Source organism: Oncorhynchus clarkii, chromosome 24, assembly GCF_045791955.1.
Source record: "Oncorhynchus clarkii lewisi isolate Uvic-CL-2024 chromosome 24, UVic_Ocla_1.0, whole genome shotgun sequence".
Classification (NCBI taxonomy): Eukaryota; Metazoa; Chordata; class Actinopteri; order Salmoniformes; family Salmonidae; genus Oncorhynchus; species Oncorhynchus clarkii.
The window spans coordinates 33,569,984-33,642,072 of NC_092170.1; the positions used below are offsets into that span (position 1 = coordinate 33,569,984).

Sequence of the window (72,089 nt, forward strand, 5' to 3'; positions counted from 1 at the left end):
GTTGGAGTTCTACACCAACAGCATCATAATCAAATGTTCCATCCCACGTTGGAGTTCTACACCAAAGAACTTCGCCATGTAAGATAACCTGTAAAAACACAAGTGTGTGTGCGTGTGTCCGAGCGAGCGAGAAGTAAGTGTAAGATAACCTGTGGATCTGTTATTGCATTAAACTCTGTACAAAATAACTTGTATGTAAAAAGGCCTATATCTATATTAAATATGTACAATTTAGAAATATTTAATAATTCAACAGAAAATATTCAATTTTAAAGATCATTCTATGTTGTACTTGTTGGTATTATTCACAAGTTTAGATGAGTACATTCACATTTCTGTTGACTTTTTTCTTTTTTTGGTGAAAGGATTTGACATGTCTGAGTCGTCTGTTATCTAGGCCTATAAATAACATTACTGATATATATCTGGTTGGAAACACGTTGTAATCTGTTGAATGACTGAGTTGTAAGGCACATCCTCTGTCAAATAAGTTGTCAATAAAAATCACCAGATATGTTTAAAAATGAAGAATGTGTTCAGTTTATTATGTTCATCACATGATGGACAGGGGTACAGCCATTGATGGGCCTGGGAGGGTATAGACCCACCCACTGGGGAGCCAGGGCCAGCCAATCAGAATGAGTTTTTCCCCATAAAAGGGCTTCATTACAGACAGAAATACTTCTCAGTTTCATCAGCTGTCCGGGTGGCTGGTCTCAGATGATCCCACAGGTGAAGAAGCCGGATGTGGAGGTCCTTGGCTGGCGGGGTTACACGTGGCCGATTGGACGTACTGACAAATTATCAAAACAATGATGTATAATAGAGAAATGAACATGACATGTTCTGGCAACAGCTCTGGTGGACATTCCTGCATTCAGCATGACAATTACACACTCCCTCAAAACATCTGTGGCATTGTGTTGTGTGACCAAAATGCACATTTTAGAAGGGCCTTTCATTGTCACCAGCACAAGGTGCACCTGTGTAATGATCATGCTTTTTTAATCAGCTTCTTGATATGTCACACCTGTCAGGTGGATGGATTATCTTGGCATTGGAGAAATGCTCCCAATCAGGGGTGTAAACAAATTTGTGCACAAAATTTCTGCGAAATAAGCTTTATGTGCGTATGGAAAATCACTGGGATCTTTTATTTCAGCTCATGAAACGTGACCAACACTTTACATGTTGTGTTTATATTTGTGTTTAGTATAGCTAAACAGGAAATCAGACGTTCACGCATTCACACAGACACACACTCACACAGACATACACACACCATGTTTCCTCTGTGACTGACAGAACACGCTGTTTCATTGTTGATAACCACACCCCTCTGATATATAGTGCAGAACCACACCCATCTGATATATAGTGCAGAACCACACCCATCTGATATATAGTGCAGAACCACACCCATCTGATATATAGTGCAGAACCACACCCATCTGATATATAGTGCAGAACCACACCCCTCTGATATATAGTGCAGAACCACACCCCTCTGATATATAGTGCAGAACCACACCCATCTGATATATAGTGCAGAACCACACCCCTCTGATATATAGTGCAGAACCACACCCATCTGATATATAGTGCAGAACCACACCCCTCTGATATATAGTGCAGAAACACACCCATCTGATATATAGTGCAGAACCACACCCCTCTGATATATAGTGCAGAACCACACCCATCTGATATATAGTGCAGAACCACACCCCTCTGATATATAGTGCAGAACCACCACACCCATCTGAAATATAGTGCAGAACCACACCCCTCTGATATATAGTGCAGAACCACACCCCTCTGAAATATAGTGCAGAACCACACCCATCTGATATATAGTGCAGAACCACACCCCTCTGCCCCTCTGATATATAGTGCAGAACCACACCCATCTGATATATAGTGCAGAACCACACCCCTCTGATATATAGTGCAGAACCACACCCATCTGATATATAGTGCAGAACCACACCCCTCTGATATATAGTGCAGAACCACACCCATCTGATATATAGTGCAGAACCACACCCCTCTGATATATAGTGCAGAACCACACCCCTCTGATATATAGTGCAGAACCACACCCCTCTGAAATATAGTGCAGAACCACACCGCTCTGATATATAGTGCAGAACCACACCCATCTGATATATAGTGCAGAACCACACCCCTCTGAAATATAGTGCAGAACCACACCGCTCTGATATATAGTGCAGAACCACACCCATCTGATATATAGTGCAGAACCACACCCCTCTGATATATAGTGCAGAACCACACCCCTCTGATGATATATAGTGCAGAACCACACCCATCTGATATATAGTGCAGAACCACACCCATCTGAAATATATAGTGATATATAGTGCAGAACCACACCCATCTGAAATATAGTGCAGAACCACACCGCTCTGATATATAGTGCAGAACCACACCCATCTGAAATATAGTGCAGAACCACACCCATCTGAAATATAGTGCAGAACCACACCCCTCTGATATATAGTGCAGAACCACACCCATCTGATATATAGTGCAGAACCACACCCCTCTGATATATAGTGCAGAACCACACCCCTCTGATATATAGTGCAGAACCACACCCCTCTGAAATATAGTGCAGAACCACACCGCTCTGATATATAGTGCAGAACCACACCCATCTGATATATAGTGCAGAACCACACCCCTCTGAAATATAGTGCAGAACCACACCGCTCTGATATATAGTGCAGAACCACACCCATCTGATATATAGTGCAGAACCACACCCCTCTGATATATAGTGCAGAACCACACCCATCTGATATATAGTGCAGAACCACACCCATCTGATATATAGTGCAGAACCACACCCATCTGAAATATAGTGCAGAACCACACCGCTCTGATATATAGTGCAGAACCACACCCATCTGAAATATAGTGCAGAACCACACCCATCTGAAATATAGTGCAGAACCACACCCCTCTGATATATAGTGCAGAACCACACCCCTCTGAAATATAGTGCAGAACCACACCGCTCTGATATATTGTGCAGAACCACACCCATCTGATATATAGTGCAGAACCACACCCATCTGAAATATAGTGCAGAACCACACCGCTCTGATATATAGTGCAGAACCACACCCATCTGAAATATAGTGCAGAACCACACCCATCTGAAATATAGTGCAGAACCGCACCCCTCTGATATATAGTGCAGAACCACACCCCTCTGATATATAGTGCAGAACCACACCCATCTGAAATATAGTGCAGAACCACACCCATCTCTCTGTCACACACACTTTTGCATGTGCACATACAGGATCGCTGATAACATGATAGTATGATGTTAGCCCACTAGGACCTGGCTTGTCACCTGTTGTTTTCCATCAATGCAGATGGAGGAATGGAGACAAGGAGAGGAAGCCCGTTTACACCGTGCAGTCAGTGTCTGCTCCGTGATGGTGAGGTTGACCTGAGAGTCGTGACCTTGGTGAGCCAGATGCTAGATCAGATATAGCTCATCCTAAAACACAAACAACACTACATTACAAAGATACCTTTTTGCATACACACACGCACCTGCATACATTTTCACCTATTTTTTTTCTCCCCCTGCCGTTGCCTCTCAGGCCTTATGAGTCACTGTCTCTCAGGCCTTATGAGTCACTGTCTCTCAGGCCTTATGAGTCACTGTCTCTCAGGCCTTATGAGTCACTGTCTCTCAGGCCTTATGAGTCACTGCCTCTCAGGCCTTATGAGTCACTGCCTTTCAGGCCTTATGAGTCACTGTCTCTCAGGCCTTATGAGTCACTGTCTCTCAGGCCTTATGAGTCACTGCTTTTCAGGCCTTATGAGTCACTGCCTCTCAGGCCTTATGAGTCTCTGTCTCTCAGGGCTTATGAGTCTCTGTCTCTCAGGCCTTATGAGTCACTGCCTTTCAGGCCTTATGAGTCACTGTCTCTCAGGCCTTATGAGTCTCTGTCTCTCAGGCCTTATGAGTCACTGCCTTTCAGGCCTTATGAGTCACTGTCTCTCAGGCCTTATGAGTCTCTGTCTCTCAGGCATTATGAGTCACTGCCTTTCAGGCCTTATGAGTCTCTGTCTCTCAGGCCTTATGAGTCTCTGTCTCTCAGGCCTTATGAGTCACTGCCTTTCAGGCCTTATGAGTCACTGCCTCTCAGGCCTTATGAGTCACTGCCTCTCAGGCCTTATGAGTCACTGCCTCTCAGGCCTTATGAGTCACTGCCTTTCAGGCCTTATGAGTCACTGTCTCTCAGGCCTTATGAGTCTCTGTCTCTCAGGCCTTATGAGTCACTGTCTCTCAGGCCTTATGAGTCACTGCCTTTCAGGCCTTATGAGTCACTGCCTCTCAGGCCTTATGAGTCACTGCCTCTCAGGCCTTATGAGTCACTGCTCTCAGGCCTTATGAGTCACTGCCTTTCAGGCCTTATGAGTCACTGCCTCTCAGGCCTTATGAGTCTCTGTCTCTCAGGCCTTATGAGTCTCTGCCTTTCAGGCCTTATGAGTCACTGCCTTTCAGGCCTTATGAGTCACTGTCTCTCAGGCCTTATGAGTCACTGTCTCTCAGGCCTTATGAGTCACTGCCTTTCAGGCCTTATGAGTCACTGTCTCTCAGGCCTTATGAGTCTCTGTCTCTCAGGCCTTATGAGTCACTGCCTTTCAGGCCTTATGAGTCTCTGTCTCTCAGGCCTTATGAGTCTCTGTCTCTCAGGCCTTATGAGTCACTGCCTTTCAGGCCTTATGAGTCACTGCCTTTCAGGCCTTATGAGTCACTGCCTCTCAGGCCTTATGAGTCACTGCCTCTCAGGCCTTATGAGTCACTGCCTTTCAGGCCTTATGAGTCACTGTCTCTCAGGCCTTATGAGTCACTGCCTCTCAGGCCTTATGAGTCACTGTCTCTCAGGCCTTATGAGTCACTGCCTCTCAGGCCTTATGAGTCACTGCCTCTCAGGCCTTATGAGTCACTGTCTCTCAGGCCTTATGAGTCACTGCCTCTCAGGCCTTATGAGTCACTGCCTTTCAGGCCTTATGAGTCACTGTCTCTCAGGCCTTATGAGTCTCTGTCTCTCAGGCCTTATGAGTCACTGTCTCTCAGGCCTTATGAGTCTCTGTCTCTCAGGCCTTATGAGTCACTGCCTCTCAGGCCTTATGAGTCACTGCCTTTCAGGCCTTATGAGTCACTGTCTCTCAGGCCTTATGAGTCTCTGTCTCTCAGGCCTTATGAGTCACTGTCTCTCAGGCCTTATGAGTCTCTGTCTCTCAGGCCTTATGAGTCACTGCCTTTCAGGCCTTATGAGTCACTGCCTCTCAGGCCTTATGAGTCTCTGTCTCTCAGGCCTTATGAGTCTCTGTCTCTCAGGCCTTATGAGTCACTGCCTCTCAGGCCTTATGAGTCACTGCCTTTCAGGCCTTATGAGTCACTGTCTCTCAGGCCTTATGAGTCTCTGTCTCTCAGGCCTTATGAGTCACTGACTCTCTGCCTCTCAGGCCTTATGAGTCTCTGTCTCTCAGGGCTTATGAGTCTCTGTCTCTCAGGCCTTATGAGTCACTGTCTCTCAGGCCTTATGAGTCTCTGTCTCTCAGGCCTTATGAGTCTCTGTCTCTCAGGCCTTATGAGTCTCTGTCTCTCAGGCCTTATGAGTCACTGACTCTCTGTCTCTCGGGCCTTATGAGTATCTGTCATTTGTAGACAACATGTGATGCATACACACCCACATATTCTAACTAACACCTGTGCCCTCCTCACCCTTCTACCGCTCTCTCCCCCTCCTACCTTCTCTCCCCATCACCTCTCCCTCTTCTACCTTCTCTCCCATCACCTCTCCCTCTTCTACCTTCTCTCCCCATCACCTCTCCCTCTCCTACTTTCTCTCCCCCTCTCCCCTCTGCCCTTTCCCCATTCTACCCCATCACCTCTCCCCCTCGTCCACTCCTACATCACCTCTGCCCTTTTCCACTCCTACCTTCTCTCCCCATCACCTCTCCCCCTCTCCCTCTCTCCCCCTACCTCGCTCCCCTCTCCCCCCATCACCTCTCCCTCTCTCCCCCCCTACCTCGCTCCCCTCTACCCCTCTCTCTCCCATCACCTCTCCCCTGACAACCCTGTCTGCATTTTATTTTCCTTCAGCTCACTGCCAATGGCTGGAGGGATAGCTAAAGGGAGGAAGAGAGAGAGAGTGAGAGAGATAGAGAGAGAGTGAGAGGGATAGAGAGAGAGAGAAATAGAGAGAGAGAGATAGAGAGTGAGAGAGAGAGAGTGTACATGTGTGTATGTGTTTGTTTTCTAAGAGCCCTTGCGGCGCTATGTGATACCGTTTTGCTATTTTTCTGACAGGAAGCTGCTAATCTAAGCTGCAAACCCATGAGCCTTTGTGACACAGAGTTCCCTGATGATGTCAGAGTGTGACCTGGAGGTGGGGGTGTTGTTGTGAGGGGGGATGGGGGGACTCCAGGGGTGTGGGAACAGCAAGGTTATAAATATTCAGGATAGAGAAACAAAATTGGCTTCACATATTGGTCCCACAGCACATTTACTGTGACAGTGTTTCAGTCTAGGTAGTTATCTGCCTGGTTTGACCTTGAACTGAAACATTGTAGGGCAGAAGGAAGTTTACTGTTAGGCTGAAATTGTTGGAATTGATGGTGTTTTGATGTTTTCTGCACTTTTGAGGTGAGAACTGAGGGAAAGAAAGGAGAGGGAGTCAGCAGAGTATAGATGGAATGGAGAGACGGAGAGAAATGGGAATTACGAGTCTCTGCCTCTCACGCCTCACGAGTCTCTGCCTCTCAGGCCTCACGAGACTCTGTCTCTCAGGCCTCACGAGTCTGCCTCTCAGGCCTCACGAGTATCTGCCTCTCAGGCCTCACGAGTCTCTGCCTCTCAGGCCTCACGAGTCTCTGTCTCTCAGGCCTCACGAGTCTCTGTCCTCTCAGGCCCTCTCAGGCCTCACGAGTCTCTGCCTCTCAGGCCTCACGAGTCTCTGCCTCTCAGGCCTCACGAGTCTCTGCCTCTCAGGCCTCACGAGTCTCTGCCTCTCAGGCCTCACGAGTCTCTGTCTCTCAGGCCTCACGAGTCTCTGCCTCTCAGGCCTCACGAGTCTCTGCCTCTCAGGCCTCACGAGTCTCTGCCTCTCAGGCCTCACGAGTCTCTGCCTCTCAGGCCTCACGAGTCTCTGCCTCTCAGGCCTCACGAGTCTCTGCCTCTCAGGCCTTACGAGTCTCTGCCTCTCAGGCCTCACGAGTCTCTGCCTCTCAGGCCTTACGAGTCTCTGCCTCTCAGGCCTTACGAGTCTCTGCCTCTCAGGCCTCACGAGTCTGCCTCTCAGGCCTTACGAGTCTCTGCCTCTCAGGCCTCACGAGTCTCTGCCTCTCAGGCCTCACGGGTCTCTGTCTCTCAGGCCTCACGAGTCTCTGCCTCTCAGGCCTTATGAGTCTCTGTCTCTCAGGCCTCACGAGTCTCTGCCTCTCAGGCCTTACGAGTCTCTGCCTCTCAGGCCCTACGAGTCTCTGCCATTTGTAGACAATATGTGATGGGTACACATGCACACACACACACTCATATTCTAACTAACACCTGTGTCCTCCTCACCCTTCTCCCATCCTACCCCTCTCTCCCCCATCACCACTCCCCCTCCTACCCCTCTCCCCCTCCTACCTTCTCTCCCCATCACCTCTCCTTCTCCCCTTCTACCTTCTCTCCCCATCACCTCTCCCCCTCCTACCTTCTCTCCCTCTCTCCTTCTACCTTCTCTCCCTATCACCTCTCCTACTTTCTCTCCCTCTCCCACTCCTACCTTCTCTCCCCATCACCTCTCCCTCTCCCCTTATACCTTCTCTCCCTATCACCTCTCCTACCTTCTCTCCTTCTCCCCCTCCTACCTTCTCTCCCCATCACCTCTCCCTCTCCCCTCCTACCTTCTCTCCCCATCACCTCTCCCCCTTCTACCTTCTCTCCCCATCACCTCTCCCCCTTCTACCTTCTCTCCCCATCACCTCTTCCTCTCCTAACCCCCTCTCCCCATCACCTCTCCCCCCCATACCTTCGTCCGTCCTAACCCCCTCTCCCCATCACCTCGCCCTCTTCTCCTCCTACCCCTCTCCCCATCACCTCTGCCCTTCTCCCCCCTACCTCACTCCCCTCTACCCCTCTCTCCCCCATCACCTCTCCCCTGACAACCCTGTCTGCATTTTATTTTCCTTCAGCTCACTGCCAATGGCTGGAGGGATAGCTAAAGGGAGGAAGAGAGAGAGAGTGAGAGAGATAGAGAGAGAGTGAGAGGGATAGAGAGAGAGAGAAATAGAGAGAGATAGAGAGTGAGAGATAGACAGATGGAGCGAGAGAGAGAGTGAGAGAGATAGAGAGAGAGTGGGAGATAGAGAGAGAGAGATAGAAAGAGATAGAGAGAGAGAGTGTACATGTGTGTATGTGTTTGTTTTCTAAGAGCCCTTGCGGCGCTATGTGATACCGTTTTGCTATTTTTCTGACAGGAAGCTGCTAATCTAAGCTGCAAACCCATGAGCCTTTGTGACACAGAGTTCCCTGATGATGCCAGAGTGTGACCAGGAGGTGGGGGTGTTGTTGTGAGGGGGGATGGGGGGACTCCAGGGGTGTGGGAACAGCAAGGTTATAAATATTCAGGATAGAGAAACAAAATTAGCTGCACATATTGGTCCCACAGCACATTCAGCGTAACAGTGTTTCAGTCTAGGTAGTTATCTGCCTGGTTTGACCTTGAACTGAAACATTGTATTACCTATTAATGGTATATAGGAGACAAAAGGCTATTGTCTTCTCGTCTCTACGTAGAGATGTTTCACATTGCACCTAATGCGATTAGTGTATGTATGACAATGTTGATACGAGGATATCAAACTGATGCTCCAGTCAACATGTTCTTGTTATTCTAACTCTGGGTTCAAAAGAGCCTTACCACATGAACTCTATTACCCAGAGTGCCCACCTACATGTTAAACATCATCCCTTCCTGTGACAGTGTTGGGTTGGGTTGAGTATGATCACCGGCCATCAACATGAAAATAATATTGACTCTAGACTTTTGGACAGTAGCACTCTCTCTCTGTCCCTCTCTCTCACACACAGCTGTGTATGTAAGCAGACATGCCAGACTGTTGTTGCAGCTGAGGCGTGGAGTTCAGAGGGATGTTTAGAGGTCATATAGAGGTCATGTAGGGCAGAAGGAAGTTTAGTGTTAGGCTGAAATTGATGGCGTTTTGATGTCATTCGTTCTTTGACTGCAGTGTAATTCTTACTGTGGTTTAATTGTGGCTGTGATTTTTATTTACCTTTATTTAACTAGATAAGTCCGTTACAAACAAATTCTTATTTACAATGACGGCCTACCAGGGAACAGTGGCCTGCCTTGTTCAAGGGCATAACGACACATTTCTTACCTTATCAGCTTGGGGATTCGATCCAGCAACCTTTCGGTTATGGCCCAACGCTCTAACCACTAGGCTACCTGTCGCCCCAGTGGTCCTCTTGTGGTTTATTTCTGGTCTCATGAAGTGGTGACTGGATCCCTGGCTCATGACTGATGCAGAATAATGGCCTGTTCTGATAATATATGCCGAATGATTCGATTACCCTGGTGATTGGTCTAAATGACTGACTAATGAGTGTATGAATACGCTAATGAGATTACAGCATGTTCCTGGAAGAAGGAAGAGGACACAGTGTATGTCCCTTAGAACAATGCACGCTCGCTCACATGCTCGCTTACACACACACACACACACACACACACACACACACACACACACACCACACACACACACCACACACACCACACACACCACACACACACACACACACACACACACACACACACACACACACACACACACACACACACACACACACACACACACACCTAATATTAAGCACATTGCTTGTCTTTACAACAGGTGTATAGCCTAACTGGCTGGCATAAAAATGAACCACGGGAAAAGCAGACTCCATTCGCTATTTAAGTGCATAAATTCCGTATTTCTTTCCAGCTGCCTCTGTTTTGAGACAGGTGCATTACAATGGTCCATTCTAAATCAAAACAAATTTCACACATATATTATTTACTATATGTAAAGACAATATTAAATAAAGAATAGAGTGATTTATTTTAAATGTTTTATTTAATCTTTATTTAACTAGGCAAGTCAGTTAAGAACAAATTCTTATTTACAATGACGGCCTAGGAACAGTGGGTTAACTGCCTTGTTCAGGGGAACAGTGGGTTAACTTCCTTGTTCAGGGCCAGAACAACAGATTGTTACCTTGTCAGCTCTGGAATTCAATCTAGCAACCTGCTGGTTACTGGCCCAATGTTCTAACCACTAGGCTACCTAGTGGTTACTGGCCCAATGCTCTAACCACTAGTTTACCTGCTGGTTACTGGCCCAATGTTCTAACCACTAGGCTACCTAGTGGTTACTGGCCCAATGCTCTAACCACTAGTTTACCTGCTGGTTACTGGCCCAATGTTCTAACCACTAGGCTACCTAGTGGTTACTGGCCCAATGCTCTAACCACTAGTTTACCTGCTGGTTACTGGCCCAATGTTCTAACCACTAGGCTACCTAGTGGTTACTTGCCCAACGCTCTAACCACTAGGCTACCTAGTGGTTACTGGCCCAATGCTCTAACCACTAGTTTACCTGCTGGTTACTGGCCCAATGTTCTAACCACTAGGCTACCTAGTGGTTACTGGCCCAATGCTCTAACCACTAGTTTACCTGCTGGTTACTGGCCCAATGTTCTAACCACTAGGCTACCTAGTGGTTACTGGCCCAACGCTCTAACCACTAGGCTACCTAGTGGTTACTGGCCCAACACTCTAACCACTAGGCTACCTTTCGGTTACTGGCCCAACGCTCTAACCACTAGGCTACCTAGTGGTTACTGGCCCAACGCTCTAACCACTAGGCTACCTAGTGGTTACTGGCCCAACGCTCTAACCACTAGGCTACCTAGTGGTTACTGGCCCAACGCTCTAACCACTAGGCTACCTAGTGGTTACTGGCCCAACGCTCTAACCACTAGGCTACCTAGTGGTTACTGGCCCAACACTCTAACCACTAGGCTACCTAGTGGTTACTGGCCTAACACTCTAACCACTAGGCTACCTAGTGGTTACTGGCCTAACACTCTAACCACTAGGCTACCTAGTGGTTACTGGCCCAATGCTCTAACCACTAGGCTACCTAGTGGTTACTGGCCCAACGCTCTAACCACTAGGCTACCTAGTGGTTACTGGCCCAATGCTCTAACCACTAGTTTACCTGCTGGTTACTGGCCCAATGTTCTAACCACTAGGCTACCTAGTGGTTACTGGCCCAATGCTCTAACCACTAGTTTACCTGCTGGTTACTGGCCCAATGTTCTAACCACTAGGCTACCTAGTGGTTACTTGCCCAACGCTCTAACCACTAGGCTACCTAGTGGTTACTGGCCCAATGCTCTAACCACTAGTTTACCTGCTGGTTACTGGCCCAATGTTCTAACCACTAGGCTACCTAGTGGTTACTGGCCCAATGCTCTAACCACTAGTTTACCTGCTGGTTACTGGCCCAATGTTCTAACCACTAGGCTACCTAGTGGTTACTGGCCCAATGCTCTAACCACTAGTTTACCTGCTGGTTACTGGCCCAATGTTCTAACCACTAGGCTACCTAGTGGTTACTGGCCCAATGCTCTAACCACTAGTTTACCTGCTGGTTACTGGCCCAATGTTCTAACCACTAGGCTACCTAGTGGTTACTTGCCCAACGCTCTAACCACTAGGCTACCTAGTGGTTACTGGCCCAATGCTCTAACCACTAGTTTACCTGCTGGTTACTGGCCCAATGTTCTAACCACTAGGCTACCTAGTGGTTACTGGCCCAATGCTCTAACCACTAGTTTACCTGCTGGTTACTGGCCCAATGTTCTAACCACTAGGCTACCTAGTGGTTACTGGCCCAACGCTCTAACCACTAGGCTACCTAGTGGTTACTGGCCCAACACTCTAACCACTAGGCTACCTTTCGGTTACTGGCCCAACGCTCTAACCACTAGGCTACCTAGTGGTTACTGGCCCAACGCTCTAACCACTAGGCTACCTAGTGGTTACTGGCCCAACGCTCTAACCACTAGGCTACCTAGTGGTTACTGGCCCAACGCTCTAACCACTAGGCTACCTAGTGGTTACTGGCCCAACGCTCTAACCACTAGGCTACCTAGTGGTTACTGGCCCAACACTCTAACCACTAGGCTACCTAGTGGTTACTGGCCTAACACTCTAACCACTAGGCTACCTAGTGGTTACTGGCCTAACACTCTAACCACTAGGCTACCTAGTGGTTACTGGCCCAATGCTCTAACCACTAGGCTACCTAGTGGTTACTGGCCCAACGCTCTAACCACTAGGCTACCTAGTGGTTACTGGCCCAATGCTCTAACCACTAGTTTACCTGCTGGTTACTGGCCCAATGTTCTAACCACTAGGCTACCTAGTGGTTACTGGCCCAATGCTCTAACCACTAGTTTACCTGCTGGTTACTGGCCCAATGTTCTAACCACTAGGCTACCTAGTGGTTACTTGCCCAACGCTCTAACCACTAGGCTACCTAGTGGTTACTGGCCCAATGCTCTAACCACTAGTTTACCTGCTGGTTACTGGCCCAATGTTCTAACCACTAGGCTACCTAGTGGTTACTGGCCCAATGCTCTAACCACTAGTTTACCTGCTGGTTACTGGCCCAATGTTCTAACCACTAGGCTACCTAGTGGTTACTGGCCCAACGCTCTAACCACTAGGCTACCTAGTGGTTACTGGCCCAACACTCTAACCACTAGGCTACCTTTCGGTTACTGGCCCAACGCTCTAACCACTAGGCTACCTAGTGGTTACTGGCCCAACGCTCTAACCACTAGGCTACCTAGTGGTTACTGGCCCAACGCTCTAACCACTAGGCTACCTAGTGGTTACTGGCCCAACGCTCTAACCACTAGGCTACCTAGTGGTTACTGGCCCAACGCTCTAACCACTAGGCTACCTAGTGGTTACTGGCCCAACACTCTAACCACTAGGCTACCTAGTGGTTACTGGCCTAACACTCTAACCACTAGGCTACCTAGTGGTTACTGGCCTAACACTCTAACCACTAGGCTACCTAGTGGTTACTGGCCCAATGCTCTAACCACTAGGCTACCTAGTGGTTACTGGCCCAACGCTCTAACCACTAGGCTACCTAGTGGTTACTGGCCCAATGCTCTAACCACTAGTTTACCTGCTGGTTACTGGCCCAATGTTCTAACCACTAGGCTACCTAGTGGTTACTGGCCCAATGCTCTAACCACTAGTTTACCTGCTGGTTACTGGCCCAATGTTCTAACCACTAGGCTACCTAGTGGTTACTTGCCCAACGCTCTAACCACTAGGCTACCTAGTGGTTACTGGCCCAATGCTCTAACCACTAGTTTACCTGCTGGTTACTGGCCCAATGTTCTAACCACTAGGCTACCTAGTGGTTACTGGCCCAATGCTCTAACCACTAGTTTACCTGCTGGTTACTGGCCCAATGTTCTAACCACTAGGCTACCTAGTGGTTACTGGCCCAACGCTCTAACCACTAGGCTACCTAGTGGTTACTGGCCCAACACTCTAACCACTAGGCTACCTTTCGGTTACTGGCCCAACGCTCTAACCACTAGGCTACCTAGTGGTTACTGGCCCAACGCTCTAACCACTAGGCTACCTAGTGGTTACTGGCCCAACGCTCTAACCACTAGGCTACCTAGTGGTTACTGGCCCAACGCTCTAACCACTAGGCTACCTAGTGGTTACTGGCCCAACGCTCTAACCACTAGGCTACCTAGTGGTTACTGGCCCAACACTCTAACCACTAGGCTACCTAGTGGTTACTGGCCTAACACTCTAACCACTAGGCTACCTAGTGGTTACTGGCCTAACACTCTAACCACTAGGCTACCTAGTGGTTACTGGCCCAATGCTCTAACCACTAGGCTACCTAGTGGTTACTGGCCCAACGCTCTAACCACTAGGCTACCTAGTGGTTACTGGCCCAATGCTCTAACCACTAGGCTACCTAGTGGTTACTGGCCCAATGCTCTAACCACTAGTCTACCTGCCGCCCCCATGATGGGTGACAATATTAGCCTATCACTTGTAAATTATATATTATCATTTGTGAATGATGCCCAGTTTAATGCAACGACAGCACACCTCATGTAGCCCAGCCCATAGGCCTATATGGTTTGTATCACAACTAAAGTGGCCAAATAATTTCATAAAATTAGGCACATTAATCCGCTTTACAACAAGTGTAGAGCATAACTGACATACATAGAAATGCACCTTTATAATAAAAGCATTACATACATAATCACATTTGTGGTCACTTTTGAGAAGGGTGTTTTCCTGCTACTGTCGTGTTCACATTGCTGCACTTATAATGTGAAGAAATATCCTAATAGTTTATCAACATTTTAACATAAACATTCTCATCTGTTGCGTCAGGCTCATTGCTTAAAACAGTTTTTTAAAATTCTAGTGGTTGTATTAATTTGGGATCTATCGCATCCCACCACTGTCCCAGACTAGGTTTGGAATATTTATTTCTTTTATAGAATAGGTCAACTTTTGTACTATGGGGAATAGTGCTTTTGTTGTTCGTTAGGCCTATTAATTTTGTTGTTCGTTAGGCCTATTAATTTTGTTGTTCGTTAGGCCTATTCATTTTGTTGTTCGTTAGGCCTATTCATTTTGTTGTTCGTTAGGCCTATTCATTTTGTTGTTCGTTAGGCCTATTCATTTTGTTGTTCGTTAGGCCTATTCATTTTGTTGTTCGTTAGGCCTATTCATTTTGTTGTTCGTTAGGCCTATTCATTTTGTTGGCTAACGAAAAGTAAATGTGGACAGTTCTTCAATATGCGCCTCGGAATTGGATAAGGACGCGCACAGTTGCGTCCCCGATGTGTCTGTCTTCACTTGTAGCCTGTGAAAAAGACCCGATCACATGACGGAGAGCCATATGAGTGAGAGGTCACTGACCACAAAAGGCATGAATTTATTTAGGGGGCATTACGGCCACACCAAAAGGAAGCAGCCGGGAAATCCGAGGCATTATCAAGTGCTTGTCAAATTGTGAATGAGAGACTGATGAAGTGTGTACAGCCTGCACAAAAAAAGAAGAGCATATGCCTTTCATGCAACTTTTTTCAAATCATCATTAGAGTCGCATCATGCAGCCTTAGAATGTATTACAAATCAAAACATACAGTGGGGAGAACAAGTATTTGATACACTGCCAATTATGCAGGTTTTCCTACTTACAAAGCATGTAGAGGTCTGTAATTTTTATCATAGGTACACTTCAACTGTGAGAGACAGAATCCAAAACAAAAATCCAGAAAATCACATTGTATGATTTAAGTACTTTGTGCATAACACAAGTCATTTTTCAAATTGTTTACAGACAGAGTGAATTTTAAGTGAAATAATCTATCACAATTCCAATGAGTCAGGAGTTTACATACACTAAATTGACTGTGCCTTTAAACAGCTTAGAAAATTCTAGAAAATGATGTCATGGCTTTAGGAGCATCTGATAGGCTAATTGACACCAGTTGAGTCAATGTACCTGTGGATGTACTTCAAGGCCTACCTTCAAGACCTCAGCCAAGACCTCAGAAAAAAATTGTAGACAATTGTCCACAAGTCTGTTTCATCCTTGGGTGGAATTTCCAAACGCCTGAAGGTACCACGTTCATCTGTACAAACAATAGTACGCAAGTATAAACACCATGGGACCAAGCAGCCGCCATACCGCTCAGGATGAAGACTCGTTCCGTCTCCTAGAGATGAATGTACTTTGGTGCTAATCAATCCCAGAACAACAGCAAAGGACCTTGTGAAGATGCTGGAGGAAACAGGTACAAAAGTATCTATACCCACAGTAAAACAAGTCCTATATCAACATATATTTAATAATCTCAACCCACCCCATTCATATTCATTCTATACAGTTGAAGTCGGAAGTTTACATACACCTTAGCCAATTACATTTAAACTCAGTATTTCACAATTCCTGACATTTAATCCTAGTAATAATTCCCTGTTTTAGGTCAGTTAGGATCACCACTTTATTTTAAGCATGTGAAATGTCAGAATAATAGTAGAGAGAATGATTTATTTCAGCTTTTATTTATTTCATCACATTCCCAGTGGGTCAGGAGTTTACATACACTCAATTAGTATTTGGTAGCATTGCCTTTAAATTGTTTAACTTGGGTCAAACATTTCGGGTAGCCTTCCACAAGCTTCCCACAATAAGTTGTGTGAATTTTGGCCCATTCCTCCTGACAGAGCTGGTGTAACCGAGTCAGGTTTGTAGGCCTCCTCGCTCGCACACGCTTTTTCAGTTCTGCCCACAAATGTTCTATGGGATTGAGGTCAGGGCTTTGTGACGGCCACACCAATATCTTGACTTTGTTGTCCTTAAGCCATTTTGTCACAACTTTGGAAGTATGCTTCGGGTCATTGTCCAATTGGAAGACCCATTGCAACCAAGCTTTAACTTCCAGACTGATGTCTTGAGATGTTGCTTCAATATATCCACATAATGTTCCTGCCTCATGATGCCATCTATTTTGTGAAGTGCACCAGTCCCACCTGCAGCAAAGCACCCCCACAACATGATGCTGCCACCCCCGTGCTTCACATTTGGGATGGTGTTCTTCGGTTTGCAAGCCTCTCCCTTTTTCCTCCAAACATAACGATTGTCATTATGGCCAAACAGTTCTATTTTTGTTTCATCAGACCAGAGGACATTTCTCCAAAAAGTATGATCTTTGTCCCCATGTGCAGTTTCAAACCGTAGTCTGTCTTTTTTATAGCGGTTTTGGAGCAGTGGTTTCTTCCTTGCTGAGCGGCCAACCTCCAATTTACTCAAATTATGTAAATTAGCCTATCAGTAGCTTCTAAAGCCATGACATAATTTTCTGGAATTTTCCAAGCTGTTTAAAGGCACAGTCATCTTAGTGTATGTAAACTTATGACCCACTGCAATTGTGATACAATGAATAAGTGAAATAATCTGTCTGTAAACAAATGTTGGAAAAATTACTTGTGTCATGCATAAAGTAGATGTCCTAACCGACTTGCCAAAACTATAGTTTGTCAACAGGAAATTTGTGGAGTGGTTGAAAAACTAGTTTTAATGACTCCAACCCAAGTGTATGTAAACTTCCAACTTCAACTGTTGATAGGCACGCTTTATTTTGTCTGGATTAACGTCCCAGATAAAACAAAATATTATTTGCTCATAAGATTTGAAAAACGAATCATCAGGAGTAGGCAGGGCCATAAGCAAGTGAGTAAACTGACATATGAATAAGGAGTTAATCATAAATAGACAACCTCTCCATGGTTGCAGGATCTTGTCTATTTTTACAAGTTTTCTATTGAAATTCATTGTGGAGAGCTTATTTATATCTTTGTGATATGAATACAGAGTATCTACTCACCATCAGCCCATTTTATAGGTAAACTGCAGGGTCATGTAAAAGTTGTATTTTTTAAAGATGAAATACGTAATATTGTACACTTATCAAGGACACTTATCAAGGATCTAGCTTGCGGACTTAATATAAAACTTGAGTCATCGGCATACATGGACACCTCTGTTTTTAAGCCTTGGATTTCTAATCCTCTAATGTTGTTATTGGATCTGATTTTAATTGCTAGTATTTCGATGCGCATAACGAATTGATATGGTGACAGCGCACACCCTTGTCTAGCTTCTCTTGTTTATGTTAATTAAAGGTCAATTACCGTGAGACCGGCAGTTATTTGCTTGACAATCACAGGCTGACAAAATGTAATGACCGCTACAGCCCTAGTCGGAGGTGTAACTGCGTCGGAGCTGTCAAATCAGCAAGCAGCTTCCGGCGTTATAACTATCTCGGACGTTGCAATTGGATGCGTCTTGTTACAGTGGTGAACGCTGGAATGTGTGCTGTAATACTTGTGACTCTGGATGACAACATAATGATGTTTGTTTCTTTAGGGCTGTTTTCCTAAAGTAGTTCAATTGTGTATTGTGTTTTGTTTTCTTACCACGATACTAACGAGTATTGCGATTCTGCTATCGTCCAGTGCCTCGGTTCTTCACCCTCTATCCCTTCCTCTCTCATTCCCTAACTCCAACACACCAACCTCCCAACTTCACTTTCTATATCTCACACTCCCTCCCGCTCTCTCTGCCGCCATCTTTCATTCACTCCATCTTCCCCCTCACTGCCACCCTCTTACTCTCCTCCCCTTCTATCTCTCGGCTTGTGTTTATGGTCTGTGTCATGTCTCTTGTTCGTGGATATTATTAGAGTGATAAGCATCTGACTGCCCGTGTGTGTGTGTGTGTCTGTAGTTTAGAGTGATAAGCATCACATTTCAGCATGCCTGACTGCCCGTGTGTGTGTGTGTGCGTGTGTCTGTAGTTTAGAGTGATAAGCATCACATTTCATCTGACTGCTCCGCCCATCACAACATGAATAAATAACAGCACCACATTTACTCGCAATTACAGCATCTGTTCCAATGGGTACTCACACAGTCTACGGGGCACCCAGTGTGTGTGTGTGTGTTAGATTGAGGTAGAGGGGTTTCCTGTGTGTGTGTGTGTGTGTTTGCAATACGGTTAGAGGGTTGTGTTGAGTAGTGTGTGTAGTCTGTTGTCTGCTCTTTTGCCCTCAGGAGAGGTTTATTTTGGGGTGATGGTTCCTTCCTACAGGACACACTGTCACAGCTCATCATTGTCCCTGTGTTTGTGCTTGGGATGGGGTAGGGGTTCTGCTGTGTACATGTGTGTGTGATTTAATGTGTGTGTATGCGTGTGTATGTATTAATGTGTGTATGTGCATGTCTCCCCACACCTCGGGGAGAGCTACAAAGTCACAGACTGAAACGGAGAGGCCTGATTCAGAGTGGCAGGTCTGACGTTAGTCCGATGTTCGTCTGACGTTAACTGTTTAGGCCCAGCGTGTGTGTGTATTGACCCCTAAAGGCCTCCAACCGCAAGGTACTACAGAGGGTAATGCGGACACCCAGTAAATCACTGGGGCAAAGCTTCCTGCCAACCAGGACCTCTATACCAGGCAGTGTCAGATGAAGGCCCAAAAAATTGGCAAAGTCATGGACTGTTCTCTCTGCTACCGCATGGCAAGCAGTACCGGAGCACCAAGTTTAGATACAAAAGGCTTCTTAACAGCTTCTACCACCAAGTCATAAGACTCCTGAACAATAAAATGGCTACCCTGACTATTTACATTGTCCCTCCCCCACCCCCAGTTTTACGTTGCTGCTATTCTCTGTTTATTATCCACGCATAGTCACTTTACCTCTGCCTACAAATACATATTACCTCAATTACCTCAACTAACCGGTGCCCCCGCACATTGATTCTGTACCGGTACCCCCTGTATTTAGCCCCGCTACTGTTATTTTATTGTCGCTCCTTAATTATTTGTTATTTTTCTATTTAATTTATTATTTTACTTCAGTTTATTTTCGTAAATACCGTAACACTTTTTTTCCCTTAAAACTGCATTGTCGGTTAAGGGCTTGTAAGTAAGCATTTCACTGTAAGGACTAAACCTGTTGTATTGGACGCATGTGACAAATCAAATTCGATTTTATTTTGATTTCTTCGACCCATGAGGGATTCCCTCTCAAACTGGTGAAACCCACCACTCAGATAAATGTGAGCTGCATGTACTTGTCAGTGGAAAGTATTTCCTCAATGCTATTGAAGTTCAATAACCAATTATCAATAACCATCATACTGAAAAAAATGGCGCCGGAGGAGATGGCCGCCGTTTTACGGTCTCCTAACCAATTGTGCTATTATGTGTTTGTTTTTTTTGCGATATTTGTAAATTATTTTGTACATAATGTTTTTGCAACCGTATCTTACGGAAGAAAAGAGCTTCTGGATATCAGGACAGCGATCACTCACCTCGGATTAGACAAAGATTTCTTCAACAACAAGCAGGACTCACACGATATTCTCCAAACACCCCACAGGGCAGACATCCCAATTATTCACAAAAGAAAGTGACGCAGAGGACGAAGAGCCGGATGCCCCGTCTGGACCCACAGAAGACAACTAGGAAAGCTGCCATTACCGTCAACATTACTCGCCAATGTGCAATCATTGGACAATAAACTAGACGAGGTAAGATCACGAATATCCTATCAACGGGACATCAAAAACTGTAATATCCTATGCTTCACAGAATCTTGGCTGAATGACGACATGGATATTCAGCTAGCGGGATACACGCTGCACCGGCAAGATTGAACAGCACACTCCGGTAAGACGGGGGGGGGGGGGCTCGCCTGAAGTTGAGTATATTGTGATAAACTGCAGGCCACACCACTTGCCTAGAGAGTTCTCAGCTATACTTTTCATGGCTTTTTTTTACCACCACAGACAGATGCTGGCACTAAGACCGCACTCAGTCAGCTGTATAAGGAAATAAGCAAACAGGAAACCACTCACCCAGAGGCGGCGCTCCTAGTGGCCGGAGACTTTAATGCAGGGAAACTGAAATCAGTTCTACCAAATCTCTATCAACATGTCACCTGTACTCCACACAGAGACGCGTACAAAGCTCTCCCTCGCCCTCCATTTGGTAAATCCGACCACAACTCTATCCTCCTGATTCCTGCTTAAGAGCAAAAATTAAAGCAGGAATCCCCAGTGACTCTGTCTATAAAAAAATGGTCAGATGAAGCAGATACTACACTACAGGACTGTTTTGCTATCACAGACTGGAACATGCTCCGGGATTCTTCCGGTGACATTGAGGAATACACCACATCAGGCCACATCAGGCTTTATCAATAAGTGCATTGAGGACGTCATCCCCACAGTGAATGTACGTACATACCCCAACCAGAAGCCATGGATTACAGGCAACATTCGCACTGAGCTAAAGGGTAGAGCTGCCGCTTTCAAGGTGAGGGACTCGGAAGCTTACCCGGAAGCTTAAAAGAAATACAGCAATGCCCTGCGACGAACCATCAAACAGGCAAAGCATCAATACAGGGCTAAGATTGAATCATACTACACCGGCTCCGACGTTCGTCGGATGTGGCAGGGCTTGCAAACTATTACAGACTACAAAGGGAAGCACAACCGCGAGCTGTCCAGTGACACAAGCCTACCAGATGAGCTAAATCACTTCTATGCTCGCTTCGAGGCAAGCAACACTGAGGCATGCATGGGAGCATCAGCTGTTCCGGACGACTGTGTGATCACACTCTCCGTAGCCGACGTGAGTAAGACCTTTAAACAGGTCAACATACACAAGGCTGCGGGGCCAGACGGATTACCAGGACATGTGCTCCGGGCATGTGCTGACCAACTGGCAGGTGTCTTCACTGACATTTTCAACATGTCCCTGATTGAGTCTGAAATACCAACATGCTTCAAGCAGACCACCATAGTCCCTGTGCCCAAGAACACAAAGGTAACTTGCCTAAATGACTACAGACGCGTAGCATTCATATCCGTAGCCATGAAGTGCTTTGAAAGGCTGGTAATGGCTCACATCAACACCATTATCCCAGAAACCCTAGACCCACTCCAATTTGCATACCGCCCAAACAGATCCATAGATGATGCAATCTCTATTGCACTCCACACTGCCCTTTCCCACCTGGACAAAAGGAACACCTATGTGAGAATGCTGTTCGTTGACTACAGCTCAGCATTCAACACCATAGTACCCTCAAAGCTCATCACCAAGCTAAGGATCCTGGGACTACACACCTCCCTCTGCAACTTTATCCTGGACTTCCGGACAGGCCGCCCCCAGGTGGTGAGGGTAAGTAGCAACACATCTGCCACGCTGATCCTCAACACTGGAGCACCCCAGGGGTGCATGCTCAGTCCCCTCCTGTACTCCCTGTTCACCCACGACTGCATGGCCAGGCACGACTCCAACACCATCATTAAGTTTGCTGACGACACAACAGTGGTAGGCCTGATAACCGACAACGACGAGACAGACTATAGGGAGGAGATCAGAGACCTGGCCGGGTGGTGCCAGAATAACAACCTATCCCTCAACGTAACCAAGACTAAGGAGATGATTGTGGACTACAGGAAAAGGAGCACCGAGCACGTCCCCATTCTCATCGACAGGGCTGTAGTGGAGCAGGTTGAGAGCTTCAAATTCCTTGGTGTCCACATCAACAACAAACTAGATTTGTCCAAACATACCAAGACAGTCGTGAAGAGGGCACGACAAAGCTTATTCCCTCTCAGGAAACTAAAAAGATTTGGCATGGGTCCTGAGATCCTCAAAAGGTTCTACAGCTGCAACATCGAGAGCATCCTGACCGGTTGCATCACTGCCTGGTACGGCAGGTGCTTAGCCTCCAACCGCAAGGCACTACAGAGGGTAGTGCGTACGGCCCAGTACATGCACATTGGCGACCCGGGCTATCTGCATTGTGATCCACCACCCGCCAACCCCTCTTTTTACACTTCTGCTTCTCTCTGTTCATCATATATGCATAGTCACTTTAACGATACCTACATGTACATACTACCTAAATAAGCCTGACTAACAGGTGTCTGTATATAGCCTTGCTACTCTTTTTTCAAATGTCTTTTCACTGTTGTTTTATTTCTTTACTTACCTACGCACACACACACACACATACCTTTTTCCCCCACACCATTGGTTAGAGCCTGTAAGTAAGCATTTCACTGTAAGGTTTACACCTGTTGTATTCGGCGCATGTGACAAATAAACTTTGATTTGATTTGAATAACTCAATAAACATGTTACACATGACATGGATGTGTTGCTACCAGCAACAGGTGACAGGAAAGATCCATGTTTCAGTATACATTCATTTTGTATTTTTTATTGAACCTTTATTGAACTAGGCAAGTCAGTCAAGAAAACGTTCTTATTTACAATGACGGCCTAGGAAAAGTGGGTAAACTGTCTAGTTCAGGGGCAGACATTTACCTTGTCAGCTCGGGGATTCCATCCAGCAACCTTTCAGTTACTGGCCCAATGCTCTAACCACTAGGCTACATGCCGCCCCAAACAAATGTATCTCTCCCTCATCCTCTCTCCATCTCTCTCTCTTTCCATGTCTCTCTAATCCCTCATTTGCTTTCTGTCACATCTCTCTGTCTCCCCATGCACACACACACGGCGATGACAGGGCCTAAATTGTCCATTCTAATTTGATAACCTACAGCCTCCCAGAGGTTGTTCTCACAAACCAAGGGTAGGATTGAAATTAATAGCCCTGTTATTGGATGACATGTGTTACCATGGACACTGACAGCTCAAATTACTATCTGATTTGTGTCTGGGAAATCCCTAAGTCATTCCCCCATCAGCTTCATGTCCACACTTTGGTTCACCTCTAACCCTAGCCTCAACCACAACCACTACCCTAGCCTCAACCACTACCATAGCCTCAACCACAACAACTACCCTAGCCTCAACCACTACCCTAGCCTCAACCACAACCACTACCCTAGCCTCAACCACTACCCTAGCCTCAACTACTACCCTAGCCTCAACCACTACCCTAGCCTCAACCACAACCCCTAGCCTCAACCACAACCACTACCCTAGCCTCAACCACAACCACTACCCTAGCCTCAACCACAACCACTACCCTAGCCTCAACCACAACCCCTAGCCTCAACCACAACCACTACCCTAGCCTCAACCACTACCCTAGCCTCAACCACAACCAATACCCTAGCCTCAAACACAACCACTACCCTAGCCTCAACCACTACCCTAGCCTCAACCACTACCCTAGCTTCAACCACTACCCTAGCCTCAACCACTACCCTAGCCTCAACCACAACCCCTAGCCTCAACCACAACCACTATCCTTGCCTCAACCACAACCACAACCCTCAACCACTACCCTAGCCTCAACCACTACGCTAACCCTCAACCACTACCCTAACCCTCAGCCACTACCCTAACCATAACCCTCAACCACTACCACTACCCTCAGCCACTACCCTAACCCTCAACCACTACCACTACCCTAACCCTAGCCTCAACCACTACCCTAACCCTAGCCTCAACCACTACCCTAACCTCAACCACTACCCTAGCCTCAACCACTACCCTAACCCTCAACCACTACCATCAACCACTACCCTAATCCTCAACCACTACCCTAACCCTCAACCCCTACCCTAACCCTCAACCCCTACCCTAACCCTCAACCCCTACCCTAACCCTCAGTCACTACCCTAAACTTAGCCTCAGCCACTACCTTAACCCTCAGCCACTACCCTAACCCTCAGCCACTACCCTATCCATAGCCTCAGCCACTACTCTAACCTCAGCCACTACCCTAACCATAACCACTACCCTAACCCTCAGCCACTACCCTAACCCTCAGCCACTACCCTAACCCTCAGCCACTACCCTAACCCTCAACCACTACCCTAACCCTCAGCCACTACCCTATCCATAGCCTCAGCCACTAATCTAACCTCAGCCACTACCCTAACCCTCAGCCACTACCCTAATCCTCAGCCACTACCCTAACCCTCAACCACTACCCTAACCCTCAACCACTACCCTAACCCTCAACCACTACCCTAACCCTCAACCACTACCCTACCCCTCAACCACTACCCTAATCCTCAACCACTACCCTAACCTCAGCCACTACCCTAAACCTCAGCCACTACCTTAACCCTCAGCCACTACGCTAACCCTCAACCACTACCCTAACCTCAGCCACTACTCTAACCCTAGCCTCAACCACTACCCTAAACCTCAGCCACTACCTTACCCCTCAGCCACAACGCTAACCCTCAACCACTACCCTAACCTCAGCCACTACCCTAACCCTCAACCACTACCCTAACCCCCATCACTACCCTAAACCTACCCTCAAACACCACCGTAACCCTCAACCACTACCCTAACCCTCAGCCACTACCCTAACCCTCAACCACTACCCTAACCCTAACCTCAACCACTACCCTAAACCTCAGCCACTACCTTAACCCTCAGCCACTACCTTAACCCTCAGCCACTACCTTAACCCTCAGCCACTACGCTAACCCTCAGCCACTACGCTAACCCTCAACCACTACCCTAACCTCAGCCACTACCCTAACCCTAGCCTCAGCCACTACCCTAACCCTCAACCACTACCCTAACCCCCATCACTACCCTAACCCTAGCCTCAAACACCACCGTAACCCTCAACCACTACCCTAACCCTCAGCCACTACCCTAACCCTCAACCACTACCCTAACCCTCAACCACTACCCTAACCCTTAGCCACTACCCTAACCCTCAACCCTCAACCACTACCCTAACCCTCAACCACTACCCTAACCCTTAGCCACTACCCTAACCTCAACCACTACCCTAACCCTAGCCTTAACCAACCCCCTAACCCTAGCCTAAACCACAACCCTAGCTTCATGTCCACATCCTGGTTCATGCCTTATCCTGAATTTATGTTCAAAGCTGGCTAAACCCTAAACCTAACCAGAACTCCCCCAAACAGGGCTTCCCACCTCTGAATTCCCAATTTAATATATAATATGACTGTATGTAGGCCCACATAGACAGGACTCTAACATGACATTCAGACTGTAGATAGACAGACAGACAGACAGACAAGTATGGGGTACACTACACCACTGCCTACTACCTCTACCTCTCTCATCACCCTTCTTTCTTTCTTTTTCTCTCGCTCTTGTCTCTCTCTCACTCTCCCCTTTCCTCTGTAACTCTCTCCCCCATCTTCTCTCTGTCTCCACCTCCCCCTTTCCTCTTTAACTCTCTCCCCCATCTTCTCTCTGTCTCCACCTCCCCCTTTCCTCTTTAACTCTCTCCCCCATCTTCTCTGTCTCCACCTCCCCCTTTCCTTTTTAACTCTCTCCCCCATCTTCTCTCTGTCTCCCTGCCTGTATTTCTCTTTCTCCCCCTCATGCCCTTATGACCGAGGCCAGTGTTCTGCCAGCAGAACTAGATTGCATTAGTACGGATGGTACACACACACACACACACACACACACACACACACACACACTTGGTTAATGCAGCCCTCTTCCCTTCCCTGTGGAGAAAGTAGAGCACATACATGCAGCCAACCACACTAATGCAAACCTACACTGATGTGTGTGTGTGCATGTGCGTGCGTGCATGTGTGTGTCAATGTCACACAAGCATAAATGACGGTCCTACTCTTTCCCCCTAAATGGAGGAGGTGTGTTTGTACGCTGTGTTAACTTCACAACAGCGTTACACAGGAGAGAAGATGCTACCTCTGTGGAAAGGGAACAATGTGCGTTTTGAACCCGACCAAACATAATCTGCCCCTTGTCCTGTTAGCTCCTAGAACTAATACCTAGGCTTTATCTCAGTGGGATAAAAAAGGTATTGAGACACACCAACACACACACACAAAAGCACACACTTACAAACACACATACACAACCACACACACACACACACACACACACAGAGTAGGGCTAATCCCAGGGTCTCATGCCAGTCAGTCGTTCATAACAGATATCAAATCAACAAATTGTAATTGTAAATAAAACATTGTGTAGCCTCAAAACATGGTTCAAAATATCATTTTGATATCATTGATGGTCAGTCCTTCTCCAGCCCCACCCTTCAGCTGTTTACACCTCCAATTGACTCAAATTATGTCAATTAGCCTATCAGAAGCTTCTAAAAGACCATGACATCATACAGTGAATTATAAGTGAAATAATCTGTCTGTAAACAATTGCTGGAAAAATTACTTTGAAAGTAAAGCTAATTTTTTTGTCCATTAAAATAACATCAAATTTATCAGAAATACAGTGTAGACATTGTCAATGTTGTAAATGACTATTGTAGCTGGAAACATGGAACATCTACATAGGCTTACAGAGGCCCATTATCAGCAACCATCACTCCTGTGTTCCAATGGCACGTTGTGTTAGCTAATCCAAGTTTATCATTTTAAAAGGATAATTGATCATTAGAAAACACTTTTGCAATTATGTTAGCACAGCTGAAAACTGGTGTGGTGATTAAAGGAGCATTAAAACTGGCCTTCTTTAGACTAATTGAGCATCTCACATCCTGATCTGTTTCACCTGTCTTTGTGATCGTCTCCACCCCTCTCCAGGTGTCGCCCATCTTCCTCATTATCCCGTGTATTTATACCCGTGTTCTCTATTTGTCTATTGCCAGTTCGTCTTGTTTGTCAAATCTACCAGAGTTTTTGTGTCAGCTCCTGCTTTTCCCCTGTCTCTTTTCTCATCCTCCTGGTTTTTTACCCTTGCCTGGCCTGACCCTGTACCCACCTGCCTGACCCTGAGCCTGCCTGCCGTCCTGTACCTTTGCCCCACCTCTGGATTACCGACCTCTGCCTGACCTGACCCTGAGCCTGCCTGCCGTCCTGTACCTTTGCTGTAATAAACATTGTATCATGTCTTTACTATGGATTAAATGATATGACATGCTATTTTATAAAATCATTTCTCTGTAATCAATATTACCTGATTAAACTAATCATGTAAATGTAATTAACTAGGAAGTCGGGGCACCACGGAAGAATGTTCATAGAGCTGTTAATCTTAATCTTTTATATCAATAGCAGTCAATTATTAATCATCAGCATATTCAGTCTCATCTGAACGACGTAAAATTCTTGGTTATATTCACGAACCTTGGCTAACAAGTCAAATCAGCAATACAAAATCCGGTTTAATTATTTATTTACTAATTCCCCAAACAATCACACAAAATTACATATACGCAGGATGGATCATACATTAATTCCTAATATTGTCATAAAAGAAAACGTACCTGACGGGCTAAACCAATATGATGTCTGGTTACACAAAGAAAGGGGGTTGGGTTTGAATGAAAGTGGGAGAAGACTGAGGAAGAAAAGGATTGGGTCTCTATCGGACCTTATGAAGCTATGCTATAACCTCCCCCAACAGGGCAACGTCATGACAATTGTTACTTCGGACAGACAGACAGACAGAGAGAGAGAGAGAGAGACAAGGTCCATCTGCCTTTGGCCTAAATAGCAGGAACCTGGACTTCATCAAATAAATTGGAAATACAGACAATGTCATCCTACAAGAAACCTGGTATAGAGGAGATGAACCAACTGGTTGCCCTCTAGGTTACAGAGAGCTGGTAGTCCCATCCACCAAACTACCAGGTGTGAAACAGGGAAGAGACTCAGGGGGTATGCTAATTTAGTATGAAGCAGACCTAACCTACTATTAAATTAGTCAAAACAGGAACATTTTACATCTGGCTAGACATTTTTGAGGAAATTATCTTAACAATGAAAAATGTCCTCATGTGTGCTACCTATATCCCCCCAGCAGAATCCCCATACTTTAACGATGACAGCTTCTCCATCCTAGAGGGGGAGATCAACCCTTTCCTGGCTCAGGGACATGTACTAGTCTGTGGCGACCTAAATGCCAGAACTGGACAATAACCTGACACTCTTAGCACACAGGGGGACAAACACCTACAGTGCCTTGCGAAAGTATTCGGCCACCTTGAACTTTGCGACCTTTTGCCACATTTCAGGCTTCAAACATAAAGATATAAAACTGTATTTTTTTGTGAAGAATCAACAACAAGTGGGACACAATCATGAAGTGGAACGACATTTATTGGATATTTCAAACTTTTTTAACAAATCAAAAACAGAAAAAGTGGGCGTGCAAAATTATTCAGCCCCTTTACTTTCAGTGCAGCAAACTCTCTCCAGAAGTTCAGTGAGGATCTCTGAATGATCCAATGTTGACCTAAATGACTAATGATGATAAATACAATCCACCTGTGTGTAATCAAGTCTCCGTATAAATGCACCTGCACTGTGAGCAGAGAGCATCATGAAGAACAAGGAACACACCAGGCAGGTCCGAGATACTGTTGTGAAGAAGTTTAAAGCCGGATTTGGATACAAAAAGATTTCCCAAGCTTTAAACATCCCAAGGAGCACTGTGCAAGCGATAATATTGAAATGGAAGGAGTATCAGACCACTGCAAATCTACCAAGACCTGGCCGTCCCTCTAAACTTTCAGCTCATACAAGGAGAAGACTGATCAGAGATGCAGCCAAGAGGCCCATGATCACTCTGGATGAACTGCAGAGATCTACAGCTGAGGTGGGAGACTCTGTCCATAGGACAACAATCAGTCGTATATTGCACAAATCTGGCCTTTATGGAAGAGTGGCAAGAAGAAAGCCATTTCTTGCAGATATCCATAAAAAGTGTTGTTTAAAGTTTGCCACAAGCCACCTGGGAGACACACCAAACATGTGGAAGAAGGTGCTCTGGTCAGATGAAACCAAAATTGAACTTTTTGGCAACAATGCAAAACGTTATGTTTGGCGTAAAAGCAACACAGCTGAACACACCATCCCCACTGTCAAACATGGTGGTGGCAGCATCATGGTTTGGGCCTGCTCTTCTTCAGCAGGGACAGGGAAGATGGTTAAAATTGATGGGAAGATGGATGGAGCCAAATACAGGACCATTCTGGAAGAAAACCTGATGGAGTCTGCAAAAGACCTGAGACTGGGACGGAGATGTCTTCCAACAAGACAATGATCCAAAACATAAAGCAAAATCTACAATGGAATAGTTAAAAAATAAACATATCCAGGTGTTAGAATGGCCAAGTCAAAGTCCTGACCTGAATCCAATCGAGAATCTGTGGAAAGAACTGAAAACTGCTGTTCACAAATGCTCTCCATCCAACCTCACTGAGCTCGAGCTGTTTTGCAAGGAGGAATGGGAAAAAATGTCAGTCTCTCGATGTGCAAAACTGATAGAGACATACCCCAAGCGACTTACAGCTGTAATCGCAGCAAAAGGTGGCGCTACAAAGTATTAACTTAAGGGGGCTGAATAATATTGCACGCCCAATTTTTCTGTTTTTGATTTGTTAAAAAAGTTTGAAATATCCAATAAATGTCGTTCCACTTCATGATTGTGTCCCACTTGTTGTTGATTCTTCACAAAAAAATACAGTTTTATATCTTTATGTTTGAAGCCTGAAATGTGGCAAAAGGTTGCAAAGTTCAAGGGGGCCGAATACTTTCGCAAGGCACTGTACATGGAGATGACGGCATTCCCTCCCCCTAGACACAACTATGACAAAACTACCAACAAAAACAGGTCACAACTCCTGCCACTCTGTCGCACGGTGGGTCTGTACCTACAGCTCATTCCTTGGCAGTAGTACTGTAGAATAATTTATCACTGACCTCAACCCATAGTCTCTCAGAGCATTCACAGTCAGCCCACTGACACCCCTATCAGACCACAGCAAAATTAAAGTCTACCTGAACAGAGCAATACTCAATCATGAGGCATCAAAGCCAAAGGAACTGAGTAACATTAAGAAATGCTATAGGTGGAAGGAAAGTAGTGTAGAAGACCTACCAAAAAACAATTAGGCAACAACAAATGCAATCCCTTCTAGACAACTTCCTGGACAAAAGGTTTCACTGTAATAGTGAAGGTGTAAACTTAACAATCTAAACAGTATATTTGACCTCTCAGCTTCCCTATGAAATCCAAACATTTCAAGCAGGCAGCCTAAGAAAATTAACAACAATTACAAATGGTTTGATGAAGAATGCAAAAACCTAAGACATTGAGAAACCTAACCAACCAAAAATATAGAGACCCAGAAAACCTGAGCCTACACCTTCACTATGGTGAATCACTAAAACAATACAGAAATACACTACGGAAAAAGAATGAACAGCACGTCAGAAATCAGCTCAATGTAATTGAAAAATCCATAGAATCTAACCACTTCTGGGAAAATTGGAAAGCACTCAAAGAGTTATCTATCCAAAACAGAGATTTATGGATAAACCACTTCTCTAATAATGCATGCAGAGCAGAATTAGGCAGATACCCGCTAATTATAAAAATTCTACAGCCATCTGTAAGCTTGCTTAGGGAACCTGGAGAAGAGTCCCCTAAGCAAGCTGGTCCTGGGGCTCTGTTCACATGCAGAAACACACCCCACAGAGCCCCAGGACAGCAACACAATTAGACCCAACCAAATCATGAGAAAACAATAAGAAAACTACTCGACACATTTGAAAGAATTAACAAAGAAAACTGAGCAAACTAGAATGCTATTTGACACTAAAAAGAGAGTACCACTGTGACTGACCCAAACTTAAGGAAAGCTTTGACTATGTACAGACTCAGTGAGCATAGCCTTGCTATTGAGAAAGTATGTTTCCCATGCCAATAAAGCCCTTTGAATTGACAGAGAGAGGGAGAGACCATTTTTAGGGCCTTCAGATCCTCAAAAGGTTCTACAGCTGCACCAGCGAGAGCATGCTGACAGGATGCATCACTGCCTGGTATTGCAACCACAAGGCACGACAGAGGCTAGTGCACACGGCTCACTATATCACTGGGGCACGCTTCCTGCCATACAGAACATATATATCAGGCGGTATCAGAGGAAGGCCCTAAAAATGGTCAAATACTCCAGCCACCCTAGTCATAGACTGTTCTCTCTGCTACAGCACGGCAAGCGGTACCGGAGGGCCAAGTCTAGGTCAAAGAGGCTTCTAAACAGCTTCTACCACCAAGCCTTAAGACACCTGAACATACACTGCTCAAAAAAATAAAGGGAACACTTAAACAACAATGTAACTCCAAGTCAATCACACTTCTGTGAAATCAAACTGTCCACTTAGGAAGCAACACTGATTGACAATAAATTTCACATGCTGTTGTGCAAATGGAATAGACAACAGATGGAAATTATAGGCAATTAGCAAGACACCCCCAATAAAGGAGTGGTTCTGCAGGTGGTGACAACAGACCACTTCTCAGTTCCTATGCTTCCTGGCTGATGTTTTGGTCACTTTTGAATGCTGGCGGTGCTTTCACTCTAGTGGTAGCATGAGACGGAGTCTGCAACCCACAAAAGGGGCTCAGGTAGTGCAGCTCATCAAGGATGGCACATCAATGTGAGCTGTGGCAAGAAGGTTTGCTGTGTCTGTCAGCGTAGTGTCCAGAGCATGGAGGCGCTACCAAGAGACAGGCCAGTACATCAGGAGAAGTGGAGGAGGCCGTAGGAGGGCAACAACCCAGCAGCAGGACCGCTACCTCTGCCTTTGTTCTAGGAGGAGCAGGAGGAGCACTGCCAGAGCCCTGCAAAATGACCTCCTGCAGGCCACAAATGTGCATGTGTCTGCTCAAACGGTCAGAAACAGACTCCATGAGGGTGGTATGAGGGCCCGACGTCCACAGGTGGGGGTTGTGGTTACAGCCCAACACGGTGCAGGACGTTTGGCATTTGCCAGAGAACACCAAGATTGGCAAATTCGCCACTGGCGCCCTGTGCTCTTCACAGATGAAAGCAGGTTCACACTGAGCACGTGACAGACGTGACAGAGTCTGGAGACGCCGTGGAGAACGTTCTGCTGCCTGCAACATCCTCCAGCATGACCGGTTTGGCGGTGGGTCAGTCATGGTGTTGGGTGGCATTTCTTTGGGGGGCCGCACAGCCCTCCATGTGCTCGCCAGAGGTAGCCTGACTGCCATTAGGTACCGAGATGAGATCCTCAGACCCCTTGTGAGACCATATGCTGTTGCGGTTGGCCCTGGGTTCCTCCTAATGCAAGACAATGTTAGACCTCATGTGGCTGGAGATTGTCAGCAGTTCCTGCAAGAGGAAGGCATTGATGCTATGGACTGGCCCGCCCGTTCCCCAGACCTGAATCCAATTGAGCACATCTGGGACATCATATCTCGCTCCATCCACCAACGCCACGTTGCACCACAGACTGTCCAGGAGTTGGCGGATGCTTTAGTCCAGGTCTGGGAGGAGATCCCTCAGGAGACCATCCTCCACCTCATCAGGAGCATGCCCAGGTGTTGTAGGAAGGTCATACAGGCACGTGGAGGCCACACACACTACTGAGCCTCATTTTGACTTGTTTTAAGGACTTTACATCAGTTGGATCAGCCTGTAGTGTGGTTTTCCACTTTAATTTTGAGTGTGACTCCAAATCCAGGCCTCCATGGGTTGATAAATTTGATTTCCATTGATCATTTTTGTGTGATTTTGTTGTCAGCACATTCAACTATGTAAAGAAAAAGTATTTAATAAGAATATTTCATTCATTCAGATCTAGGATGTGTTATTTTAGTGTTCCCTTTATTCTTTTGAGCAGTGTACAATCAAAATGGCTACGCAGACTATTTGCATTGCTCCCACTCTTTTATGCTACTGCTACTCTCTGTTATTATCCATGCATAGTCACTTTAATAGCTCTACCTTCATGTACATATTACCACAATTACATTGACTAACCTGTATCCCCTGTATATAGCCTCGCTATTGTTATTTTACTGCTGCTCTTTAATTATTTGTTACTTTTATTTCTTTTTGGGGGTATTTTTCTTAAAACTGCATTGTTGCATTTCACTGTAACATCTACACCTATTGTATTCGGCACGATTTGATTTGATTTGAGAGAAATGTGTGACCTGTTGCCATAAGAAAACAGCAAGCAGTGAAGAACAAACGCAATTGTAAATACAACCCATATTTATGTTTATTTTTTCCCCGTTTGTACTTTCCCTATTTGCACATAATGACATTTGAAATGTCTTTATTCTTTTGGAACTTTTACCAGTGTAATGTTTACTGTTAATTTGTATAGTTTATATATCTTTTGTTTATTATCTAGTTCACTTGATTTGGCACTGTAAACGTAAGTTCCCCATGCCAATAAAGCCCCTTAACTTGAAATTGAAGTACGCCTGCTCTGTTAAAAGCCCTGCTGTCTTTCAAACACAAGCTCCTATTGGCCCACTAAATGTTTCTGACCAAAATAGACGCACAGCCAGATGAAGAGAGAGTAAGGGAGAGAGAGATAGAGGGTGAGGCATGGGGAAAAATAGGGAAGATGAGAGGGATAGCAGGGAAGAGAAGTGAGAGAGCTATAAAGAGTACGCATCACACATGCTCAAAGCCAGTGGACGTGAAGCTGGCTGATAGAATCCCAAGAGCGTTCAAAGCTGTCAGAGGCAAAGGGTGGCTACTTATATATTTATATTTATAATATATTATGATTTAACACTTTTTGGTTACTACATGATTCCATATGTGTTATTTCATAGTGTTGATGTCTTTATTATTATTCTACAATGTAGAAAATATTAAAAACAAAGAAAAACCCTGGAATGAGTAGGTGTGTCAAAATTTGAGTGGTACTGTATATTTTTGTACAGTTACATGCCATTCAGCAGACGTTTATCCAAAGCAACTTTAGATATAGGTGGCCCCGGGAATCGAACCCACAACCCTGACGGTGAAAGCACCAAACAGGGTCACTAAAATGAACATGAATGAATGTGGAATGTCAGCAAAGCCTATGATAAGAAGCCATACAAACCTTTAATCACATTACAGGGAGGTTGGTCAACAACACTGTAGTAATGACAGATGACCACAATCAATTCAGGTGATTACAACCTACAACCTACAAAATCAATACCCCCAAAAAGAGCAATTTGCAGTCATGGAACCCTTTCCATCACTGGCATTTGATCAACACATTGACTCTAGGTGGGTCTGAGGACCAACATTATTTCAATGCTATTTCAATTTGTTGTTAGAATGGCCAGCTCCTCCAGATGCCTCAGTCACACCAACCCTGCTGTTCACCGACTGTTCCTGTACGGTGCTGCATGGAGATCAACAGGAGTGACATCACCCGTCTGTCCTTTGACCACTCCACCTCACTCGTAAAAAAAATGTTGTTCCACGGTCAGGTACACGTGGCCACTAACCACAGATCTAGGATCAGATGATTCTACCCACAGTCCTAACCTAACCTGTCTACCTCATACTGTAGCTGTGAGTCTCTGTCTTTCCGGGGCTTCAGCCTTTTTCTGGAAGTTCTCCCAGTAGGCGGAGTCTTCTTCAAAGAGGGGTGTGGCCATGCTGATGAGGTCACTGAAGGAGAGGAAGGTGAAGGAGGGGGGAGGATCGGTGAGGGCAGGGGGAGGCTGAGGAAAAAGAAGGAGAGGTTAGAAATCTACTTCATTGTGCTGGGAAAAAACACACACACACACAGGCTCACACTTACATTCCCACACACACACACACACACACGACTCACCACAGATCTGACTGTATGGCTGGGTCCCAGTGCCACAGCAACATGGTGGTCCTTACCCAATACAGTCTCCTGAAGGTGGACAAGAGTTAAAGAAACACACACGTTTACATGAAATACACACAAACAGAATGAGGTTATAGGGGTTGACTTATACGAGTGGTTAAGGTGACAAATAGCTCTCGTTTACGGAAAGGATCACGCATGCAGCAGGCCACACACACACACACAACTCTCCTCTCCCTGTTCTAACACATCAGTGTCCTAATACTGGCTGTTCATCATCCCGGTTCCCCTCTCTCTCTCTCTCTCTCTCTTTCATTCCACACAGTTGGCCCTAATCATAGGCCCATTCGGGGGAGTTGTGTACATCCCAGACAAGCAATCTCCATCTCACTGCCTGGCTTTCCAGGAGTAATGGACGCCTCACCCTGGGGAGACAGAGGGGAGAGGAGATTGAAAGGAGAAAATAGCCTCACTCCTTTACTTTTTAAAGGGAGGGAGGTTACAGATGTAGGATCTAACATTGAATCACCCTGTAGCGTGAGAACTTTCCTGCAGGACATTTAAAAACACGTCGTTTGTGGTTTAAAAAGCCTTCTGAAGTTCGGAATTTGCACTTTTGACATTTTAGACTTTAAATTTTCCCTTTTGAAAAATGTATCAAGCACTGCAAAAATGTCCATTAAATATAATCCACATTTCCTGTTGCTGCAGGATTATTTTCTTGCAGGAGCAAACTGGATCAAATTAATATCCTCCATCTGTATCTCATGTTCTTTATGGAAGGATGACTCCCTGCAACATCTGTTTGCTATACTACAAAGAAGTTAGTGAAAACAAATACTTTTTCTTCCCCAGACATCATTGTCAACAAAACAAAAACAATAAAGGCTGTGGGGCAGACAGGGGCGCTGTTTCCCCTACTGCGGATTCAATCTGATTCTAAATGTCTGGATAAGAGTGAAATAATTGTGACAGTGTGTGTGTATAGTTGTGGCCAAAGGTTTTGAGAATGACACAAATATTAATTTTCACAAAGTCTGCTGCCTCAGTTTGTATGATGGCAATTTGCATGTACTCCAGAATGTTATGAAGAGATCAGATGAACTGCAATTAGTTGCAAAGTCCCTCTTTGCCATGCAAATGAACTGAATCCCAAAAAAACAATTCCACTGCATTTCAGCCCTGCCACAAAAGGACCAGCTGACATCATATCAGTGATTCTCTTGTTGACACAGGCGTGAGTGTTGACGAGCTGATGCTCGAGTTCGAATAACAGACTGGAAGCTTCAAAAGGAGGGTGGTGCTTGGAATCATTGTTCTTCCTCTGTCAACCATGGTTACCTGCACGGAAACACGTGCCGTCATCATTGCTTTGCTCAAAAAGGGCTTCACAGGAAAGGATATTGCTGCCAGTAAGATTGCACCTAAATCAACCATTTATCAGATCATCAAGAAATTCAAGGAGAGCGGTTCAATTGTTGTGAAGAAGGCTTCAGGGCGCCCAAGAAAGTCCAGCATGCGCCAGGACCGTCTCCTAAAGTTGATTCAGCTGCGGGATCGGGGAACCACCAGTACAGAGCTTGCTCAGGAATGGCAGCAGGCAGGTGTGAGTGCATCTGCACGCAAAGTGAGGCGAAGAGTTTTGGAGGATGGCTTGGTGTCAAGAAGGGCAGCAAAGAAGACACTTCTTTCCAGGAAGAACATCAGGGACAGACTGATATTCTGCAAAAGGTACCAGAAATGGACTGCTGAGGACTGGGGTAAAGTCATTTTCTCTGATCAATCCCCTTTCCGATTGTTTGGGGCATCCGGAAAAAAGCTTGTCCGGAGAAGACAAGGTGAGCGCTACCATCAGTCCTGTGTTATGCCAACAGTAAAGCATCCTGAGACCATTCATGTGTGGGGTCGCTTCTCAGCCAAGGGAGTGGGCTCACTCACAATTTTGCCTAAGAGCAAAGTCATGAATCAAGAATGGTACCAACACATCCTCAGAGAGCAACTTCTCCCAACCATCCAGGAACAGTTTGGTGACGAACAATGCCTCTTCCAGCATGATGGAGCACCTTGCCACAAGGCAAAAGTGATAACTAAGTGGCTCAGGGAACAAAGCATCGATATTTTGGGTCCATGGCCAGGAAACTCCCCAGACCTTAATCCCATTGAGAACATGTGGTCAATCCTCAAGAGGCGGGTGGACAAACAAAAACCCACAAATTCTGACAAACTCCAAGCATTGACGCAAGAATGGGCTGCCATCAGTCAGGATGTGGCCCAGAAGCATGCCAGGGCAGATTGCAGAAGTCTTGAAAAAGAATGGTCAACACTGCAAATATTGACTCTTTTAATCTACTTCATGTAATTGTCAATAAAAGCCTTTGACACTTATGAAATGTTTGTAATTATACTCCAGTATTCCATAGTAACATCTGACAAAAAATATCTAGACACTGAAGCAGCAAACTTTGTGAAAACTAATATTTGTGTCATTCTCAAAACTTTTGGCCACGACTGTACATGTATGAGTTGTAAAGAACCCTGTGTGTGTTTCTGTGTACGTGAGTCCTCTTTTTAATTCCCTCACTACCAAATGTCATGACCTCATTACAACACATTGGGGTCGTGACATTACACAGGGTCACCAGGAAGTGGAAAGACCTTGCTTGCCACCTCATTAAGCCAGCCAATCAATATGCAGTGCTTAGAGGTCACCAGGTCAGCACTGCTGCTTGTCTCATCTGTATGTTAATTGAGTGTGGTGTGTGTGTGTGTGTGTGTACACATACATACAAACAATACCAGTCAAAAGTTTGGACACACCTACTCATTCACTGGATTCTTTATTTGTACTATTTTCTACATTGTAGAATATAAATGAAGACATAAAAACTATGAAACAACACATATGAAATCATGTAGTAATCAAAATATAAAATACACTGCTCAAAAAAATAAAGGGAACACTAAAATAACACATCCTAGATCTGAATGAATGAAATATTCTTATTAAATACTTTCTTCTTTACATAGTTGAATGTGCTGACAACAAAATCACAAAAATGATCAATGGAAATCAAATGTATCAACCCATGTAGGACTGGATTTGGAGTCACACTCAAAATTAAAGTGGAAAACCACACTACAGGCTGATCCAACTTTGATGTAATGTCCTTAAAACAAGTCAAAATGTGGCTCAGTAGTGTGTGTGGCCTCCACGTGCCTGTATGACCTCTCTACAATGCCTGGGCATGCTCCTGATGAGGTGGAGGATGGTCTCCTGAGGGATCTCCTCCCAGACCTGGACTAAAGCATCCGCCAACTCCTGGACAGTCTGTGGTGCAACAGACTGGCGTTGGTGGATGGAGCGAGATATGATGTTCCAGATGTGCTCAATTGGATTCAGGTCTGGGGAACGGGCGGGCCAGTCCATAGCATCAATGCCTTCCTCTTGCAGGAACTGCTGACAATCTCCAGCCACATGAGGTCTAACATTGTCTTGCATTAGGAGGAACCCAGGGCCAACCGCAACAGCATATGGTCTCACAAGGGGTCTGAGGATCTCATCTCGGTACCTAATGGCAGTCAGGCTACCTCTGGTGAGCACATGGAGGGCTGTGCGGCCTCCCAAAGAAATGCCACCCCACACCATGACTGACCCACCGCCAAACCGATCATGCTGGAGGATGTTGCAGGCAGCAGAACGTTCTCCACGGTGTCTCCAGACTCTGCCACGTGCTCAGTGTGAACCTACTTTCATCTGTGAAGAGCACAGGGCGCCAGTGGCGAATTTGCCAATCTTGGTGTTCTCTGGCAAATGCCAAACGTCCTGCACAGTATCGGGCTATAAGCACAACCCCCACCTGTGGATGTCGGGCCCTCATACCACCCTCATGGAGTCTGTTTCTGACTGTTTGAGCAGACACATGCACATTTGTGGCCTGCAGGAGGTCATTTTGCAGGGCACTGGCAGTGCTCCTCCTTGCACAAAGGCAGAGGTAGTGGTCCTGCTGCTGGGTTGTTGCCCTCCTACGGCCTCCTCCACATCTCCTGATGTACTGGCCTGTCTCCTGTTAGCGCCTCCATGCTCTGGACACTACGCTGACAGACACAGCAAACCTTCTTGCCACAGCTCTCATTGATGTGCCATCCTGGATGAGCTGCACTACCTGAGCCACTTGTGTGGGTTGTAGACTCCGTCTCATGCTACCACTAGAGTGAAAGCACCGCCAGCATTCAAGTGACCAAAACATCAGCCAGGAAGCATAGGAACTGAGAAGTGGTCTGTGGTCACCACCTGCAGAACCACTCCTTTATTGGGGATGTCTTGCTAATTGCCTATAATTTCCACCTGTTGTCTATTCCATTTGCACAACAGCATGTGAAATTTATTGTCAATCAGTGTTGCTTCCTAAGTGGACAGTTTGATTTCACAGAAGTGTGATTGACTTGGAGTTACATTGTGTTGTTTAAGTGTTCCCTTTATTTCTTTGAGCAGTGTATATTCTATATTTGAAATTCTTCAAAGTAGCCATCCTTTGCCTTGACGACAGCTTTGCAAACTGTTGGCATTCTCTCCACCAGCTTCACCTGGAATGCTTTTCCACCAGTCTTGAAGGAGTTCCCACATTTGCTGAGCATTTGTTGGCTGCTTTTCCTTCACGCTGCGGTCCAACTCATCCAAAACCATCTCAATTGGGTTGAGGTCAGGTGATTGTAGAGGCCAGGTCATCTGATATAGCACTCCATCACTCTCCTTCTTGGTCAAGTAGCCCTTACACAGCCTGGAGGTGTGTTGGGTCATTTTCCTGTTGAAAAACAAATGATAGTCCCACTAAGCGCAAACCAGATGGGATGATGTATCGCTGCAGCCATGCTGGTTAAGTATGCCTTGAATTCTAAATAAAAGCACTGTCAGTGTCACCAGCAAAGCACCCCAAAAACATCACACCTCTTCCTCCATGCTTCACAGTGGGAACCACACATGCAGAGATCATCCGTTCACCTACTCTGCATCTTACAAAGATATGGCGGTTAGAACCAAAAATCTCAAATTTGGACTCATCAGACCAAAGGACAGATATCTACCGGTCTAATGTCAATTGCTCGTGTTTCTTGGCCCAAGCAAGTCTCTTCTTATTATTGGTTAGTAGCAATTCGACAATGAAGGCCTGATTCACACAGTCTCATCTGATCAGTTGATGTTGAGATGTGTGTAACTTGAACTCTGTGAAGCATTTATTTGGGCTGCAATCTGAGGTGCAGTTAACTCTAATGAACTTATCATCTGAAGAGGTAATTCTGGGTCTTCCTTTCCTGCTCCTCATGAGAGCCAGTTTCATCATAGCGCTTGATGGTTTTTGCGACTGCACTTGAAACTTTTCAAAGTTTCCCATATTGACTGACCTTCATGTCTTAAAGTAATGATGGACTGTAATTTCTCTTTGCTTATTTGAGCCGTTCCTGCCATAATATGGACTTGGTCTTTTACAAAATAGGGTTATCTTCTGTATACCAGTCACACCACAAATGATTGACTCAAACGCATTAAGGAAAGAAATTCCACAAATTAACAAGGCACACCTGTTAATTGAAATGCATTCCAGGTGACTATCTGGTTAAGAAGATGCCAAGAGTGTGCAAAGCAGTAATCAAGGCAATGGGTAGATAATTTGAAGAATTTCAAGTATATTTAGATTTGTTTAACACTTTTTTGCTTACTACATGATTCCATGTGTGTTATTTCATAGTTGAGGTCTTCACTATTATTCTACAATGTTAGAAAATAGTAAAATAAAGAAAGACCTTGGAATGAATAAACTTTTGACTAGTTATGTATGTATGTATGTATGGTAACAGGTGGTGCTGTGATGCTGAATGTGTGTGTGAGAGACAAGTGTTTCTGCAGAGTTTTCAGCCTATCTGGAAGAAACATTCATTCTGCAGACCTTATCAGATGTGAAGTCTAGCATCCTAATTGTTTCTCATTACTCTGATCAATATGGCAGCGAGGGAGGAGACAAGAACATGATCTCTTCTCTTGCTCACTCAGGCAAAAGGTGTGTGTGTGTGTGTGTGTGTGTGTACTTGACCCAACCAACAGTGAAAGGTCCAAACATGAGGATTTTAATCCCTTGGTTCCAGTACTGAAACCTGGTCTCTCTGGTGCTCCCGAAATTGGGCAGTTAGTTTTCTCCCAGTCCTCCCTAGCTCCCTCACTGCCTCCGTCCATCCTTCCCTCCCGCTTCTATTTAGAAAACATCTCTGCAGCAGATCTACAGCATAGCTGTACTGTCCCTAAGCTGGCGATCAATACCGTAGGTATGTTGCTATTCTCTGGTGGCAGAAGTGTCACAACAGAAACACCATTAGCCCGACAAACCAGTCCAGAGAGGACAGAACGGATTCCGTGATGGACCATTCATTATTTTCAGCTTTATAGGTGAGATCCAACTCACACAATACTGCTTTCCCCTGACATACAGTATTTCTTCAGACTAGTGTGGATGAAAGGAGGGAGATGAGGAAAGGAGACTAAATAAAGAGGTGACTTTTTACAACTCTAAAGCCTTGGTGTGAGAGGTACTGAGAGCATCCTAGGTAAAGGTCCCCAGTATTTCCTAGAAAAGTACTTTACAAATTCTTTCAAGGTTACATTGTTGGAGAATTCAAAGACTCCGAGACAGAGAAGGCCAGAGTACACATTTGTTCGTATGCTAAGATAGTAATCATAGAGATAGCGGCTAATACATCGTATGGCTAACAAGACCTTGCTAATTTGTCGTAGTGGCTCTGAAATGCAATAAGGATAGCAATTCCTTTAGTGGGTAACTCTAAAGCTAACTGATGAAATTGGAGCAGGGTAGCATTAGTTTTAGTGGGTAACGTTAAAGCTAACTGATTAAATTGGCGCAGGGTAGCATTAGTTTTAGTGGGTAACGTTAAAGCTAACTGATGAAATTGGATAGAGTAAGCTACAGCTGCTAAAGAGACCCTGCTAAGCTGCTGTTAGTGGAATTGGATCGGCATTTGAGCTGCTGCCAAAAAGATTACTATAAACCATCTGCTGCTTAGCGTGTCTGTAATACATCAACCCACTATCACAAATTACAGTGAAATACACTTATGGGAAATTCTTGACACAATTTTACAAATGTTCATGTTCAAACACATCATTTTGTATACAGTGCAGTTCAATCACTGATGAAGGCAGTAGGTTATTTTAAGACAGAAACTAGCGGGGAGGATGGGTGAGCGTATAACCGGAAGTTCAAGCAACCCAAACGTTGCGTGTTTGAATCAAATGGTGGCTAACTTCAGCATTTTAGCAACTACTTACTACTTTTTAACTATTTAGCTAGCATGTTAGCTAACCCGACCCCTCACACCTAACCTTAACCCCTAACCTAGCTAACATTAGCCACAACAATAAAATTGTGTCCATTTCGCAACAATCTGTGATTGTGTGTCCAACACACAGAAACAGGCGGGAGATGGCTGGACACACAGAAACAGGCGGGAGATGGCTGGACACACAGAAACAGGCGGGAGATGGCTGGACACACAGAAACAGGCGGGAGATGGCTGGACACACAGAAACAGGCGGGAGATGGCTAGACACACAGAAACAGGCGGGAGATGGCTAGACACACAGAAACAGGCGGGAGATGGCTAGACACACAGAAACAGGCGGGAGATGGTTGGACACTCTTGAACTTTCTTTACTCTTCCTGCTACTTTTTCCTTTCCTCCACTGGACCCTGCTCACCTCGAAGGCCCAGACCTCCTCTTCTTCCTCGTCCAGGTGCATTGTGGTCCGGCGACACACCTTGCCCTCTGTAATTGGCTCAGGTGACAGGTGAAACTCCGCCCTCTGTAGATTAAAGCCCAGCCCTGTGCCAATCGCCTTGATGAAACTTTCCTTCAACGCCTTGACGGACAGGAAAGATAACCAGAGCCACAAACATATCAGATGAAGAGTAGTGTAAAAATAATACAGTTGAAGTACTCTTATTGTGTACAAGTGAGATTAGAAACTGGGTGGTTCGAGCCCTGAATGCCGATTGGCTGACAGCTATGGTATACCACAGGTATGACAAAACATTTTTACTGCTCTAATTACGTTAGTAACCAGTTTATAATAGCAATAAGGCACCTCGGGGGTTTGTGGTATATTGCCAATATACCACGGCTAAGGGCTGTGTCCAGGCACTCCACGTTGTGTTGTGCTTATTTTACCTTTATTTGACTAGGCAAATCAGTTAAGAACAAATTCTTATATTCAATGAGGGCCTAAGAACACTGGGTTAACTACCTTGTTCAGGGGCAGAACGACAGATTTTAACCTTATCGAATCCCCGAGCTGACCTTGCAACCATATTGGCCATATACCACACATTCTCGCGCCTTATTTCTTAATTATATAATGCCTTCAGAAAGTACTCACACACCTTGACTTTTTCCAAAAATGTTTGCGTTAAAGCCTGAATATAACTTTATTAAATGGAGATGGTCTCACTGGCCTACACACAATACCCCATAATGTCAAAGTGGAATTACGTTTTTAAATTAAATAAAAAATGAAAAGCTTTAAATGTCGAGTCAATAAGTATTCAAACCGTTTGTTATGGCAAGCCTAAATAAGTTCAGGGGTACAAATTTGCTTAACAAGTCGCTTAAGTCTACTCACTATGAATTTCCAACACTGATTCAACCACAAAGACCTGGGAGGATTCCCAATGACTCGCAAAGAAGGGCACCTATTGGTAATGGGTAAACAAAACAAAAAAGGAGACACTGAATATCCCTTTGAGCATGGTGAAGTTATTAATTACACTTTGGATGGTGTATCAATACACCCAGTCATTAAAAAGATACAGGCAACCTTCCTAACTCAGTTGCCGAAGAGGAAGGAAACCGCCCAGGGATTTCATTATGAGGCCAACGGTGACTAAAACAGTTTGAGTTTAATGGCCGTGATAAGAAAAAACTGAGGATGGCTCAACAACATTGGAGCTACTCCACAATACTAACCTAATTGACAAAGTGAAAAGATGGAAGCCTGTACAGAATTAATACAAATTCACTAAAATAAAACTACGTAAAATGTGGCAAAGAAATTAACTTTACATCCTGAATACAAACCATTCTTTGGGGCAAATTCAACAACACATCACTGAGTACCACTCTTCATATTTTCAAGCATAGTGGTGGCTGCACCATGTTATGAGTATGTTTGTCATCCGCATGGAATAGGGAAGAAAAAAAATTAGGATAAAAATAAATGTAATAGAGCTAAGCACAGGCAACATCCTATAGGAAAATCGGGTTGTCTGCTTTCCAATAGACACTGGGCGACAAATTCACCTTTCAGCAGGACAACAACCTAAAACTAGGCTAAATAGACACTGACGTTGCTCACCAAGACGACACAGAATGTTCCTAGTTGGCCTAGTTATAGTTGTGACGTAAATCTGCTTGAAAATCTATGGCAAGACCTGAAAATGGCTGTCTAGCAATGATCAACAACCAACTTGACAGAACTTGAAAAATTGTAAAAAGAATAATGAGCAAAAGTTGCACAACCCTGGTGTGCAAAGCTCTTTGAGAATTACCCAGAACGACACAAAGCTGGATTCTAACTTGTATTGACTCAGGGGTATGAATACTTATGTAAATTAGATATTTTTGTATTTCATTTTCAAAACATATGCTAACATTTCTAAAAACATGTTTTCACTTTTTCATTATATGGGGGGGTGGGGGTACTGTGTGTAGATGTGAGGGGGAAAACAACTATTTCATCCACTTTGAATTCAGGCTGTAACACAAAATGTGTAATAAGTCAAGGTGTGTGTATACTTTGAAGGCACTGCCTGTACACAATAATAAGTTTAAATGGCGAACAACCATTGGTGTACCCATAAGGCATTGAAAATCATCACTTATCAGGTTGAACACTTTCCCTGTCCCAGGCATTGACACAGGGTTCTGTGTGTGATGATCATGGTGTGTGTGGATGTGTCTCTGAAGTCAAACAAACCTTGTTACACGAGGGCAAGCCACAGTAACACAATTACAAGGCAAGTCACTATGGCAACGGGAAAGCACTAAGATTAGTCAACGGCAATGATATCAGTACTTAATGTCCTTGTGCCGCTCTCTCAATCTGACAACTTCTCGACTGAGCAGCTCAATTAATTGGAGGGGGGGGGGGCTGCATGTAATGTGTATGACTCAGTGTACAAGTCAAGCGTGCCAAGCGTCACCATGGATGTGAGAGTGATGGTTACCCAGTGTCTGTAGAACATGGTCAGTTGCTCCCATTCCGATCCTGCGCTGCGGATAACACTCCACTCACAATCAGTAAACTGCCTCGTCATGATACGGAAAAACTCTGGCACAGAAGTGCTACCTGGAGACAGAGGGGGAGGGGGAGAGAGAGGGGGGGGGTGCAGGGAAAACATTTTTAATAATAAAATAAACACAAACCTAAGGGTTTGAGCTCTGACAATAAGGAAACAGTTGAGGGAGAAGAGGTTGAAAATGGAGAGAAACGCAACACACTCCTACTTTGTTTGGGATCATCACTTTCTCTCCTCTAACCATCTTTAAACATAGACAGAATGGGAATCGGCAGGAGATCCCTGTGATAGAGCACTGCCAAATCACTCTCAGGGAATATGAAAAACAACAGTGGCATCATGTGGTAAAGAAAGGAATTGCAGCAAACTTCCTTTAGATAACTTTGTAAAAAATTGATTTAGAGATTTGTGAATGACAGCCCATAAGGTTTAATAAAGGGCCTAGCTAGCCATTCTCCCTGGGGGGAAATGTGGAAGATAAGTATGTGCTTTAAGGTATCGCCATCCTTAGGGAATGAGGCTACGTAGAACGAGATCTAGGCCTATTTAAAGAGGGATTTGGGAGAAGGTCTGGGTGAGTGACAGGACTGGGCTAGCAGATTAGCGTCATGAAGGCTTGGAGAGGAGGACGCCAAATGAGATGTGGTGAGAAGGGTGAAATAGAGAGACTCAGGCAGGGGAGTTAGACAGGATTTAAGGGTTACTTCTCTCTCACACAAAACAGGAGAGAGAGAGAGAAGGGTTCAGGATGTCGTAAGACAGTTTACTGCCAGAGTGAGCTCTTCTCAATGCTGCTTATTTAATCAAACTGACACATCAAAGCACTAAAGATTGTGCAGACACACACACCTGGCATGGTGGTCTTCATTACGTCCACCCCGACCTGCAGCCCCTGCTCTGCAGCCAGCACAGCGTAGTCACCCTGGTGAGAGATGTTAAAACTCCAGCCCATGGTTTCAGGGCTGGAGCAGGGTGGGTTGGCCAGGTAGGGCTTTCCTCTGGGAGAACGCTCCAAGCGGATGTCAGACCAGGGAACACCCATCCTGTCACACACCAACCTCCTCAACAACAACCTGCCAGCCTGGAAGAGCAGGGGAAAAGGAGTGTCAATAAGGGTGCGGCCTCTCCTCTCTCCAGTGAACAGTAACTCTGAAGCGTCATTATCTTCTTCTGTGGATTGCTTGGCAGTTGGCAACCAACTTTACGGTACATTACCGCCACCAACTGGACTGTGGACCAGAGACAGGGGAAGGTCTAAATCCTACCCAATATTTTCATCTCCCTAAGGAAACAAATTAAATACTAGATCCCCAGGAGATTTCCCCAGTAGTTCACTTAATCTTCCCTTCCTCAAATCTAATAACAAATCGCTCCCTTTCCCTCCCATATTTCTGGCACTGAAATAGAACATGTTCCACTGTCTCCATCTCCTCCTGACAATGATCACACCTCCCAGTCGGATGTTTCCCCGCCACTTTCAATGTACTATTGAGCCTTATGTGTCCCAGTCTCAGCCTTGCCTGACATGGTTAACCAAGGCCTGATAATTAGCAGAATCAGGTGTGAAGTGACAAAAACCTAGAACGTGGAAATTGCTATTTGATAATCAAGGGAGGACATGGCACAGTGATTACTTTCTATCGGAATAACACAGTCAACGCACCATAGCTGATTTGGCATCTTTGGCAAACATGAACTGTCCGATTCGTTCTTTCTCTTCGCGCTGCACACACCGGGCCGCTAACAGCCACTCGGACCGGCTCGGCGTCCACGAGCCACACCGGAACGCCCAGCGAACGCCTCCCATGACGGCCAGTTTCAGAGCTAAGAACTGGTAGACCGACGTTCCGCTTTAAGCTAACGTTACCTCTCGTAATGCAGCTGGATAACACTGACCGCATTTGTGGATTAGCTGTAAGGTAAGTGTTTCGGTATTTTAGGCACTACAAATACCGCAAACCAAAAAACATAGTTAGCTAGCAATGCATGAGAACTTGATAAGTGTCCTCCTGAACTAGTGTTTGCTTCACTTTGAGAACATGCTAGCTATAACAACACGACCGCGGACCCGGAAAAACTGGTGGGACGTGACACGTCAAGTGGGCGTGGCATTGAAGTGACCAATGGGAAGGATGTTTATGGTGCGTCGCCAAAAGGTGTCTTTCCGATTCAGATTTTGGCGTTGATGAGCATCTGATTTATTCTCTACGATAGATGAGGTGAGTTATTTTACGATGATCATAAATGGTATTACATTACGTGGGAGAGCGTGACCATGTTGGCTCAATAAAAAGGATATGTGGGGATTTGAGTTTTTACGGTGCAAATGTGCTGGTGTGCTAGCTAGCTATCGGTTCCACAAACACCGCCGATTATGCTACATTATCAAGCTAGCTGATGCGTTTCACAAAAAGCGCAATGCAAAGCACTGCACTGAGTTTTTACATATTCCAAACTGGAACCTATCCTGATCCCCGTCTCACCTCGGAAAATAGAGAGACAGATATGATAGCTATCTCTTCCCCCATCGTCAATCGTGGGCCCAAATAAATGAAAAAGAACCAAGGTTGTGGCATGGTTTGAAATTATGGTTGCCTGCAAGCAAATCTTTGCTTTTGCGATACTCAGCAGGTCAAATACACAGCAGTCTTCTTACGCATGCAGTCTTGTGTCTTTCAAAGCATTCACTTGTCCTGTGACAGATAAAGATCAGACCCGTTTTGAGTTCTATTGAAGATAAGTTTACCACTAGTTTGGATCAACTAATCGTTCTCTGGTTGCTCTGCTCCTGTTTTCGTCTTTCAGGAGGAAGCTGAGCCCTGCTCTGGTTGCCTGAGAACACATCTGCTGTAGCACTTACCTATTTTGTGTGACCTTTGAGTGAACTAAGGGAGTGTGTCACCTGAGGCAGGACAGTGGGATTCTTCTCAACAGCAGTCCTTCATCCAGCGATCTACAGCCTGACTGCTTTCTCCACCTCTCTCTGTACCCCCCCCCCCTTTCATCCCTCCCTCTTTCACACTTCTCTATGCTTCTGCCCAATTATGTCCTTCTCCATTTCAGAGTCCCTCTGTAAGACTACTGTCTCTCCATCCCTATCTCCATCCCTCCTTGATCTCTCTCTCTCGCCATCTGCCTGTGCACCTCTCCTGACCGCCAGGCTGGATTTCCTGCAAATGAAACACCTGAAGAGGAAGAGGAAGAGTAACTACAGCGTTCGTGAGACGCAGACGCTGATCCGGGAGATCCACAAGCGACGAGACGTACTGTTCTCCCGCCAGCAGAACACCGCCATCAACGAGTTGAAGAGACGAGCCTGGGAGGAGGTAGCAGGAGGCGTCAACGCATTGGGAGAGGGTGAACTACGCACAGCTTCAGAGGTGTGTGTGGAGGGGGCTTCCATAGTGACAAATGACGTTCTAAAAGAGTTTTGTGGCACTCGAGTCTGACCTCTAGACCACATTGAGTGTCTCGTATTGGATACATTTGCACTCGTCTTGACTTGGACAATGAGGATTCATCATTTCTTCCAGAGACAAGTGGTGTAAAAACCTCGTAATAATTAGCTCCCATTGTCAGCGCATAAAACTACTTCGCAAGCCCACATATCCTCACTCCTTTTATGACACATTCATATCTTATCGCCTATTGAAACTTGGGCTTCCTACTTTAATCATATACTGTCGGGAGACCAGGTGAAGTTGGAACATATTTTGTATTTTTTATTTCTTATGGACTTGTTTGGGTTAGTGATAATTTGTAGTGGCTCTCTCTATTTGCCCTCACTTCAGGTGGCCTCAAACACAACACTGAAAAGAGTTTGTATCCTACATATAAGGGCCGCATTTCAATAGTTTAATTCACCCCTATTCACTAGGAGTTCCTTTGGGCACCCACTTCCCAGTGCTGATTTTACCTAAACTTCCTGAAGCATGTTGAGTTGTGACATCACTGTTTGTAATGGTTGTGTGTGGTTCCAGGTGAAGCGGCGTTACCTGGACTGGCGGTCGCTAATGAAGAGGAAGCAGCTCCGTGCTGAGCTGTCTCTCTCCACAGGGCTGAAGGCAGAGTATGATCCGTCCTCCCCTGAACACGACGCCTCACTGGGTTCAGGGGACCAGTCGCTCGACCTCTCTGGCTTTCCCAAGGAGTCACAGTGTGACTGGCAGGACCTGGCGGATCTTGGAGAGCCCAGCGGACACTCGATGTCTACGGGGGTTAAGCTGGAGGAGGAGGCCAATGGATATAGGGTGAGGATCCATGTGTTTGTGTGTGCGTTATTGATTTGTGAGTTGAATAAAGGGAACATGATGCATTAACAAAAAAAAAAAAAAATTGTAGAATTATTGCGCAATCGATATCCATAGGCTACATTTATATTTTTTTATTTTTTTATCTGGTGTTAGTGCGTAGCCTAAGCTTTAGTTCCTAACTGTGGAATGCCAAATACACGCCAAATGATTTTGGGAATGTGGGCAGAAAAAGTAAATCCACTGAGGCAAGAAAGACAAGGGCTGTGTTCGAATACTCATATTAACTGTACTAAACTCAGCAAAAAAAGAAAGGTCCTCTCACTGTCAACTGTTTATTTTCAGCAAACTTAACATGTGTGAATATTTGTGTGAACATAAGATCCAACAACGGAGACATAAACTGAACAAGTTCCATAGACATGTGACTAACATAAATGGAATAATGTGTCCCTGAACAAAGGGGGGGGGGGGGGGGGGGGTTAAATTGAAAGTAACAGTCAGTTTCCACCAGCTGCATTAAGTACTGCAGTGCATCTCCTCATGGACTGTGCCAGTTCTTGCTGTGAGATGTTACCCCACTCTTCCAAGGCACCTGCAAGTTCCCGGACAAGTTCCGATCCAACAGGTCCCAGACGTGCTCAATGGGATTGAGATCGAGATCCGGGCTTTTCGCTGGCCATGGCAGAACACTGACATTCCTGTCTTGCAGGGATTCACCCACAGCACTATGGCTGGTGGCATTGTCATGCTGGAGGGTCATGTCAGGATGAGCCTGCAGGAAGGGTACCACATGAGGGAGGAGTATGTCTTCCCTGTAACGCACCAGTGTTGATATTGCCTGCAATGAAAACAAGCTCAGTCCGATGATGACACACACAGCCCCAAACCATGACGGACCCTCCACCTACAAATTGAAAGAGTACAGGCCTCTGTAACGTTCATTCCTTCAACGATACCTAGGCGGCGTTGTTGCCGGTGATGTCTGGTGAGCACAACAGGCTTACAAGCCCTCAGTCCAGCCTTTGTCTGCAATAGGCTGAGAGTCTGAGCACTGAAGGAGGGATTGTGTGTTCCTGTTGTAACTTGGGCAGGTGTTGTTGCCATCCTGTACCTGTCCTGCAGGTGTGATGTTCGGATGTACCAATCCTGGGCAGGTGTTACACTTGGTCTGCCACTGCGAGGACGATTAGCTGTACGTCCTGTCTTCCTGTAGAGCGGTCTTAGGCTTCTCAGGGTACGGACATTGCAATGCAGTCCTCATGCCTCCATGCCGCATGCCTCAGGCACGTTCACGCAGATAAGCAGGGACCCTGGGCATCTTTCTTTTGGTGTTTTTCCAGAGTCAGTACAAAGGCCTTTTCAGTGTCCTACATTTTCATAACTGTGACCTTAATTGCCTAACGTCTGTAAGCTGTTAGTGTCTTAACGACCGTTCCACAGGTGCATGTTCATGAATTGTTTATGGTTCATTGCATGGGAAACATGGGAAACAAGCATGGGAAACAGTGTTTAAACCCTTTACAATGAAGATCTGTGAAGTTATTTAGATTTTTATGAATTATCTTTGAAGGACAGGGTCCTGAAAAGGGGACGTTTCTTTTTTTGCTGAGTTTTTGTGACGTGAATTGAGTATATAGTATGGTTATTGGTCATCGTATGGATATAGTTAGTATGCCAAGTTCCCGGATGTCGTACTAAATTCGCTATTTCTGTACTTTCGGGCCCATAATGCAATTCAGGAAATGGTCATGGCTTCACATCGTTGTCAGAAGGAAGAAAATTGTGGAAAATATGCAGCCGAAGTACGAGAGCAGATACAAATGTATTGCTTTGCTCAACATTTGTCATAATTAGTGAATGTAATAAAGTAATAACTTTTCAAATAAGTTACGTTACACGTTATATTGGCTGACAATTTGTTATCTACGCTGGTCCTTACGAACCACATAGCATTTCATTACAGCAGTATGTACCGGTATGTTAGTTGGCTACTTATACATCAAATATGCCAGTATAATAACTATAGGCTAACTAACTACCCAACATTGACTTGATTATTCACGTCATTTTTAGCTTAGCTTTATGGTATAGTCTTAGTGCGTTGTCAGTGGACATTATGGTGCTTTCGTAAATTCGCTCTGGCTATCTACTCCGATTTCAGAGCACCCTCGTCTGAGTGTACCAGAGCGCAGAATAATGAATTTACGAACACTCAATACCCATGGAATATGGCCGGTGTCAGCAAAAAGCATAATTAAAGTGTCAGCAGCACAGTTAGTCACCAACGCTCTGGATAACTTAAACTGCCTAACCATCTCTGCTAGGGCGAGAAATGGTCAGAGTGGTCTCATTTGTGTATGGAAGTAGCTAGCCAACATTAGCTTGGGTGCTTGACTGCCGTTGTAAGGTCAGAACGCTCAAATCAACCCTACTCCTTGGCCCGAGCGTCCAGTGTGCGCTCCGAGAGCGATACGCTCTGAATTTACAAACTGACAATTTTACAACGCTCTGAATTTACGAGCGCACTCCAGATTGAATTTAAGAACACACCCAAAGTCGTAAAATGTCTAACTAGTAATTTGTTATGCTAACTAGCTAGTAAGAGGTTGTGTAGCAACAGCATCAACTTCCGGTAGACGGGCGACGAGCTAGTACGCTCAACTGAAAGGATACAGTTTGTTTACAGTATACTAAAATGAACTAATTGTATACAGCATGTTAGTATGGGTATTCTTGACTAACAAATAGCCTACTAAAATGTCATCAGTTATAAGCGGCGGATCTTTGTGTCTCTACAGCACATTTTCTATATTGTGGGTTAGGGTCGGGTGCGGGCCTCAGATTTTTACTCTCACATAGTTGGGCGGTGGTGAATGGGTTACAAACCACTGACCTGTGCATCACTAGTGTGCGTGTCAGGATGTGTGCATGATATTAATCAGTATATCAATGATCTGAGTCTCTGTCTCTGTCTCTGTCAGCTGGAGGGTGATAGTGGTGAGGGTGAGGTAGAGGATGATGATTGTTTCCCCTCCCTCCTACCCGACATGGGAGAGCGAGATGGACGTATCCCTGAAGTATTTTCACACATTGATGAGTTCGGAATGCTCAGCGCATCAAAGGGGGCGGCGGCCTCAATGAATCGGGACCTCTCATCGACCGGCCTGGGTGGACTGGGCTTTGCTGGCTTAGGACTAGTCAATCACGAGAGTGCGGGACTTCTGGTTGCCTTGGAGAAGCAGCGTGTGGAGCTGGAGAAGCAGCGTCTGGCTGTGGAAACGGAGCGGCTAGCGGTGGAGAGAGAGAGACTCCTACTGGAGAAGGAAAGACTGAGTCAGTCGGATGTGGAGAAGGAGAGATTGCAGCTGGAGAAGGAGAGATTGCAGCTGGAGAAAGAGCGACTTCGGGTGTTGCTCATGAACCAATCAGAACGGGCCGCAGCTCCCCCCCAGCAAAGCCCTCCCTCTTCCTCCACCCCTACCACCACCTCTTCCTCTGCTGTGGATGGACAGAATGAAAGAAAGGAGAATAAACCCTGGCTTTCTATGATAGATCTGGAGGGTGAGAGACTGAGGCTGGAGAAGGAGCGACTGCAGTTAGAGAAAGAGAGGCTGCAGTTCTTTAAGTTTGAGTCTGGACGACTGCAGATAGAGCGGGAGAGACTAGAGGTGGAGAAGGAGAGAATACAGCTTCACCAGGATCAGGGTCGCTGAGGGAGCAGGAGGAAGGAGAGAGGAAGGATAGCATCAAATTGTATTTGTCACATGCTTGGTAAACGACAGGTGTAGACAAACAGTGAAATGCTTAGGGGCCCTTCCCACCAACACAACGCGAAAGAAAAAAGAAAAGTAAAACACGTACTAAATACACAATGAGTAACGACAACTTGGCTTTATACAAGTGGTAGAGGTACCGAGTCGACATGCAGGGGTACGAGGTAATTGAGAGAGAGAGAGAGAGATGTACATAGTAAACCTTAGAAGCAGCGGTGGTGAGCATTAAAGGATATCTATGAGAGAAGTGCCTGGAAGAAGAGCAAACGAGGGGGGGGGGGGGTGTTATCTCAGTGTAGGCAGGCCAGCTACGAGCCTATATGAGCAGTCACCTCCATGGTCCAGTGAGACTCTCTCCTCCCTCTCCTGTCTGTTTCTGGCAGCTCCAATTGCTTGTTACAGTTCAGTCTGATCCACAATGGTTGAAGTGAGGTGCACAGCTCAACCAAACTGACCTTAGATCAGCAGGGTGTCATCATCCAACTCCAGGTTGATGACGGAGGATATTTATCCAGTTTTATTTCCTGTAGAGGCAGGACCAAGACTGAAACGGCCACTCAAACTCAGTAGCCTCATCCAATCACATATAAAAAAATCTCCCTGCCAATCATTCTGTTATGTCTGTGGACTTGCATTAACAGGGATTCTTTCAATTCAGAAGAGCGGTTCATTTTAACAAAGATAAATCTGTCTGTACAATGTGTTTGTATAAAGTGAGTGGTTGTGTACTGGGAGAAATGGTTTTGTCCCTGGTAAAGTTGTGTGTAGCTCAGTAGTACCATCCATGTACTGCATAGGAAGTGGACATAATGTAGAATAGCTGTAAACTCAAAGCACAAAATGCTCTATGTGTGACTGTTTTCCAACCAGTGTCATATCAGGCCTTACAGATGTCTTTATTTTTCCAAACTTAAGTCTTTTATAATTGTTTTATTTTTGATAGTGGGTGTGGTTTGGTACTATGATGAAATGTTTTGTGTGGTGTTCTATAGTAGCCCTGTAGTTGAATATATCTGCTGGTTCACCTGTCGTCCAAGGAAAAAGTTGAGTAACTATTTAAAAAGGAGAGAAAAATGAGATGGGATATGTTTTCTGCATTGCCTTGACTCACAATAAAGGATATACATAAATAGGGTATTTTTACTTTATTCTGCCTGTTTTTTAATACATCTGGTACCCACACACACACACACACACACACACTTAAATCACCTGATGTATACGGTGCATTTGGAAAGTTTTCAGACCCCCTTCCCCTTTTCCACATTTTGTTACGTTAGTCTTATTATAAAATGGGTAGAATAAATGTTTTTCCTCATCAATACCCCCTAATGACAAAGGGCAAACAGGTTTTTAGAAATGTTTGCAACATAAGTATCTTATTTACATAAGTATTCAGACCCTTTGCATTGAGACTCGAGATTGAGCTCAGGCGCATTCTGTTTCCATTGATCATCCTTGGGATGTTTCTACGACTCGAAGTCAATCTATGGTAAATTCAATTGATTGGGGAAAGGTCCAACAGTTGAATGCATGTCAGAACAAAAACCAAGCCATGAGGTTGAAAGAGTAGTCCTTCGCCCTCCGAGACGGTATTGTGTTGAGGCACAGATCGGGGGAAGGGTTCAGAAAAATAAATCTGCAGCATAGAAGGTCCCCAAGAACCCAGTGGCCTCCATCATTCTTCAATGGAAGTTTGAAACCACCACAACTCTTCCTAGAGCTGGCCGCCCGAACAAACTGAGCAATCGGGGGATAAGGACCTTTGTCAGGGAGGTGACCAAGAACCCCATGGTCACTGACAGAGCTCTCGAGTTCCTCTGAGGAGATTGGAGAACCTTCCAGAAGGACATCCATCTGCAGCACTCCACCAATCAGGCCTTTATGGTAGAGTGGCCAGACGGAAACCACTCCTCAGTAAGAGGCACATGACAGCCCGCTTGGAGTTTGCCAAAAGGCACCTAAAGGACTCTCAGACCATGAGAAACAAGATTCTCTGGTATAATGAAACCAAGATTGAACTCTTTGTCCTGAATCTCAAGAGTCAAGTCTGGAGGAAACCTGGCTCCATCCCTACGGTGGAGCATGGTGGTGGCAGCATCATGCTGTGGGGATGTTTTTCAGCAGCAGGGACTGGGAGACAAGTCAGGATCAAGGGAAAGATTAATGGAGCCAATTGCAGCGAGATCCTTGATTTAAAAAACTACTCAGGATCTCAGACTGGGGCGGAGGTTCACCTTCCAGAAGGACAATGACCCTAAGCACAAAGCCAAGACAACGCAGGAGTGGCTTCGCAATAAGTCTTTCAATGTCCTTGCGTGGCCCAGCCAAAGCCTGGGCATGAACCCTATCGAACATCTCTGGAGAGACCTGAAAATAGCTGTGCAGCAACACTCCCCATCCATCCTGACAGAGCTTAAGAGGATCTGCAGAGAGGAATGGGAGAAACTCCTCAAATACAGGTGTGCCAAGCTTGTACCGTCATACCCAAGAATACTCAAGGCTGTAATTGATGCCAAAAGTTCTTCAACAAAGTACTGAGTAAAGAGTCAGAATACTTATGTAAATGTGATATTTCATTTTTTTACATTTTCTAAATATTCTAAAAACCTGTTTTTGCTTTGTCATTATGAAGTATTGTGTGTAGATTGATGGGGAGAAAAAACATTAATTTAGAATAAGGTTTAACGTAATGAAATGTGGAAAAAGTCAAGAGGTTTGAATACTTTCGAAAAGCACTGTAGATACAGTTGAAGTCGGAAGTTTACATAGACTTTAGCCAAAATAAATTTAAACTCAGTTTTTCATAATTCCTGACATTTAATCCTAGTAAAAAATTCCCTGTTTTAGGTCAGTTTGGATCACCACTTTATTTTAAGAATGTGAAATGTAAGAAAAATAGTGGAGAAAATTATTGATTTCATATTTTATTTCTTTTATCACATTCCCAGTGGGTCAGAAGTTTACATACACTCAATTACTATTTGGTAGCATTGCCTTGAAATTGTTTAACTTGGGGCAAACATTTCGGGTAGCTTTCCACAATAAGTTGGGTGAATTTTGGCCCATTCCTCCTGACAGAGCTGGTGTAACTGAGTCAGGTTTGTAGGCCTCCTTGCTTGCACATGCTTTTTCAGTTCTGCTCACAAATTTTCTATAGGATTAAGGTCAGGGCTTTGTGATGGCCACTCCAATACGTTGACTTTGTTGTCCTTAAGCTATGTTGCCACAACTTTGGAAGTATGCTTAGGGTCATTGTCCATTTGGAAGACCCATTTGCGACCAAGCTTTAACTTTCTGACTGATGTCTTGATGTTGCTTCAATATATCCACATAATTTACCTTCCTCATGAGGCAATCTACTTTGTGAAGTGCACCAGTCCCTCCTGCAGCAAAGCACCCCCACACCATGATGCTGCCACCCCCGTGCTTCACGGTTGGGATGGTGTTCTTAGGTTTGCGTGGTATGACGGCTGCGTGGTCCTCCAATTGACTCAAATTATGTCAATTAGCCTAACAGAAGCTCCTTAAACCATGACATCATTTTCTGGAATTTTCCAAGCTGTTTAAAGGCACAGTCAACTTAGTGTATGTAAAGTTCTGACCCACTGGAATTGTAATGCAGTGAATTCTAAGTGAAATAATCTCTGTAAACAATTGTTGGAATTTTTTTTCGTCATGCACAACGTAGATGTCCTAACCGACTTTCCAAAACTATAGTTTATCAACAAGAAATTTGTGGAGTGGTTGAAAAACTAATTTTAATGACTCCAACCTAACTGTATGTAAAATTCCTACTTCAACTGTATAACACACACACACACACACACACACACACACAGAGTAGGAAGTTTAAATCACAAAGACTAGGCTTTTGTTAAACGTTGGGATTTTCTGTTGTCTGTTTCTGGAAGGAAAGCCTATATGAAAGGATCTGCTTCAGCTGCTGAATGGCTTAGGTTTTTAGGTCAAATACTATTTGATTAAATTGTCCTTTTTCACTGGTGAAACGTGTCTTGAATTATGTTTAATAACTAAATAAACAACGAATAGTGTAGAATAGAAAATATTTGCAGCAGTTTGGCTCCTCAACTGTGGAAAAACTGGAAATATCCCTTATATCTGTCTAGTAAAATACCTACTGGTTATCATATCTGTCCAGTAAAATACCTACTGGTTATCATATCTGTCTAGTAAAATACCTACTGGTTATCATATCTGTCTAGTAAAATACCTACTGGTTATCATATCTGTCCAGTAAAATACCTACTGGTTATCATATCTGTCTAGTAAAATACCTACTGGTTATCATATCTGTCTAGTAAAATACCTACTGGTTATCATATCTGTCCAGTAAAATACCTACTGGTTATCATATCTGTCTAGTAAAATACCTACTGGTTATCATATCTGTCTAGTAAAATACCTACTGGTTATCATATCTGTCCAGTAAAATACCTACTGGTTATCATATCTGTCTAGTAAAATACCTACTGGTTATCATATCTGTCCAGTAAAATACCTACTGGTTATCATATCTGTCCAGTAAAATACCTACTGGTTATCATATCTGTCTAGTAAAATACCTACTGGTTATCATATCTGTCCAGTAAAATACCTACTGGTTATCATATCTGTCCAGTAAAATACCTACTGGTTATCATATCTGAACAGTAAAATACCTACTGGTTATCATATCTGTCTAGTAAAATACCTACTGGTTATCATATCTGTCCAGTAAAATACCTACTGGTTATCATATCTGAACAGTAAAATACCTAATGGTTATCATATATGTCCAGTGAAATACCTACTGGTTATCATATCTGAACAGTAAAATGCCTACTGGTTATCATATATGTCCAGTAAAATACCTACTGGTTATCATATCTGTCCAGTAAAATACCTACTGGTTATCATATCTGTCTAGTAAAATACCTAGTGGTTATCATATCTGTCCAGTAAAATACCTACTGGTTATCATATCTGTCCAGTAAAATACCTACTGGTTATCATATCTGTCTTGTAAAATACCTACTGGTTATCATATCTGTCCAGTGAAATACCTACTGGTTATCATATCTGTCCAGTAAAATACCTACTGGTTATCATATCTGTCCAGTGAAATACCTACTGGTTATCATATCTGAACAGTAAAATGCCTACTGGTTATCATATCTGTCCAGTAAAATACCTACTGGTTATCATATCTGTCCAGTAAAATACCTACTGGTTATCATATCTGTCCAGTAAAATACCTACTGGTTATCATATCTGAACAGTAAAATACCTACTGGTTATCATATCTGTCTAGTAAAATACCTACTGGTTATCATATCTGTCCAGTAAAATACCTACTGGTTATCATATCTGTCCAGTAAAATACCTACTGGTTATCATATCTGTCCAGTAAAATACCTACTGGTTATCATATCTGTCTAGTAAAATACCTACTGGTTATCATATCTGTCCAGTAAAATACTTACTGGTTATCATATCTGTCCAGTAAAATACCTACTGGTTATCATATATGTCTAGTAAAATACCTAGTGGTTATCATATCTGTCCAGTAAAATACCTACTGGTTATCATATCTGTCCAGTAAAATACCTACTGGTTATCATATCTGTCCAGTAAAATACCTACTGGTTATCATATCTGTCCAGTAAAATACCTACTGGTTATCATATCTGTTCAGTAAAATACCTACTGGTTATCATATCTGTCCAGTAAAATACCTACTGGTTATCATATCTGTCCAGTGAAATACCTACTGGTTATCATATCTGTCCAGTAAAATACCTACTGGTTATCATATCTGTCTAGTAAAATACCTACTGGTTATCATATCTGTCCAGTGAAATACCTACTGGTTATCATATCTGTCCAGTGAAATACCTACTGGTTATCATATCTGTCCAGTAAAATACCTACTGGTTATCATATCTGTCCAGTGAAATACCTACTGGTTACCATATCTGTCCAGTAAAATACCTACTGGTTATCATATCTGTCCAGTGAAATACCTACTGGTTATCATATCTGTTCATTCACCATTCAAACCCATCAGCGTTGCAGTTCTTGACACACTCGAACCAGTCCGCCTGGCACCTACTACCACACCCCGTTCAAAAATAATCTTGCCCATTCACCCTCTGAATGACACATACAGAGTCCATGTCTCAATTGTCTCAAGTCTTAAAAATCCTTCTTTAACCTGTCTCCTCCCCTTCATCTACACTGATTGAAGTGGTTTTAACAGGTGACATCAATAAGGGATCATAGCTTTCACCTGGATTCACCTGGTCAGTCTGTGTCATGGGAAAGAGCAGGTGTTCCTAATATTCTGTTCACTCAATGGCGATGGCGATATAAATGTCATGTAAATGTCAATGATATCTATAGTTATTGCCAATAATGTCATTGTCATAATTTCCATGTGGAAAATGAGTAACTACACTATATTTCTGGAAGGGTCTTCTCCAATAACTCTTCAGAAACTATCATCTTGAAGTCATACACAGTACAACCAAATATGTTGTTAGTACTTCTTAAGGATCCATCCCTCAATTTTCACCTAAAATGACATACCCAAATCCCACTGCTTGTAGCTCAGGACCTGAAGCAAGGATATGCATATTCTTGACACCATTTGAAAGGGAACACTTTGAAGTTTGTGGAAATGTGAAGTTAATGTTGGAGAATATAACACATTAGATCTTTGTATTTTTTTGTACCATCTTCTATGAAATGCAAGAGAAAGGCCATAATGTATAATTCCAGCCCAGGCACAATTTAGATTTTGGCTACTAGATGGCAGCGAGGTATGTGCACAGTTTTAGACTGATCCAATGAACCATTGCATATACAGTGCCTTGCGAAAGTATTCGGCCCCCTTGAACTTTGCGACCTTTTGCCACATTTCAGGCTTCAAACATAAAGATATAAAACTGTATTTTTTTGTGAAGAATCAACAACAAGTGGGACACAATCATGAAGTGGAACGACATTTATTGGATATTTCAAACTTTTTTAACAAATCGAAAACAGAAAAATTGGGAGTGCAAAATTATTCAGCCCCCTTAAGTTAATACTTTGTAGCTCCACCTTTTGCTGCGATTACAGCTGTAAGTCGCTTGGGGTATGTCTCTATCAGTTTTGCACATCGAGAGACTGACATTTTTTCCCATTCCTCCTCGCAAAACAGCTCGAGCTCAGTGAGGTTGGATGGAGAGCATTTGTGAACAGCAGTTTTCAGTTCTTTCCACAGATTCTCGATTGGATTCAGGTCTGAACTTTGACTTGGCCATTCTAACACCTGGATATGTTTCTTTTTGAACCATTCCATTGTAGATTTTGCTTTATGTTTTGGATCATTGTCTTGTTGGAAGACAAATCTCCGTCCCAGTCTCAGGTCTTTTGCAGACTCCTTCAGGTTTTCTTCCAGAATGGTCCTGTATTTGGCTCCATCCATCTTACCATCAATTTTAACCATCTTCCCTGTCCCTGCTGAAGAAAAGCAGGCCCAAACCATGATGTTGCCACCACCATGTTTGACAGTGGGGATGGTGTGTTCAGGGTGATGAGCTGTGTTGCTTTTACGCCAAACATAACGTTTTGCGTTGTTGCCAAAAAGTTCAATTTTGGTTTCATCTGACCAGAGCACCTTCTTCCACATGTTTGGTGTGTCTCCCAGGTGGCTTGTGACACTTTTTATGGATATCTTTAAGAAATGGCTTTCTTCTTGCCACTCTTCCATAAAGGCCAGATTTGCGCAATATTCGACTGATTGTTGTCCTATGGACAGAGTCTCCCACCTCAGCTGTAGATCTCTGCAGTTCATCCAGAGTGATCATGGGCCTCTTGGCTGCATCTCTGATCAGTCTTCTCCTTGTATGAGCTGAAAGTTTAGAGGGACTGCCAGGTCTTGGTAGATTTGCAGTGGTCTGATACTCCTTCCATTTCAATATTATCGCTTGCACAGTGCTCCTTGGGATGTTTAAAGCTTGGGAAATCTTTTTGTATCCAAATCCGGCTTTAAACTTCTTCACAACAGTATCTCGGACCTGCCTGGTGTGTTCCTTGTTCTTCATGATGCTCTCTGCGCTTTTAACGGACCTCTGAGACTATCACAGTGCAGGTGCATTTATACGGAGACTTGATTACACACAGGTGGATTGTATTTATCATCATTAGTCATTTAGGTCAACATTGGATCATTCAGAGATCCTCACTGAACTTCTGGAGAGAGTTTGCTGCACTGAAAGTAAAGGGGCTGAATAATTTTGCACGCCCACTTTTTCTGTTTTTGATTTGTTAAAAAAGTTTGAAATATCCAATAAATGTCGTTCCACTTCATGATTGTGTCCCACTTGTTGTTGATTCTTCACAAAAAAATACAGTTTTATATCTTTATGTTTGAAGCCTGAAATGTGGCAAAAGGTCGCAAAGTTCAAGGGGGCCGAATACTTTCGCAAGGCACTGTATGTTCAAAATGTTACATCAAGACTGCCCAAATGTGCCTAATTGGTTTATTAATACATTTTCAAGTTCATAACTGTGCACTCTCCTCAAACAGTAGCATGGTATTATTTCACTGTAATAGCTACTGTAAATTGGACAGTGCGGTTAGATTAACACAAATGTATGCTTTCTGCCCATATCAGATATGTCTGTATCTTGGGAAATGTTCTTGTTAATTACAACTTCATGCTAATCACATTAGCCTACGTTAGCTCAACCGTCCCACGGGACACCGATCCCATAGAGGTTAAAGAAATACGCAGACAAAAGAGGGGTTGATATTTTACTAGAAAAAGAAACCCAATACAAATAAAGATTGTGTTAAACCCAGAAAAACCTAAGGTGGTTAGTAGTCAGCCAGCAGTCAGCCTGTCTGCTTCAACGGTACACAGATAGGAGTGCCTGCTTGGGGTTAGTTCATTTGGTGGGAGATTGAAAACTAAAACAACAATCTAAATATCTTGTAAGCTCTAGAGGGTTAAGAGAGGGAGAGAGAAAAAGACTAGGGCTCAGAGTGAGAGTTTAAAGACTGACTGGTCATGTCAGTGCCTATAAGAGTCGAAAGGTCAAAGCTAGAGAAGGTCAAAGGTTTAATGTCAAGGGTTAGGTCAAGGTGACTTTGTGTGCATTGACACTCAGTTTAGGCAGGACCCTGTCAGTGGGAGGAGAGGAGAAGAGTGGAGGAGAGGAGAGGAGATACACAGTGCTCAAAATGCCAGGGCCAAGGCAATACTACCCACGCAACTGCTGTCAACGCCACCAAACTCCACCGTTCAGTTAGAACTCTTTCATTTTAAACATGTGGTACTTAGGAAAAAAAACCTTGAATTTAGTTATTTTAGTTATTTTTTCTTTCTCCCTTTCCTCTTAGCCCACCCAGACAGCTGCAGTAGACATTAAAACAGAAGACGGCCAGACAAAATAACCCTTTCACAGGAATAAACATGAAGATCTGGGACTATTGTACGAACAGAGGCTATGTTCTCAAAATGGTGGACAAAAAAAACGAAATAAAAACATGTCATGTGGTGTCAAAGATCGTTCTGTAAGAGTTGACACTGTGTAAGTGACAATGTGTGTTCGTGTTTGTAAATTTGATTGTGAGTGTCAGATTGACATTCAGTGTGGATTAGGACATACAAAGACTGGAACATAATCATTATCAAAACACCCTTTAACAGAACATATGTCATGGCCTCACTCAATGGTGATCATATCATTTTCTATAGCTCTCTATAGACGTGTGTATATATATATATATTCATTTGTATTATATATAATATGTATTTATAAAAAAATGTATTCATAATTACAAGTGGCATTTTCTTATATTCATTATTGCAATGAATTATTACCTAAGATGGTTAAAAAAGAGAGGTGAGTTCAGTTTTGCTACACAGTAATTTACAACAGTTTAAAATGCAAGCTTCTGAAACAGTCAGTACCTTCCCTCTCCACTGGAAAACAGCATGTCCATGTCTCACGTGACACCCTGTCCCCCATTTAGTGGACTACTTTAGACCAGCGCTCTAGGTGGCTAAATGTGGCCCTGGTCAAAAACAATACCTTATATGGGGGGTGAACTTTAATACGTTTTCTTCACTTTTCACAGAATGTACAGGTTTACCTCTGTTCCCCGCCCAGAGAAGTGATACATGTAGTTGTTATTTAGCGTTACTGTCATTATTATGGATCATTTCAGTAACTATTACTCTTTTTTTTTCTTCATTTTTTACAAACCCCTGTGAATCCTACGGTCGTGTTAGCCATATGAGTTTGGAGATATCCGTTGAGTTTTCGTCTATTACGGTAACTCATTGTGTTTGCGAGACGCTAACCAAAGCGCTGTAAAAGCATGTTCGTCTGAACAGTTCATGGAGAAAGAGCAGGTTTGTACAGTCCAACGTTTTCAGGTTTACAGTTTTCTGGTCTTATAAGTGATTCGCCTGGAGCTTATTCTTCGTAGGCAAGTGAAGATGATGAAGATTTGTCCTAAAGCATTGTTTCCTGGTAGGGGATCAGGGGTGTGGCTTGTTAGAGGACGCAGTCTATCACATTGGAGCAGATAAAGTCATGTCTGCCTGCTCATGACAGTGCTCAAAGTCTTCATCATCACCATCGTCATCACCATTTTCATATTTTTATCTTTCTCTGTTATTCTTTTCGGTTCCACGTCGTCAGTGTTCTAACACTGTTAGTTTGTCACCTTGTTGTCCTTGTTTCATGGAGCTCAAATTAGGATTTTAGTGTGATGGTGATCATCATATTTGTCCCTCCTCTCTCCCTGTTGTTGCTGTTAGCTTGCTGGCGGTCTCTGGTCTGTGTGTCTGTGTGTGTGGCGTCGGGGTGGTAATGACGTAGCCGTGTGTGTGGTTAAGGCACAGTGTGTGTTTTTGGTTTTCAGGGTAGGCCCGATGGTAGGGTAAGCCCTGGGTGTCTGAGGGAGTGGCCAGCATGGACGGCCTTAGGGCAGTCCGGTGTTAAGACACGCCCATTCTCACCCACACTGCCCGTGATTGACAGCCGAGCCTTGTTCCTCATGGCTTCTGTGAAGGGCAGCTGGAGGGGAAGAGCCAGGGGAGGATGACAGGGTAATTAGAGAGGGAGGGGCAATGGGAAAAGAGGAAATAGAAAGAAAGAAACAGTTGTGAGTTTTTGTAATAGGACCATAATGAATCATATACATAATTCTTGTCAAAACATAGGAACACACAAATACATGTTCATATGCTCATAAGCACGAATTAATACACACACACACACACACACACACACAAGAATTGGACCATACAGGTAACTGCCAAAATAAAGGGAACATGTGTGTAAATGAGGGATACAAAGTATAATGAAAGCAGGTGATTCCACACAAGTGTGATTCCTGAGTTAATTAAGCAGTTAACATTACATCATGCTTATGGTCATGTATAAAAGTGCCCAGTACTATGGCTAGAAGAGATCTCCGTGACATTGAAAGACAGGTCTCATTAAGGTGTGTGTGTGTCTCAGTCACCAGATCTCAACACAATTGAACACTTGTGGGAGATTCTGGAGCGACGCCTGAGACAGTCTTCCACCACCATCAACAAAATACCACGTTATGTAATTTCTTGTGGAAGAATGGTGTCGCATCCCTCCAATAGAGTTCCAGACACTTGTAGAATCTTTGCCAAGATGCACTGAAGTTGTTCTGGTGGCTCGTAGTGACCCAACGCCCTGTTAAGACACTTTATGTTGGTGTTTCCTTTATTTTGGCTGTTACCTGTATATGACTACTTAAAATAGCATTGTATAAAAAAAGGCAGGCAAAAACAAATACACAGATGCTCAGGATACGTTTCAAATACGTTTTTGTGAGACATCTGCATTTCAAGGTGACCATGCATTTCTGGGGTCTTGGTTTGAAAAACATGGAAGGTGAGGTTTTGTGAATTTAGGATTTGTAAAGTAAGGTGAGGTTTTGTACAGTAAAGTTGTGGCCAAAAGTTTTGAGAATGATACAAATATTAATTTTCACAAAGTCTGCTGCCTCAATTTGTATGATGGCAATTTGCATGTACTCCAGAATGTTATGAAGAGTGATCAGATGAATTGCAATTAATTGCAAAGTCCCTCTTTGCCATGCAAATGAACTGAATCCCCCCAAAAAACAATTCCACTGCATTTCAGACCTGCCACAAAAAAACCAGCTGAAATCATGTCAGTGATTCTCTTGTTAACACAGGTGTGAGTGTCGACGAGGACAAGGCTGGAGATCACTCTGTCATGCTGATTGAGTTTGAATAACAGGCTGGAAGCTTCAAAAGGAGGGTGGTGCTTGGAATCATTGTTCTTCCTCTGTAAATCATGGTTACCTGCAAGGAAACACGTGCCGTCATCATTGCTTGGCACAAAAAGGGCTTCACAGGAAAGGATATTGCTGCCAGTAAGATTGCACCTAAACAACAATTTATCGGATCATCAAGAACTTGAAGGAGAGCGGTTCAATTGTTGTGAAGAAGGCTTCAGGGCGCCCAAGAAAGTCCAGCAAGTGCCAGGACCGTCTCCTAAAGTTGATTCAACTGCGGGATCGGGGCACCACCAGTACAGAGCTTGCTCAGGAATGGCAGCAGGCAGGTGTGAGTGCATCTGCACGCACAGTGAGGCAAAGACTTTTGGAGGATGGCCTGGTGTCAAGAAGGGCAGCAAAGAAGACACTTCTCTCCAGGAAAAACATCAGGGACAGACTGATATTCTGCAAAAGGTACTGGGATTGGACTGCTGAGGACTGGGGTAAAGTCATTTTCTCTGATGAATCCCCTTTCCGATTGTTTGGGGCATCCAGAAAAAAGCTTGTCTGGAGAAGACAAGGTGAGCACTACCATCAGTCCTGTGTCATGCCAACAGTAAAGCATCCTGAGACCATTCATGTGTGTGGTCGCTTCTCAGCCAAGGGAGTGGGCTCACTCACAATTTTGCCTAAGAACACAGGCATGAATAAAGAATGGTACCAACACATCCTCTGAGAGCAACTTCTCCCAACCATCCAGGAACAGTTTGGTGACGAACAATGCCTCTTCCAGCATGATGGAGCACCTTGCCATAAGGCAAAAGTGATAACTAAGTGGCTCGGGGAACAAAACATCAATATTTTTGTGTCCATGGCCAGGAAACTCCCCAGACCTTAATCTCATTGAGAACTTGTGGTCAATCCTCAAGAGGCGGGTGGACAAACAAAAACCCACAAATTCTGACAAACTCCAAGCATTGATTACGCAAGAATGGGCTGCCTTCAGTCAGGATGTGGCCCAGAAGTTAATTGACAGCATGCCAGGGCGGATTGCAGAGGTCTTGAAAAGGAAGGGTCAACACTGCAAATATTGACTCTTTGCATCAACTTCATGTAATTGTCAATAAAAGCCTTTGACACTTATGAAATGCTTGTAATTATACTTCAGTATTCCATAGAAGACACAGAAGCAGCAAACTTTGTGGACATTTATATTTATGTCATTCTCAAAACTTTTGGCCACGACTGTAAGGTGAGGTTTTGTAAAGTGAGGTTTTGTAAGGTGAGGTTTTGTACAGTAAGGTGAGGTTTTGTAAAGTGAGTTTTTTTACAGTAAGGTGAGAGAGGAAGTGAGGGGTGTTTCACAGATTTTGAATTATAGAGAGAGACTGACTGACTCCTGTTTAGTCATGGGCAACACTTTATAGGAACAGACTACTCATTGATATACAATGTTCCTAAGGTTTCGTTTAGGAAATGTTACGTTTATCTATTTTGCGTTAACCCTAAAAGCACCAAAAGGGGTCAAAAATGTCATATTTTCTAATCCCGTTTTTGATCCTTTAAAAATGTTTTGATTTTGTCAAGCAACTGGTTAGACAATAGCAAAGTTAAATTGAGCATTTCTGTGTTAATATGGAAGAATGAAAAATAATCTCTATTTTGTATAATAGTGGTAAAAATGTGAACACAATTGTCCATTTTGTGATAAAGCACCACATTCTGCACTTAGGTAGATGTATGTACCCTGGAGAGATATACACTAGATATGGAGACACCCCAGATTTGGTCCCTAGTGGGATTGGCAGCTACTATAACAACAAAATCCCTCACAAATGTAAATACAAAATTTAGCTTGCAGTCAATGTCTCTATTCCAGGTTGAGAGTCTCCTCTTTCAGATACAATTGGAACTAAAAGTCTGATTGCACTGGCGCCTATATTGCCCATATCGGTGGCCATCTTAGGTCGCACCAGTATGTCAGATTAGCTCAACCGCCAATTTCTCAGACACTGAGTATTACAGAAACACAACACTTTGAATGAATAACATCATTTCTTTCAAAACAAGTGGCTATGGATGAAATTTATTTTTTTTGTAAATATGATTTTTTTTTACATACAAAAAACATATTTTGAAACATCAAATTTGAGTATAAATGTGTGCTTTAAAAAAATATATACGCTTATTTTGGGGAATTTAAACCATTTACTTTTGTTACAAAAGGTTAATAAAACATGTGTTTTTTTACTGCTAGACAGACAGTGTCACTGCAATAATTACCAATTTGAAGTAAAAAATGTAAGTAAAAAAATATGTGGCTTTTAGGGTTAACATCACTAAGCAGACATCCTCTATAAAGTGTTTGGTTGATTTGAGAGGATTCTTTTCTAACTCTACCTCATTGGGGATGTTTGGGCATCTACAGTTCTAGAACTCTGACAGGGGGCTTAACTTTTCTGTAAAACTCCAGTCCTCCAATGAAGCAGTCCTGCCGGTTTTCTGTTCTCCTTAGTACCTAACTGGTCAATCAATTGATTGAATAGAGAGATGGTCCATACACCTGCTTTACCAAGGTCTAAATCAGTCACTTGTTAGAACAGTGTTAAAACCAGCAGACAGTGCGGGGCTTGAGGACAGGAGATGTGCACCAATGTTCTATGTCTTATGTGCTATATGTGTAGTGTACTGAGTATGGACAGAATGCAGGTGTAGAACATCCTCATCATCATCATCATCTGCAGCCAAAGACGATGGAACCAATCTGCCACCTGCCCCCAGAGTGCTCTGGGGTGAAGCGCTACACATCAATCAATCAGAAAAACAAACAAAAACTGAAACATAAGAAGCTGTCACAACAGGAAAATAAAGGAACAAAAACAAAAGCACATTGGTTCCACAATGCTTCACCACAGTCACAACAACACTGGTCTGCTGTTGCTAGAGGCTACACGCACAAGAAACTTCACACCAGCCCACCTATAGGAGGCCCTAAGTCCTACCCCTATATCTTGACCCCCTCGGAGCCGTATACGTTGTACCCCTCTCTATAAGTGGCTAAATTCTGGGTGCTGGGAGAGGGGCTGGGGCAGTGAGGGGGGCTAAGGTCCACCTTCATGCGCTTGGCCTCGGCACGCGACTTGTAGCAGAACTCGACCAGGGCCACCAGCATGGCTAGGCCCAGACCCCCCACCAGGATGTAGAAGACCCCAGCCACGTTGCTCAGGCTCAGGGCCTGGGAGGACTTGTCCTGAGAGGGGGGGCGGAGAGCACAGGGGTCAGAGAGAGAGAGACAGTGGAGCTAGTGAGACACAGAACAGGCAGCTTAGTTATTTAGTTTTCAGCACAATAACGTCTACTTCTACAAACAACTACAGCACCTACCACTACTGTGACTAGTCTACTACGGGAAGCATTTCTACTACTACCATCATTGAAGCGTATTATCTACAAGCGCATATAATACATCTATTACTACTTCTATGACAGTAGTACAACATCAACTGCATATCTACTACTAATGCATGACTACAATTTAAGTAAATAAACATTTTAATATTGCTACAAGTATTAAGTTGAGGATGACTAGTACATCATACCAATTAAAGTATATTCAGTCATCGTATTAGTCAGGCTTTTCGATGAGTGATGATAAAGTATTCTATTCAGACAGTCTTGGTGAAGGTCCCCGGTATTTTAAGAACTTCACTGGCATTCTTAGAAGTTCTCTGATGTTCTAAGAATCTCTCTAGTGTTCTTCTAAAGACATCTTACATGTTCTAAGAATCTCTCTAGTGTTCTAAAGACATCTTACATGTTCTAAGAATCTCTCTAGTGTTCTTCTAAAGACAACTTACATGTTCTAAGAATCTCTCTAGTGTTCTAAAGACATCTTACATGTTCTAAGAATCTATCTAGTGTTCTAAAGACAACTTACATGTTCTAAGAATCTATCTAGTGTTCTAAAGACAACTTACATGTTCTAAGAATCTCTCTAGTGTTCTAAAGACATCTTACATGTTCTAAGAATCTCTCTAGTGTTCTTCTAAAGAAAACATACATGTTCTAAGAATCTCTCTAGTGTTCTAAAGACATCTTACATGTTCTAAGAATCTCTCTAGTGTTCTAAAGACATCTTACATGTTCTAAGAATCTCTCTAGTGTTCTAAAGACAACTTACATGTTCTAAGAATCTCTCTAGTGTTCTAAAGACAACTTACATGTTCTAAGAATCTCTCTAGTGTTCTTCTAAAGAAAACATACATGTTCTAAGAATCTCTCTAGTGTTCTAAAGACATCTTACATGTTCTAAGAATCTATCTAGTGCTCTAAAGACAACTTACATGTTCTAAGAATCTCTCTAGTGTTCTAAAGACATCTTACATGTTCTAAGAATCTCTCTAGTGTTCTAAAGACATCTTACATGTTCTAAGAATATCTCTAGTGTTCTAAAGACAACTTACATGTTCTAAGAATCTCTCTAGTGTTCTAAAGACATCTTACATGTTCTAAGAATCTATCTAGTGTTCTAAAGACATCTTACATGTTCTAAGAATCTCTCTAGTGTTCTAAAGACAACTTACATGTTCTAAGAATCTCTCTAGTGTTCTAAAGACAACTTACATGTTCTAAGAATCTCTCTAGTGTTCTAAAGACATCTTACATGTTCTAAGAATCTCTCTAGTGTTCTAAAGACATCTTACATGTTCTAAGAATCTCTCTAGTGTTCTAAAGACATCTTACATGTTCTAAGAATCTCTCTAGTGTTCTAAAGACATCTTACATGTTCTAAGAATCTCTCTAGTGTTCTAAAGACATCTTACATGTTCTAAGAATCTCTCTAGTGTTCTAAAGACAACTTACATGTTCTAAGAATCTCTCTAGTGTTCTAAAGACAACTTACATGTTCTAAGAATCTCTCTAGTGTTCTAAAGACATCTTACATGTTCTAAGAATCTCTCTAGTGTTCTAAAGACAACTTACATGTTCTAAGAATCTCTCTAGTGTTCTAAAGACATCTTACATGTTCTAAGAATCTCTCTAGTGTTCTAAAGACATCTTACATGTTCTAAGAATCTCTCTAGTGTTCTAAAGACATCTTACATGTTCTAAGAATCTCTCTAGTGTTCTAAAGACATCTTACATGTTCTAAGAATCTCTCTAGTGTTCTAAAGACATCTTACATGTTCTAAGAATCTCTCTAGTGTTCTAAAGACATCTTACATGTTCTAAGAATCTCTCTAGTGTTCTAAAGACATCTTACATGTTCTAAGAATCTCTCTAGTGTTCTAAAGACATCTTACATGTTCTAAGATTATCTGTAGTTTTATAAGACTCATGATGTTTCAAAGAACCTCTCCACTCTTTGACTTGTCTTCTACCCAGAGTAAGAGTTCTGAGAGTAAGGCCATTATTATGAAGGCCATAATCACATTATACAGGCAGATGTGGCATAGGCAGAATACTAACAGTGATATAACTAGAAAGATCTATTCAACAGTAATCAATCAAATATTATTATTAGATTATATCAAAATGTAACTGATGCTAAACCTAATGCTAATCCTAGTCTCCAGGCTAATCTAGAGTCGTGCCTGTCTGTCACACAGTGAGGGTGTTTGGTCCCCCACTCTGCCCGTGAGACTGACCTTACTTCCCGAGTCCTTGGGTCCACACTCGCCCTTATCGTACCACCATTTGTTTTTCAGTTTGTCTAAGACGCCTGCTTCACTCAGTTTCAAAACCGCAAGGTTTACCGGGGTTCTTGGCGTGTAAAAATAACATAAATAACATCATAGGTCATGTTATTTTATGTTATTAGGTCACATACAGTCAGAACTGGCACATAAATGGTACTGCTTGGTAAAAGTGACCCAGTCTGGGTCCCACTGAGTACATGTGTGTATGCTCGTTGGGGGGCTGAGGGGGGCTAAGCGAGCTACAGACATATGAGTGGGACCCCCCTGCATCACTTCAGGTAACGTGCCCATACTGCCCCAGCCGGCGCTACACAAGCAGAGGCAATTACTGTGAACACAGGACTATTGGCATGGCCTACTCACACTAGGAGAGAGGGAACTACATGGGGCAATTTACTGCACAAGACCTGGGTAAG

General features: G+C 44.0%; 3 protein-coding genes across 4 annotated transcripts in view; 1 reads left to right on the forward strand and 2 right to left on the reverse strand.

The window, feature by feature from the left end:
• Positions 1–14,022: 14,022 nt before the first annotated feature.
• Positions 14,023–47,729, reverse strand: LOC139382868 (aminoadipate-semialdehyde dehydrogenase-phosphopantetheinyl transferase). The gene is made up of 7 exons (XM_071127111.1): positions 47,323–47,729; positions 46,509–46,740; positions 45,588–45,709; positions 43,064–43,225; positions 35,299–35,367; positions 35,020–35,185; positions 14,023–15,823 (listed from the first exon to the last, which is right to left on the reverse strand). Exons 1-6 carry the CDS (start codon positions 47,464–47,466, stop codon positions 35,021–35,023), a joined length of 894 nt encoding a protein of 297 aa, XP_070983212.1. The 5' UTR covers positions 47,467–47,729; the 3' UTR covers positions 14,023–15,823; position 35,020.
• Positions 47,730–47,777: 48 nt separating this feature from the next.
• LOC139382867 (Myb/SANT-like DNA-binding domain containing 4 with coiled-coils) lies at positions 47,778–53,853 on the forward strand. 2 transcript variants are annotated; one of them, XM_071127109.1, is made up of 4 exons: positions 47,778–47,878; positions 48,465–49,039; positions 49,640–49,909; positions 52,894–53,853. In XM_071127109.1, exons 2-4 carry the CDS (start codon positions 48,704–48,706, stop codon positions 53,623–53,625), a joined length of 1,338 nt encoding a protein of 445 aa, XP_070983210.1. In that variant the 5' UTR covers positions 47,778–47,878; positions 48,465–48,703; the 3' UTR covers positions 53,626–53,853. The 2 variants fall into 2 exon arrangements, with proteins under 2 accessions (XP_070983210.1, XP_070983211.1); XM_071127110.1 differs by having other exon boundaries at positions 47,788–47,878; positions 48,723–49,039.
• A 10,176-nt stretch (positions 53,854–64,029) lies between these two features.
• The window catches only part of LOC139382359 (glutamate receptor 4-like), a 174,358-nt gene continuing 166,298 nt past the window's right edge, over positions 64,030–72,089 (reverse strand). The window contains exons 17-18 of the mRNA XM_071126341.1: positions 69,087–69,224; positions 64,030–64,767 (exon numbers count right to left, since the gene is read on the reverse strand). Of these exons, the coding sequence (XP_070982442.1) occupies positions 64,609–64,767; positions 69,087–69,224 (297 nt within the window). The 3' untranslated portion in view covers positions 64,030–64,608. The remainder of the gene's footprint in view (positions 64,768–69,086; positions 69,225–72,089) is intronic.

Bases quoted from the DNA above. Each gene is read 5' to 3' on its own strand.
- LOC139382868 (XM_071127111.1), bottom strand. From the start codon at position 47,466: ATGGGAGGCGTTCGCTGGGCGTTCCGGTGTGGCTCGTGGACGCCGAGC. The intron at 43,226-45,587 runs GTAACCATCACT...CTGTCCGTCAAG, and splicing joins CCATGTTCTACAGACACTGG to GCGTTGAAGGAAAGTTTCAT. The intron at 35,186-35,298 runs GTGAGTCGTGTG...CTTTTTCCTCAG, and splicing joins GCCATACAGTCAGATCTGTG to CCTCCCCCTGCCCTCACCGA.
- LOC139382867 (XM_071127109.1), top strand. From the start codon at position 48,704: ATGTCCTTCTCCATTTCAGAGTCCCTCTGTAAGACTACTGTCTCTCCA. The intron at 49,040-49,639 runs GTGTGTGTGGAG...GTGTGGTTCCAG, and splicing joins AACTACGCACAGCTTCAGAG to GTGAAGCGGCGTTACCTGGA. The intron at 49,910-52,893 runs GTGAGGATCCAT...TGTCTCTGTCAG, and splicing joins AGGAGGCCAATGGATATAGG to CTGGAGGGTGATAGTGGTGA.